The 57,412-nt window shown below is 59.0% G+C and overlaps 1 long non-coding RNA gene across 1 annotated transcript; it reads right to left on the reverse strand.

Moving 5' to 3' along the window:
* Positions 1–3,509: 3,509 nt before the first annotated feature.
* LOC118253861 (uncharacterized) lies at positions 3,510–54,691 on the reverse strand. Its single transcript, XR_004780555.2, has 2 exons — positions 54,499–54,691; positions 3,510–4,449 (listed from the first exon to the last, which is right to left on the reverse strand). It is a non-coding gene; the product is annotated as an uncharacterized LOC118253861 (long non-coding RNA).
* Positions 54,692–57,412: the final 2,721 nt, after the last annotated feature.

The following is a 57,412-nucleotide window of genomic DNA, read 5'->3' on the forward strand; positions in this document are numbered from 1 at the left end:
GCTTGGTTTGTTCCTTTAAAAACTGAAATTGTCCGCCCTTGTTCATGAAACAAATGGTCGTGTGGGAGAGACTGGAGGAGCCTGGAGGAAGAAGTCCCAAATAACACATGGGAGGAAAGACAGGAGAAATTCTGCCCCGGCCCCAGATGAGTTAATATAAAGGCTCCCCTTTACTAGGCTTCAGATCTGGCCATTAAAGCTTCATTTTCTGATAGGGAGGTAACACACGTGCCCTCCTTAACACATAAAAGAAAATAGTTTTATAGGTGAAAGGTGGGAAAATGCATCTCCAGCAAAGCCCAGCCGCCCTGCCCTGTCCTACTGTCACCCACTGGAAGCCCCCAGGCTCTCAGCCGGGAGCAGCACAGCACCCAGCACAGCCCCACCGGCCGCATCCTGCACACGCCTGCAGCCCCAACCCGGCCCCGGGCTGTGCAAACCCCACGGGTGCAGCCTCCAAACCCGCGTGCCGTCAGCACCGGCACCGGAGCAGGGCCTGGAAATTCCCCCGAGCCAGCCAGCGGCTCGAGCAGATGGGTTTTACGAGGCCCGGAGGAAAACTCACAGCTCGAAGAGCATCTCAAAGTGCCTGTAAACACGCACCAGATGCTGCAGGGACAGCTGAAGCGGGGCAGAGATAGGGATGGGAATGGAAAACTGCAAATGGGGGGAGCGGGGGCAGCCTCCCCTCCTCCTACCTGCAATGGCTCGTGGCTTCTAACCTTGTATTTATTCAAACCAAAGCAAACAGTATTGACCACACACTGCCCCCGAGCCTTCTGCATCCCCGTTGGACTCTGCTCCTGCTTTCTCCAAGGAGAAGGATGAAGAGCTTCCCAGCTGGGGCAGGAGAGTGTCATTTGGGAAAATAAGCACAGGGGGCAGCTGCCGGCTCCGGGCTGGACCTACAGATCCGGCCACCAGCAGAAAGCTGCCCCAGGGCACGCAGCAGATCTGTAGGAGCTCGCCCGAGCAGGGAGGTGCTCAGGTGGGGGCCGGGGAGGCTGGAGCACAGCAAACCCAGGCAGCGCAGCACCCTCCTGCCATCACTGCCGGCTTCCGGTGGCGAGCCCTGCAGGCTAGTGGCCGTACTTCCAAAAAGGTAAAAAAAAATAACACAAAGGAAATATCTTTCAGCTTCCTTTGGAGCACATTGCTGTTGCAGGGAGGCAGAGGAGTTAACATCCATCACCGCTGGGCAAAGGGCGGTGGAGAAGGATGTCTTTAACCACGCACGATTCTGCCCAGAGGCACTGGGGCATGATGCCACACGGGTTTGGGGGCTCCCCACTCCTTGCCCACCGGTGTGAGCCCCCGCTGGAGAACCCACGCGGGGGCAGGACCACTGCACCCCTATGGCACAGACCCCAGCGGCCTCACGCTGCACGAGGCCGGCCCGCAGCATCCCTCCCACCTGCACGTGCTGGTGCTGAGCACACCCAGGGACCCCAGCAGGCGCTCAGCCCCTCGCAGGATCAGGCCTGAGCGAAAAGGAGACAGAAACATTTCAAAAGAGCCCCCTTGAGCAGGGCTGGCTCAGCGCAGCGCACGCCCTTATCAGCACCCATAGGCGCCGGGCGCTGCAGCACACAAAAGGCAAAAGGCAGCCCCTGGGCCGAGCCAGCTCGCCAGAATATTTGCGTTTGGTAAAGCAAGCTAATAAATCCCCACGGGTTTATCCATGCTTCCAGTTTGTATTTATTCGCACGGATGACAGGCGGGTTTTCCTGCTGGTTACACAGGTAAATAGCACTACAGCTCCCACACCCTTCCCCTTTTTAACGGCCTGGCTCTCTGTTTGCTCGCCGTCTCTAAACAAGCTGGAATTACACGACTGACCGACACCGAAGGCAAACAGCCTTTGAAGTCAATATTAGTTATGAGCTCGGAAAGGTCCGTGCCCGGGCGCTGAGCCCCCCCCAGCACCCGCGCCCATCGGCAGCTCCGCACGGGCTGGGATCAACAGAGGAGCAGCCTTGGCGGGGAAGAGCCTTGACAAAGGATCCCAAAAGCGGATTTCCCCCAGCAGTGATGCAAATGATTTGCATCCCACTGCAGGGAAATGCAGTCACACGCGGTGGCTGTCCCCTGGGCACGGCTCTTTTTGGCCAGGGGTGTCGTGAGCATCGGCCACGGCATCCCCGGGGTGCACAGGGTCGGGGGTTTCTCTGCCTTCCCCGGGGGAATTCAGCCTCCTTCCCCCTCAGCTCTGCCATACGGACGTCGCGGTGATTCACACACAGCTTACAGCAGGGTTTGATCCCCGGCGAGGCCAGATGCAGGAAATCCTGCTCGTGGCAATGTGATGCCAGCCGGCATCGCTTCTGGCGCATTCCCTGCACGGGGGCAACCACGGGTGCTGTCTCCTCAGACAGCCCAGGCTCTTTTTAGCAGGCGAGGAACATTACAAACCCCCAGCAAGCTGTGACAACGGCTCTCGGAGCTAGCACAAGAATCCAGGTTTGCCCCATGGATGGGAACCCCCCCCAAGTTTGCCCTGGGCTGTTTCTGCTCACTGCTGCCTGGGGCACAGCCTTGTCTCCCTGGGAGGAGAAACTTCCAGGGGCAGAGCATCAGACCAAGGGCTGAGCGCCGCCTCGGCCACCCGCCACTCCTGGGTGCGCTCTCCTGCACCTCCGGGGACGTTTCATTGACGCAAATGGATTTGCCACCGCCATTTACCCATCATCACCAAACCAAACGCCAAGCGAAGTTCCCCCACGTCTCTGCCCTTTGCTGTTCTCTCATCCAAGGGCATCACGCAGTTCTTAAAGCTCTCCGAGGTGTTTCAGAGCTGGGTGCTGGTTTCAGAGGACCCAAGGCTCTGTGTTTCTGCCCAGGTTTCTGCCCCTTTGTCCAGCGGGCACCCGGGGTGCAGAGGAAGGCAGAGACCCCCCCAGCTACAGCAGCCAGCTCGAGGTCGGCACCACGAGGAAAATCTGGATAAATTATTAATTAAAATATTTATCTCCCCACCGCAGCCGAACACCGCAACGCATTTACACACGCGCCTGAGGCTACCGTGCTTTTGAGATGAAAGGGCATCTTTTTTATAATGAAGACATAACTCTAAAAAAAAAAAAAAGGAAATCAAAGGAGATTTCCATTACATAAATATCCTTTTTATGTTACATTTCCACACGGTACCTTCCAGTGCTTCACATCAGCTCTCCAGGGCAGGAGGGAACACACAGTCCATGGACAAGAAACAACATGACTGAAGGAGAATTAATTTGCATCTCACTTTTGGAGCAGGAGGCATGCGAGGGGTGGCCTGCCCGGTTGGGGGGTGACGGTTGAGGGTTGCAGAAAGGAAAGGGGGAAAGGACGGGGAAGAATTTTTCCGCAAAGCAAAGACATGAAACTCTTGGCCTGGCTTCGCCAGGGCAGAGCAGCTTGCCAAAGCACCGGTTTCCTGTGCAATCAAACCCGTCCACTCGGCAGCCCCGCGATAGGGCCATGATGTAAGTGTGGCTGAGCCAAGGCAAACGGAAAAGAACAGCGAGCACTCAGAGAGGCAAAGGATTTTATTAAGCCTTTTAATTGTTTCTGGGGGTGACATTTTTCCCCGTCCTGACATTCCCCTCGCTGCGGCCTGGCCCCGTGCCCCCCAGCCCCTCCTCGTCCCACGGGGGATGTGGCAGGGAGGAGGATGTTCAGCCCCGGGGGCAGCCGGCGACTCCTGTACTGCACCAGGCGGGAACCCCCATGGGTGACACACGGCCGTGCAATGCTGGTGACACAAGGGGACACTCTCCCAGACAGGTTCAAACCCACAGCATTGAGGCTGCCACCTCGGTCCTGGCACGCGGCTCCTCCGGAGGCTTTCGTCCCTCTGCAGGAGACCGCACTTGGCGCTGCGGGCTGGGTCCAACCATCCTCGTGAAAACCCCAAGACCATGAAAAGAGTCAGAAGGAAGAGCAGAGGGGTACAAAAAAATAAAATAAAATAAAATTCCACAGCTGCTTCCTTGGAACCGGGCAAGCGCTTGGTCCTTCACAGGGGAAAAATCGGAGCTACTGTTTGACCTGAGAGCACTTAGCCATCCAGCCCCACGTATCCGGCCTGGAAGCCGCCCGGCCAAGAGGAGAATTTGCAGAGCCCAGCAGGGAGCAGTAATTCAGTCATCTCTGCCCTGCGTGGGAGCCAGCGGAGCGAGGTCAGTGCGGGAGGACCCCTCGCCGAGCGGGGACGTGAGTCACAGCGAGCGCACGCTGGGTGGCTGCGCCGGGGCTGTTCCCATGGCCGGTGCTGGGTGCAGGAGCTCGCCACGGCCCCGGGTGCACCCTGCTCCCCTGCTGGGTGCCAGACGTGTCGTGCTGCCTCCGCTTTTCCTCCCTCTGTGCTCGCAGCTGAAGCATCCATCCTCGGCTGGGTGGCCGCGGTCCCTGCGGCAGCGCCGTGGCTCCCCTGTCAGGCGCCCGCACCCCGAGCCGTCACCACCGACCCTGCGAAGGAAAACCACAGCGTTAGCGGGAGGAATAACGGTTGGGCGTGATGAAGCACATCGTGATCCCTCTTTGTTGCCAAATTAAGTCTTTGCAGGGATGAATAGAAGGGGAGACACCCAGCAGCCCCTCAGAGAGCCGCTCCGCAAAGCCACCTTCGGCATCACACCCGAAATTCGGCAGCGATGCAGAGGCTGGAGCCCTCCCCGTGCCCGGACCCCCAGGGCCAGCACGCATCCTGCTGCAGCCCCAACAGCCACGTGTAGCACAAGGGTGAGCAGGAGACAGACAAGGGCTGACGGAAGAAAATCAAACGGTAATTTCCGTGGGGCAGACAAAGCCACAGCACCAGGGAGAGCACAGGGAGGGAAAGCTGCTCCTTGTGCTTGTGTGCCAGCGGCCGATAACGCGCTGCAGCGCTGCACGGGGCCGGCAGGAGCAGCTTCTTGGAGGAGGCCAGGGAGGCTGCAGCCCTTTAGATGGAGATGGATAACAGTCCGACAGCACGTGCTGTCACCAGCACGGAGATGGAGCTCGTTTGGCCTCCCTGTCCACAGGCTCCCCACCTACAAGTCTCTCGGATCAGCTACACCGCGCTGGAGGACCCAAACTCCACTGCTAAGCGTGTTACAACCAGCTCCTGTTTGGCTCACACATGCTCTTTGCCCACTTGGGCAGCTTAATCATCATTTGCTGTCCTCTGCTTCTCCCCGTTCCCTCCGCAAGACCATTAAACAGGTTTTCCATCAGGCAAACCCTGCCCAAGCCCCCAGCCCGCTCCAACATTAACTAGGGGCGCGCAGAAAGAAGGGTAGAGCTTTCTGCTCACTTATCATGCAGCACTTATCATCTCTTTGCTTTGGACCTCGCAAGGAACATGCAAGCAGGATTGGCACCTCCTGGCCGAGATACCGAGCCCCCAGAAACGCTGCACAGGGGCACGAGCAGCCCCCGCTGCCTTCCCCCGGGGAAGGGCTGACGGTCGGCTCTGGGGGAAAGAAGCAGCGCAGTGTCTCCGAGTTTGCAAAGTGTCCCTGGCTCTTGTAAATGTGTTAAAAAATAAAACCCTTTAAGAGCTTCCAGATGTTCTGTTTATGTTGTGGTGTTACCCAGCTTGGCTCTCCCGAGGCCAATACACGGCCTCAGTGAAATCGCAGCAGCCGAGGGGGGCGGTGGGGAGGGCAGGGGGAGGTCCGAGCCCTTTTCCTCCGCTTTCCCCCCACTTCACTGTTAACTCCCACGCTGCTGGCGAGCACACGGAGAGCGGCTGCGAATCCTCCCTGCCTGCCCAGGCACCTCCAGGGCTTTACCGTCAGCACACCCCGTGCTGCCGGTGGCACCGCAGGGGCACCCAGAGCCCACCAGCACATGTGGAGCGAGCGGGTCCCGAGGCTCCAGCCCTCGGTGCGGCGACGCCATCCCAGAGGAGGACCACCGAAGCCACCCTGCCGCCAGCGCAAAGATGTGACGGGGCAGAAAGATTTGTCAGCAAGCGCTGGGCGTAGACGCACACGCACACATGTAGACGTGTGTGCATAAAGCCCGGCTCGGGACTCTTTGCCCAGGGCGTTGCAGGTACAGCGCTGCGTTTGAAGTCCCGGTGAGCGAGCTGCGTGGCTGGTAGCAATCAGGGCTCCATAAAGCCGCGCTATCGCGGCTCTGCGCGCAGGCTCTGATGTGTTATCTGCCCGGCCCGAGCCAGGGCAGGGCAGGAGGGCGCTCATTCGTGCGGCTCGTTTGAAAAGGTGTTAGCGCCGGAGATCAAAGCCGCTTCCTGATGCGCTCCCCTCCCCAGAGAGGCCACCGGCCAGCGAGGCTGGGGACACTGCGGGATGGGGACACTGCGGGATGGGGACACTGCGGGATGGGGACATTGCGGGATGGGGACATTGCGGGATGGGGCACTGCCGGAGCCCCATGGGACCATGAAGAAGCCCCCGTGCAGCCGCATCTGCTGCAGCCACGGAGATGAAGATGCTGAGAACAGGATAGGGCGTCCTGCCCTGGTGGCTGCTGCAGGACGTCCTCCTGTCCTTGTCTCTGCCCACATCGGGGACGTTAGCCTGTCCTCACCATGTGGATCACTGAAATGCAGCCCGGGCAGGCTCGCTGCCATGCAGGTGCCCCAGTTTAACCACACACCAGATGACAGAGCACTTCGTTTTGTCCCAGGGACACCCTGCTGAGGCACCATCCTCCCCGTGCCTTGGTGACCACCCCAAACCCCGCTCGGAACAAGCCTTCCTCCTACCCCACCATCTGCACTTCCTCAGCACTAAACCTCCACGGAGGGCAACATCCTAGGTGCAGTTTTCTTTCTCCCCGGGCCGGCTGCCACCCCCAACCCTCAATATCCCCAGCGAGGCATCATCTGCTTCCCCCAGCCCTGGACCGCTCCGGCCCCGGGAGGACGAGCAGCGGCGCAGCCAGGCCACCCACGGCGAGCCCCGCGCTCCTCCCCGCAGCCCCCGCTCTGGTTTTATCCTCTCTACGAGCCCACTGAACCCCCCGAGGAGAGCAGGGGAGCTGTCAGGCACCGAACGAGGGCACGGGGCTGCCTCCACGCTCAGCAGCAGCCCGGGAAGGATAGCACATCTGTCCAGAGCAAACAGAGGAGGAGGCAGAATTACAGCAGTAATGATGAGCGGTGTGTTTCTGTACGGGGAGCTGCCGCCTGCCCCGGCCCCCCCGGCACGGGCTTTAAAGGAGCAAAGCACAGGAATAGAACTGGGGCTCTTGGCTCCAGAGGATGAGAGCATCGCGTCTCCAGACATCTTGAGCACAAACTGTGTAGGCAGCAAAGCCAAACAGGAAAGGAAACCAACAGACAGGGAAACGATTCTGGCAGCGCTCACGTTATGGCTCGCTCGGCTCCCATCAGCTGGAAATACCTCCCTGCTGCTCCCTCTCCCGGGTGTCCCTCCCTCAGACCCCTCGCCCTGCTCAGACATGCCCCAGTTCCACTTGTACTGTCGAAACACTTCCCATCTGCTGGGCTGGATTCAGAAAAATGCAGCCAGAGAGCAAGATCCTGTTTGCAGCAACTGGTCCCAGCACACCCGTGCCAGCACCTCGTCGCATCGGGTCCTGCACCCAGACCCAGGCAACGCTCAGCCCGGCCCCAAAGCCCCGGAAAGAGAAAGGAAAGATCTAAAGAGGCCGGGTCAGTGCAGGGGGAGGGAGGCCAGGACATGTTAAAGGACTTGCAAAGCGATGGGGCTGTGTCACCGACACCTCCAAAGCGTGGAGGTGGCGGAGGACGGGGGCGTGGAGCAACGCAGGCGGGTTTCTGCTGCTCCCGCCACATCCCGGCCAGCGCTTTGAGCCCGGCGTGGAAGCTGAGAGATGGAGGTTTATTCACATGCCCCGACGTGCTTAATGACCAAAGTGCTCTTCAGTGAACCCAGCGACGGATTGTAAAATAAAGTCAATGAGGCAAGTGGATTAAAGAAAAAAAAGCAAAAGATCCGAGAGATGAAACAGAGCCGTTGAGTCACAGCCCTCGCCTGCCAACCCGCTGGGTCCTCCCGAGCTTTGCCAGCCTCCAGCACCCGGGCAGCAGCCCAACCTCCTGCAAACAGCCTCCCCAGCACAAGCGACCCCCAGGCATGTAGGAGCAGGATGCGACCCTGCAGCTGCCCAGGGACTCATTCTCTGTCCCTCATTCTCTGCCCATTTACACGTCCCAGCTGGAGGTGGGACCCCTTGCAGCCCGTTCCTCCTCTCCCGCCTGTCTCCTCCAGGCCCCCTCGTGCCAGCAGCGATCCCCCCACCACCCCCGGCCGCTCCGTGTCCACGTGCCAGGATTTATTTTCGGATGGCAGCGCTGTGAACCAGCCCGTGCTCAGGCTGTGTGAACCAACACAGCGGGCTCAGCCCAGAGCCCACTCTGCAGCAGGGGCTGCAGCTTCACTGGGTGCACCCTCCCTGCACCCTTGCAGGATGCGACCTCCCTGCTGCAGCGGCTGCCTGGGGGAGCTGGCTCAGCACCGCTGCAGGATGACCCCAGCCCCAGGTGCAGACCCCATCGGGTCCCTCCAGCTTCTCCGCCACGCTGTGGCAGGGGACATGCAGAGGTGACAACCGGGGGGGGGGTGACCTGGTGTGGGACCTGGGGACCCCTGGGGAAAAGCTCTTGACCTGCTGCCTGCTCCATCAGCAGTGCTGTGAGATGTGTCACAACCCAGCACGGTGCGTGCCGGGGCATCCCGCATCCCGCACCGCTGCAGGGGGTGGCACAGGGCTCCAGGGAGGGCTGGGGCTGGCCCCCAGGACCCACGGCCACCCTGGTCAGCTGGGACCCCCCGATTCCCACGGGTCTGGCCCAGCCGTGGATGGCATCGCACAGCTCCATCTTGTGGAAACGGCACGCTTCGGCTGCCGGCACAGGGCCGTGGACCACCGCCGTGGGGTGGGGGAAGCCCACGCCAGTGCATGTGGGGGGGTGCAGGGGTGACCCACGAGCACCATCCCCTCCTCCAGCAAGGACCTCAACGGGGGCCCTGAACCCCAGCCCGGGGATCCCGCTGAGAGCCTCAGGGCAAGGAGAACAGGAGCCCACCAGCAACCAGCCCTTAGTAAAGCCTGTACGGCCCCGTCCCACGCTGCACCCGCTCCGTGAATACACACGCAATGAAAGCTCAGCACCCGGAGCAGCAGGAAAAGCACCCTTGAAACGGATCAGTCCCATCCGAAATCTGAGCGACGCAGGGAGAAGCGCACAGGTGGGAAGGGAATGCTGGGTCCATCGAGCTCCCCAGCTGCTTCCCTCGCTGGACACCCATCTCCCCACCCTGCCTCTCGGATGTTTCCCTGGAGCAGCCCCTCCCGCACCCCCTGGGGTTCTGCTACCGGCCCCACGGCCCCACTGCAACGCAAACATGTTCTCGTTCAGCCACCAGGCTCCCTGCTGCGAGAGCCACCCCAAAATCCCAGAGCTTCCCTCCGAAGAGATTATCTTCATTTAATAAGCTAACCATCGGATGCAGAGGCCTTGCCAAAATCCCGGCCGGCCTCCGAATAGCTGTCATTAAAACTCCTTCGGCTAGAGGAAGCGAAGCGGGCGCTCTGTTCCCATGCCGCCCTTTCTGGGAAGGCGTTAATAAATAACCGCATCCCAGACAGGTGCTGTCGGCTTTGCCGCGGAGCTGCTGCTCGCCTGCCGGTGAGTCACTGCCCTGACACCCTGCACGGCGCCGTGAATCACGGGAAGACAGTGCCTGTAACCAAACACACTCTCGCCTCTCTTCTGGGCGCTCCACCCTGCCCCCGGGGCGCAGCGGAGGGGGATGCTCGGCGCTGCTGCGTGGGGTCAGGCTGCAGGAGACCCCCCCGCCCCCCCTCCCTTGCTCCTGGCTACGTACCCCAAAGGAACTGAAGGGTATTCGTTGCTTAGAGCTTTTTCTAAGATCCAACACCCCCAAAAAACTCACGGCGTTGAGACGCGGCAGCCCCAGCTTGCGGAACGCACCCTGCACCCGTTTCCAGCACTGCGGCAACCTCCTGGTCTCAAATTGGAGAAACAAAAGGGAAGGGCTGTGACTGCAATGTGTCCCACAGAATACAGGTCCCGGACAGCCACTGCTCTTTGCCAGCTGGGTACGGAGGTGCTCAGCCCCCTGGGAAGCTCTCAGCACCGCCAGGAGCACCATAGCCACAGGCGCTCAGGGCACGGCACCTGCTGCAGCCCAGGACATCGCTCCCGGGAACAGGTGCGGGTTTCCTCCCCAAAAACCAGCCCCAATCGAGCCGCCGAGATCTCACACAGGCACCCACCCCAGAATAAGCAATAAGAATGCACCTTTTCCCTCCCCAGCAGAAAATTCCCCAGCAACTTTCTCCTTGCACACCCACTCCCCCTGGCTGGGGGGGGATGAGCGGGGCTCCATCCCTGGCAACTTTTCCCCTCCCTCCCAGTGCAACAAGTCCATTCTTTCTCTAAAGGAGTGTAAGTGTCACGTTGAGACTGACAGGCAGCTGAAAGAACGAAGCAAGTCCAATTCTCCTTCATTTTGGAAGCACAAAACGATGGCAGGGCTCGGAAAACACCAGCTCTCAGGAGATGCTGGAGGCAGGTTTCACGCAGGCTCTGGCACCCACTGACAGTTCTGGCTCCTTTATTAAAAGCATCCCCAAAGCGATAACCCTCTGACAGATGGATTGATGGGCCTAAGCAGCAACACGATGTTCCCCGAGCGTGAACTCTGTTTACCTCCCTGCGTTTTTGCTTCTGCTGCCGGCACTCCGGCGGTCCCCCACGGCGGGCAGGCAGGAGCCGAGCAGCTGCCAAGCAGCTGCCTTTGGTCCCTGCCGCCCGCGAGAGCCCCCGACGATCCCACCCATCCCTGGGCTTTCCTCGGAGCAAGATCTCCACCCGCCGCGTGCTCCAGCGGAGGAGCAGCAGGGGCTGCTGGCACTGCAAGAGAGGCCCCGGTGCATTAATGCCAGGATTAGACCCCATCCCGAGGCCCTGGGGCTCATTAGGGGCGTTTGGTCCACGTGATGGAGAGCAGAGGGCTGAGCTCTCCGGGCTGCACAGACAGCTCTGAGCACCTCGGGCCGCCCGAGCAGGAGCTCCGTGACCTTCACGTCCACCCCAGTGCTCTGCCAACATCCCCCGGGGCTGCTCTGCCTCCGAGCAGAGCCACGCAGGGACGGATTCCCAGGATAAGGGGGATTAAAGGGGTGTAGAGCCCTCTCCTCGCACACCTGCAGCCTCCTCCTCACCCTGGGAGCCCTGCACTGGCGCACGGGCGGGGAAAGCTCCGCGAAGCCCCCCCTCGCTCTGGCTGCAGGGAGGCGGTGGGTTCAGCCTACAACGTGCAGGATCCCAGCCTGAGCACCCGGGGGACTTCGAAGTCCTCACATCGGGGTCAGGACGTTTTCTGGAAAGCTTCGCAGCAGGGAGCGTCCCCAGACAAGGGTGCCAAAGCACCCACACTCGAGTCCTGCCCTCGCTGGAGGCAGGATCCGTCCCGCCAGCTCCTGCTCTCTGCCACCTGCCCCGCTGGGGAGAGCAGGGAGGAAAAAAACCACCGGGCTGCACATTTATTATGCAGCCTTGAGCTGATTTCTATCCCCGGAGATTACCAATTTAAGCAGTGTTTTTTCCTGTGCTGACCCTAAGCTGATTAATTCCCTGTGCCCCCCCCCTTCCTGCTCCCCCCTTCCCTTTGTGTGCGAAGACAGGCGCATCGAATGCCAGCAAAGCGTGCCAAGGCAGGGCCGGGTGGGGGGGACAGCAGGACCACGGCCCCGTGGACAGACACACAGCCACAGCCCCCCCGCCAAGCACCAGTGCTGAGCAGGGCAAGGATGCTCCCAACCCTGCAGCGGGCCAAATCCTGCCTCCCCTAGAGAAATATACGCCCTCTCATGCTGGTTGCGCAGTCGGGTTTGAACCACATTTTTATTTTCTTTCCCCACTGCAGGAGGGGAAAAACACCCACAGATCCCAGCCGGTCAGGATGAGGCCCATCGGCACCGCAGTGGAAAAAAAAACGAGCTTGAGCCAGAGACAAAGGACATTCGTGGAGCCTCAGCCAGGAGCGAGGGAACTTGCCCTGGCACGATCCAGCCCTCGCCTCCTCTCCCCGGCGCTGTCACTCGCGGCGGCGCACAGCCCAGCACGACACCCAGCACCGGGCACCAGGCTGAGCTCTGAGCTAGAAATCGGGGGTTTCGGGGGGCTGCGAACGCTGCAGCTCTTGGGGGCCTCCAGGGAAACCCGCAGGGTGGTGGCTGCGGGGCTGAGAGGTGACACGGAGCTCAGGGACAAGCGAGGAGAGCCGTCACCACCCGGCTGTGGCAGGCAGGGAAAAGCCACGCAGGCGCCTGGTCCATCAAGGAGAGGGGTCCCCAGCGGGGCTGCCCCAGCTCTCGGCATCCCTCTCCCAAAAAAAAAAACAGGCTGAGGTTAGCTTTGGCTCCTGGAGTGGCGAGAGCTTCACTCTTTGCCACCCGACGGCAGCTCCAGAGCCACGCATCCATCCCTGCAGCCACGCATCCGTCCCCACCACGGCTGGCCCCGTGCCCGCGGCCCCGTTCTGCCCTCCCGCTCCTCCTCGCCGTCCCTTCCCCTGCACCAGAAAATCTCCCAGAAAAAGAACCCCCGGTGATTGCCCCGGATCACAGAGCACAGCCGTAGCAGGAGGCAGCTGTGCCAAACCATCGCTTCCACGCACGCAGACACAAGCACGGCCAGCCTCGGCGTACAGCGGGAGAGCCCAGAGCACACCCAGCCCCATAAAAAGGTAATTATACAATACGTGGCGGTAAATTAGCGCAGCAAAACACTGCTTAATTCTCACAATGGACTTCAGCGCCGGATCAAGAGGTAAAATTACCTCTCGGCTGCAGGGAGACGGGCCCCCAGGTCAGGATTAGGGTTTGATACTGAGACGGGGGGTGGGGGGAGGCTTCGGGAAGTGTCCTCAGCCGAAATGTGGCCTTTGGGGAAGTTGGGCAGTTTGTCCCTCCTGGACGCTTAGCACGAGGCCGGAGAGCAACAACAAAAATTCTGTATGTGCATAAATCAGCGCAGAAGTCAGAGCCATGGACACACTGCTCTTTTGTTTTCAAGTGGTAACGCATAAAAATTGGATTTTTTTTTTTGAACTGCTAAATTTAAATGACTTCCCTGCAAGAGGAACGAAAAATGGCCATAAAACAACTGAGCCTTGCAGTCCATTCCACCCCGAGGACACTCAGCTGAAAGAACAAAATAGCCCCCGCTCCAAGCCCCCACCCAAAAACCCACCTCACCCGAGAAGCCCCCCAGGGAGCAAGTTACCCCCCCCGTCCCCGAACCGCGGGGACATCAGGTGCAGCAGTGTGACAGAGCCCCCATCTCCCTGCTCCAAGGGGCTTAAAATGAAAGGGAAGAAGTGTAAGAAGGTCTTTGTATCTTTTAATTCAAATTTGCTGAAAGTGCAGGGGAAAAAAAAAAAAAAAAAAAGCAAACTTTTCAAAAATATTCCTAATACACTTCCAAAAAAAAACAAAGCTTTTGTTAGTCCAAAAGCCCCCACTAACCCAAACCCATCACTGAGAATTCTGCAAGTGAAACTGAGCCATGCGTGGTGGGGTTTGGGACTGTCTGGCCTCAACACCTCCATCACACCACGTACCCCGTGGGTTATGGGATGCGGTGGGGGCCGGGGCTGGCCCCGCAGGGCCGCCTGCACACCGATGCTCCCCCAGCCCCACGGACAGGACGGCGGCCGTGCAAGGCTGGCAAGGAGCTGGGTCCTTCTTCCCTTCATTGCTCCAAAACTCAGTCCCGGGATTGGGAAGGTTTAAGGCACGCGTGGTGACCCCCAGGACTCGTGTCAAGGCCCCCGGGCGCGTTCCCAGCAGAAAGGGAAGGGAACAGCGCGCTCAGGCGGAGGCAGCCTCGGCGGTGACCTGGGGAAAGGGCAGGCGGCAGCGTGCTCAGCCCGGCCTTTCCTAGAACCAGGCAGGAATTTTTCTGAAACCCTTTCTCGCTGGAAAAGGCCAACTGCTTGAGACTTAAACTTTACGCAGGATTATAGAAATGTAGGTCAGGAAAAAAGCGGCCAAGTGAAAAGCTCCTTGTTCTGTGCCCAACCCAGCGCCCCGGCCCCACCACGCTGCTCGCTGGGCACCAGGCTCGGGGAGGGCCCGGCTCCAGTGCGACGTGCATCCAAAAAATGCCCCCAGCCTTGGGGTTTTCTGAGGCAGAGAGGCCGTTTCTGCTGTGCTTGTGGACGGAGGACATCAGCAGTGCTGCTGCGGTGGGGCTCGCGGTGCCAGGGCACGCTCAGCCCGCCCCAGCTTGCCATCCACGGGGGAGACGCCACTTTTGTACAATTTCTACGTCTTTCCCAGTGATTCCAGGCACTCTGCTGTTCAGTTTAAGGCACAGATCACAGCAGAGAGCCCCCTTATCTGATCACCAGGACAAAACCAGGCTGGCGTTTCCGACGTGGCCTGGTATAAGGCAGGGAGGGGAGAGCCAAAAGACACCAGAAGCCGAGGTCTGAGCACCAGGCAGTGCTACCAGCACCCCGACAGTGTCCCAGTGTTTCATCACAACTGACAGGGGCATAAAGGCAGCGAGTGCCATGTGCCCTGCTAAGGAGTCCAAAAGCAACGAAGAGCTTCAGATTTAGTCTGTAAATGTGAGGACATTGCCCTGGCAGGGGGTGATGCTGAGTGGACCCTTGGGATGCATCTCGGCAGGACCAAGCCCTGCACTGCACGCAGGGACGCGGGTCCGCATGGCCACACGTCCCGAGAGACATTTTCAGGCACAACAAAGACCGTGCATAAAAGACAACCAGGATTTAAAACCGGGGCTGGAAGCAGAGTTTCTACACTCGCATGGCCGGGAACCCATGGAGGCTAAGCAGCAACATCTCCCCTTCTTGCTGGCCAGCGTCACAGACACATAAAAGCAGGTTTTCACAGAAAATCACCCTTCAGAATGGATGAGCGCCCCTGCCAGAGGAGCCCGGGCTGCCCTCTCGAGCCGTGGAATAACTGATTCCTTTTCAACACCTCCCAGTATCGTGGCTGTAATTTACAGGGCTCGTTTAAGCACACGCGGCCGTGCCTGAGCTCAGCGCCCACCACGCAGGCACCAGCACCAGCCTCTGAGCTCACGGCCCCCCACAGCCACGGCCACGTTCTGCAGTTCGGTTTTGTTTGCTTTAATTGAGAAAGGACCAGGGGGAGAAAAAAAAAAAAAAAAAAGAAAAAAAAAAAAAAGAGAAACCCTTCTCCCAACCCCTCGGTTTCATTTTTCAGGTCCCTTGATTTATTGATTGGCTTATTCCCTTTTAATAGGCTCTCCCCACCAGAGCTGGGGCGTTTCCTGCAGGAGGGCTGCCCACGGGGGGCACCCCGAGCAGCCCCTCCTCGCAGCACCCCTCGAGGGAGTCCTGCCTTTACACAGCCCAGCTTAGGGCCTCTCCTGCCCCCAGCAGTGAGAACCCCGGTACCCTCATATTTTTGGGCAACCCAGAAGGAAGTTGGGTGCTGCTGCATCCCTCTCCAGACATCCCATGTCCACAGGGTCGCATCCTGGCCCTGCTCAGCACCGCCGTGCAGGCAGCTTTGGGGCTGTCAGGGCCCTGCCTCCAGCTCACGGCACTCAGCATAGGCAGGGCCACAGCAAAAAGCTTCCAAGAAAGACATTTTCATGCAATAACGGAAGGATCGCAGACATAAAATATGATTTTTTTAAAGCTACTCCCACATGATGTTGTTTTAAAATCCAACCTCATTCCTCAGAAACAAGATACCGCCAAAGCTCCAAGAAACCCACCCTGCAGCAAGTGGGTGGTCACCCCACAGCCACGAGCATCACAACGACATACCCCATGGCAATCAGCACGATTGGACCTGAACACCCTGGGGATGTGGAGAGTTTGCAAGAGATGCTTTTTGTTTATATACGTTTGAATTTCCTCAAATTGCCTTCATTTTCGAACAAGAATATGTATTTCTGTGTGTGATATATAAATTAATGGGGTTAAGGTTTCAGAGGTTGCTCTCACGAGAGCCGACATCCCCAGCAGCACGCTGCAGGGTGCAGGCGGGCCTCTTACACCCCCTGCTTACCCCGTCCTCCTGTTGTGCCTCATGGTGGAAAGCACCAAGCAGGGTTGGGAGGGGAACCCAAAGGCAGAAGGACTTCGTCTCGGCCCCATTCCCAGGGCAGGGAAGGGGAGCAGACACCCCCAGGCAGGCCGGAGCCAGAGGAAGGCGAGAGGAGCCCGTGCTGCGCACCACTGCCCAGCCTTCCTCCCTGCCCTCCTCTTCCTCCCCTGCTCCCACGCCTTGGCCACGATCCAGGGCACGGTGCCCACAGGGACAATTCCCAGCAGATGAGATCGACATCTCATTTAATTAAATTTTCCCTTTTAGGTCAAAACAAGAGGACTCAGGGCTGGAGGAGTGGGGCAGGCCAGCCGCAGGCCTCGGCCTGCTGGGTACGCTCCCGGGTGGGACAGAGATGCTGAGAAGAGGCTGACCCAGCTTTGGGAGGGCTCCCGGGGCAGCTGGGGACCTTTGGGTCCACAGCCAGAGAGGATGCATGGAAACCCATCCTTCACTGATGGTGATACGCGTGCAATTCAGCCGACCCACCCCATGCATTGGGTCGCTGGTGGCAGGGAAAGGCTCGATGAAACCGCTTGTGTGGGGTCAGACCCCGTGGTATGAAACAAGTTGTGTGCGGTCAGACCCCGTGGCTTCCCAGCTTTCTGGTCTCTGCTCTCCAGGTTGTCCCCAGAAATCTAGGTCTGGACCAGGCAGTCATTAGGGAGACAGAGTCCCACCCCATTACCAAGAGGAGCCAAAAACCACATTGCAACGCACAGGACCTCAAGCAACAAGAGTAAGGGGGGAACTGCAAATCCATCCCCTCTGCATCCCTTCACCAGGCCCTGTAACAAAAGGGACAGCCAGCCCAGTCTCCAGACATTCAAAACCCCTTGAAGCCCTCCTTGGGATGATGTTAAACCCATCTGGGTGCCAGAGCAGACCACCAGCTAGGCTCTCAAGGATCAGAGAGGGCACAGAGAGGGGCCATATCCCCACCGACCAGGCCCATGAGGTCCCACCGCCACCTCGAGGGCCACCTCTTGCGAGCTGTGCAGGAGCGGCTGCGTCCCCCCACTCCCGCCTGCCCCCTGGCACAGCTCCACTGGTTGAGCCTGGGTAAAACTGCTCGAAGCCACGTTTTTCATCGGCATGGCAAGCAGGCTTGGCCTCGCGACAAGCAGGGCTTTTTTAAATAACATATATATCAGTCTAGCTACGCTGCTGGCTGAGCCCCAGATGACTGCAACTGGGGCCAATCCCCAGGATAAACACAGCCTACCTGGGTTTGTAAGTGCCAGAAGCATGTAGGCACCATGCGCGATCTCTTATATAAACAGCACTGCAAAAACAGCCCTGAGCGCTGTAGGAACACTTGTAGTATGCACTGTACACAAGATGAAGTGTTTGGGAACATTACTGCAACGGATGCTGGGGGAGACGCTTTCCCTCCCGCCCGCCTGCCCCACGCTTCAGCCTTAAAGGCAACCCCGAGCTCGGCACGGTGTTTTCCTGCTGGCCTGGGCACGATGCTCGGTGCTGGGGTGGGTGCTGTCCTGCAGCCCGGGATGGTCCCGGCCAAAGGGGTCCCAGGCTGGGTGCTGGGAGCAGCCCCCATGAGGTCGGGATGGGGGCGGATGGTGCACATGGTGCTGGGCGGCCAGCACGGCAAGGGGCTGGGATGCAAGACGGCAGGCAGAGTTGGACTCAGCCCTCCGGACAGGCAGGGGCAGAGCTGCAGAAAAAGCTACGAGATGCTCGAGAGCGAGGGGAGAGGCAGGACTGAGCCCACACGAGGGGCAGCTGCTCGGTGCCCCACTCGCGGAGCAAACGCTCCTGGCTGCTCTGAGAGGTCCCACGGGGCCGCAGCCACGCGGAGTGGTGCAGAAAGAGCAAGGAGAGGTTCCTTGAAGAAACTTCACAGACAGGTGTAACGATTCAGGCTGCACCAGTCTTGTCCCTGAGCTACTTCAAAGACCCGTACATCCTCACCCTTCCTCCCTCTACCTGCGTCTGCCCTCTGAGCCCTGGTTTCCAAGCAGCTTCCAGGGGGTTAAAAAGGTGTGCGCGCCCGCGGGGCTCCGCTCCCCTCCCTCCACGCCCCCCGCCCCGCTCTTCCCGGCATGGACTTGGAGACCGGGGGCTCTCCAGATTTAATCTCCAAGACAAACATACCGGAGCTGGAGCCTGCTCCATTTGCACTTCGACCGCAGATATTAACCAGCAGCAGGCAGGCTCACGCCTCTGCCCACCTCGCCCCCCGGCCCCCTCCTCGTCTCTTCCACGCACACCACATTAGTAAATTGTCATCAGCTTTGCAATGAATCCGTGACGGGTGCTTTGCCGGAGTGAGCTGGGAATAAAGCAATACCCAACACGTGAAATAAAAGCCACTGTGGGGTCCCCTCCGCCCCGCCTGAGCCACCAGCGGGGCTGGAGAGATGCAAGGAAAGAGGAAGGGGGGGGAAAGAGCAGCAATGACCCAGCCAATGCTCCCTCCGGGGTGGCTCGAGAGGCTTATTAAGCGGGGACAAACTTTTGTGTGTTGAACCAAGGCCCCAAGGAGCTGGCTCGTCTCACCGAGGCCACCCTTCTGCTTCCTCCCCTCCCGGGAGCTGGGCGCAGCACCCAGCAGCATCCCCGGCGTCCCCACGCACGCCAGGAGGAGGAGGTACGGAAGCTGACAGAATTACTCGATCCAAGCCGGTGGCTGGTATGTCGTTCAAAGGTTCAAAATCATTCTGACAAAGGTGAAAATCTCATTTCAGACCAGGATGTGCTAGGCAACATCTCAGAGAGGCGGTTAACACCTGGACGGCCTTGTTCAGAGAGGAGGAAGGAAAGGGTCTCCAGGCTATTTGGCAGCCGGAGCCTTCAGTAAACACTTATCTCACATCTTACGTTTCAGTCGGAAGTTGAGAGATTTGGTTCATTTTTCACGGGGAACAGGAGAGCCGAGCCTGGCAGCAGAGGAGCTGCCGCCCCCCCGAGCCGTGCTGCAGGAAGGTCGGAGCAGGCGATACAAAGAGGGACCTTCTGCCCTGCCCTACGGCCTGCAGGCTAAATAAAACCTGCTTTCCTCGAAGCCAGTCTGGTCCACAGCCCGCTCTGAGCACCGGCTTGCTGGATATTTAGCTTCTTTCACCCCTGGGAAATGTATTTTCATGTGACACAGGGGGACACACGGGAAGGAAGCAACTGCACTCGGTGCTAACTCACCCCCCAGGGTTAAAACAGCTCACAGGGAGGTTGAATTAGCTCAAAAAGGGCTAAAAAGCTCGAGATCAGCCCGGCCCCACAGCAAAGGGCCCCACAGCAGCCGGGAACCCAACGGCCACTGCCCGAAACCCAGCTGTAAAATCGCTTTCTGAAGATGATGCCTGGATTAATTACCTGCACATACCCACCGACGTTTTCATGAAAAAGGTTATTATACAAAATTTTGGGGAGCAATAAAAATATAAATAGGCCTAAAGGCACCACAAAATGATGCCATTTTAAGTGCATTTATTTTTTCCTTTAAATCTGCGGGGTGGTATTTAAAGATGAAGGGAGGGGGGGGGAAATACGTGCTGCTCTGTCCCGGTGCCAAACACCCTACAAAGCTCCGGTGGTCTCCCGAAGCCAGCCAGGGGCTCCAGGTCCCTGCTTTAACGACCTCTCCACACCTTTTATGTGCCACCCCGCTGAAATACATCAAGCATTTCATCGTGGCTGCAGGCAGCAAGCGGTGGCTACCAGCGCCCGAGGAGCGCCCGGCCCTCGGGCTCCCCCCGTGCAGAAGGGTGTCTCAATATTTGCCTTCGCCATATCAAAAGGTGGCCGCAGCCCGATTCCTGCGGTAGCCGGCAGCTCGCTGGTGGTCCCTAAATAAGCCTCCAGCTGATCTCACACCAAACATCCTCAGGTCCTTGTGGGCAGCCTCCACGCTGCCCACAGAAACCTTCAAACGAGCCCCGTGAACAGGAGAGCCACAGTTCCCTCCAGCCACCGTCCTGCTCCAGCGGGGTCCACCCAGGGGGACGGTTCTCAAAGTAAACTCAGTGTTCTTGGGGTTTGCCCAAAATATGAACCAGCCAGGACAGACAGACGCTGGAAAGGCAACCGAGAGGGAAAGAAGGAGAAGCCGCAAGCCCTGCTGCGCCATCCAAGTCACGAGCCTGGTGAGCTCCCCGTGGCTCCATGAAGGGGAAGAGGATTTTTCCTGGATTGTACAACTCAGTCAGCAGCCTTTAGGGACCGAGGTGGCAGACAAAGGTGACAGTGTCCCTCGCTCCCCCTTTCCTTCCTCGCCAGGAAAGGTGGGACAAACCCCAGCACAAGCTGGGCTCCCTCGTGAGATGCTCTGATCCCTGCCTGGGAAATGCTTCCAGCACCCCGCAGCAGGCCTGGGGACAGCGGGGTGCCCTCCTGGGGACACGTGGCTTCATGGACCAAGCAGCTCCTGCGTGTTCCTCCTCTTTGGGAGAGCCACCCGCATCTATCCCACAGGGACAGAGCTAGGAAAGCGTGAGCAGCCGTGCATCCTGCAGCCACGGTGACAACAGGCGACCACCGCGGGCCTGAGATGTCCGTGCGTCGGGACGGCGAGCAGGGTTCTGCTGGCCAGAACGAGGGAGAGAGAGTGGAAACGTCTGCCTGGCCCAGGAACGGCGAAAGCCCTCAGGCTTTCGTTGTGGGCCAGTTAATTACTGCTGGAAAAGCCATCAGGAGACCCTGCGAGTCATTCGCCTCTGTTTATCCTGGCACGTGGGGAAGTGGCTGGGGCCTCCACGCCGCTCTGCAGCACCCGGAGCACAGCAACCCTGCTGCAGAGCCCGTCTGCTCCTCGGGCACAGCACGGCCACGTCCCCTCGTACTGATGCTCTTGTGGATGAAAAGTCTGCTGTCACCTCTGTCCCACGAGGGGGACCAATGAAAGCATCCCAGGACGGAGTGTCACCTCCTGTCCTTCAGCTTGGGACACACGGGAGAGCAGGCTGCGCTGTCGCTGGGTGGGGGTCCTTCAGAAAGAACCGAGTCACAGCCCAGCAGGGTTAGCACCGTGCTTTAGGGGGGGCAACAAACGTTCTCTCTTACCCACTGCTTTGTTTCCTTCTGCAACGTTCAGTCCAGCCTCCCGCCCTGGTGGGGACTTTGCACCTTCCTCCACTGTCACCAAATTCCCCAGGTTTTCCGTAGGGTGAGGGATGAAGCTCCAGCTCCTCTCCCTGCTTTACAAAGCAGCGGTGTCCACCTCCACGTTACGCAGATGGGGAAACCGAGGCAGGCACGGGAGGGGGCTGAGCTCTGCTGTAGAGCTGGAAGCACCACGGCATGCGCCAGCCCCACGCGATGGCTTTGTTTGGCCCCAGCTCCCAGGAGAGCTCCGCTTACCAAAGCAAACAGCTTCACCTAATCCCACCCAGCAGCAACAACAACGGTTTGTTAATTAAGCAGCTTCCCTGCTGCATCGGGAGCGCTCGCCCAGGAGCTGCACCGGCTCCACGCATGCCCGGGTGCCCTCGGACACCGCTCCTGCTCCCTGCCACAGCTGTGCTTTCTTCCAACCAGTTCTGCTCTGTCATTTTGTGCTTGGGAGCACTGCAGCCACGGCAATCCCCAGGTGACGGCAAGGCAGAAGTCCCACCTGCCTCCCCTGGGCTCCTCCGAAAGCGGGCCCCGTGTCCCCGTGCGGGACCGACGAGGAACAAAATAAACCTCGTGCAACCAGGGGGCATTTACCAGCTGCTCAAGCCGGAGGCTTTTTTTTTTTTTAAGGCCAAGAGAGCACAAGAACAAGCTGCTTTTTTCATCTGAAGCCTCAGGAGCTGATGAGCCGGGAAACGAGAGTTTCTGCGCTAGGCGGAGGGGACAGCGCTGCGGTCTTTAAACATCTGGTTTGCAGCACCCGGGAGCCTGCTTTGGCTGCCAGCCGCACGGCCGGAGCACAGGGGGGTCTTAAAGGCGCTGCAGCCTCCAGTGCCGGGCTGGGCTGGCAGCGCTGCTCGGCCCCTGCAGCCCCTGACCCCCCCACTCCATCCTGCCCCTCTCGGGGAGCCCTGGGGGTGACACAGATCAGGAGTGGGAGCTGTTTGCATCCCCCAGCTTCTCCTCTGTCCCCACAGGAGCCTCCAGCGCCCCGAGCTGCTGATGCTCAGCGAGATTTGCCGCCCTGCTGCCCAATATTCCTCGTTGAAATAAGCTGTCATCACTCAGGGCTTAGCGAGAACTGCAGCCCATGGGGCAGAAGGACACCTGAGAGCCAAATCCCCGAATTCAGGCCCCTCAGCAGCCAAAAGCAGCCTAGAACTGGTGCCTCTGAAAGTGCACGAAGCCACTGACCCAGGCAGCCAGACCCAGCCAGCCCAGGGACAGGAACATGCTGAGCTCCTCTGCTCCCCAGAGAAATCCTGGGACAGACATCAACAGACAGGTCCCCGAGGGCAAAAATGCCCATGCCAGAAGCTTTGTTTTCCCCACCACTCCTGGACACACGGAGGCTTCCCAGATCCATGCACACACACACGGTCAGGGGCCGGTGGTCAGCAGGGACCCCGGAGCATCCCGCGTCCCTCGGGTGTCCGGATCTTGGTCTTGCTCCTTCCTGGCCTGGGGACAGAGCGGAGATGGATCTGCAGATCCAGGCGCTTTCCCTCCTCACATCAGGGAACACGCATGAATTTTAAAATTTCCTTGCCAAGTATCAATTGTGCAGATGTTGAATTCTTGGCAAGGACCACGAACGTGCTCCCTGAGATAATAAGGAAAACTCTCCTGAGCACGGACTCTGGCTAAAAACATTTCTGAAGCCCTGTACCCACACACCGGGCTTCCAGAGGGGTCCCTGTAAGCAAAACCATGCATGGGAGCAACCCCCAGCGCGAGGCAGGCCAGATCCTTGCCATCTGTGGGATTTCCATCTTGTACTTTGTTTTCCGAAGGTGTACGTCTGCTAATTATTTTGGTCCTGGCCCCACACGAGCAGGGATGATCCCGAGCCAGAGCATCACCTCCGGGGCTCCAGCCGACTGGCTGAGATGAGTCACGGACAGCTTCCCAACAGCACCCGTGGGGAACGCACACGCACGTGAACGCACAACCCTCCCAGTGTGTGGTGGCCCCGGCCCCTCTCACCGCTGGGATTTAGGACCAGCAGGAAAAATAAGAGGAGAAGCGCCCTGCAGTAAAGCGACCTGCTTGGCCGGGTGACTTAGCTTGCATGGGAGCAGCTAATTTTCTTGAAAAAGCACAGAAAACAAGAGAAGCCCCATGCAAACAAGAGGGCAGAGGTAACACGGGTGAGCTGCACACCCTGGCCAGGGCTCAGCACCCCGTGTGCCAGGTCCTCCTGGAGCCAGCACGCCGGAGAGCCCCACAGCCATCCGTTGGAAGGGCAGAACCCGATCCTCTCATTATGTCAAAGCCTTGGCAAGCTCCCCGCTCCCGTCGCATCCTGTTCGCCGCTTCGTATCCGGCTTGGGAATTCCAGGAACATCTGCACGCGCCTTTCGCCCGGCCGCGCAGCTGCGTGTCCGTACCTGCAGCGCGGGCGCGCTCCCATCCCGCCCGCCGTGCCACCCACGCCCGGGGCCGGCAGCCCCACGCCAGCCCTTCCCCTACATCCCGCTGCCCCCCCGGTGCCGTTCGGTCCCCAGCCAGCCCCTTTGGTGCTAAGCCGTAACCATCACTCCCCCTAAAGCACGGCGCAGACATCCGGAGAGGAGCACGTACATCCACTTTCTTCCCACCCCCTGAAACAGAGCTCGTCCTCCCCAGGTCCATAACTGGCTGAAGTAGGAGCATCGCCCCCAGGTCACCAGCGAGGAAGATGAGGGTGGCTGTGGGTGTTGCACAGACGCAGCAGATGGGTGCCACCCCACGGCCCCCCGCCGCGCGGAGCCCGCAGGAGGCACCCTGCCAGGACGCACGGGGTGCTCGCAGCCCCTGCCCCACGCAGACTTTTCAAAGGGAAGCTGGAAAACGCAACAGACCCCGCGCTGAGCACCCCGTGGTGCTGGGCAGAGCACCAGGACTCTGCAAGTCACCTGCTGCCGCACCTGGGAAATACCCAAAGGGAACCTGCCCTCCCGTCCTGCTCCTTTCCAAGAGCTCCAGCAGCTTTCTAGGTGGGAAAAAGCTCCCCGTGGAGGCGCTGGTGGAAAAGGGGCCTGGACAGGGCGGAGGAGAATGGACAGCCCCCCCCCGACCCTTGCCCACGGCGGACGGACCTGGCAGGGCCGTGTTTTCCTAGCGCCTGCCCGAGTTTTATGGAGGACCGGAGCTTACCTGGCATGTGCAGGCTGAATAATAACCCCTTGTGGCGGTGTGCTGCTGGGTGGGACCGCGGGGGAGAAGGGTCCCAAACCCCCCACCCAGACACGTGCAGACACCGCCGGGACCACAGGGCAGTGGTTGCCCCATGGAGGGGTTCGGTGGCCCACGCTGGTCCCGTTCGGAGCTCAGGGCTGGCCTCACCAGTCTTCCCCCCCACCCCAGCCCAGTTAGACCAGTGTAGCCCCATGCGGTGCCCAGCTGGGTGGACAGGAAGGCAGGACCCCACGGCCGTAAGCTGCACTCCTTCGTTTAACCCACGGACATCCCAATGCCATCCCTCTCCGTGGAGGTTTTCCAGCTTTTGCATCCTCAGAGAAAGCTTCACCCCCAGCACTGCCCCAGTTGCCATCCCCCATTCCCAGTGTCCTGGCCCAAGCACGGCTCTAAAGCCCCCCAGCCCCTTGGTCCTTCCTTTGCAGCTGCATCTTGCCTCGCACCACCACTGGCCTGCTCCTCCCCAGCTCTTGCTCCACCACGCACACACATCGCTCCGTCCCTGCTTTTGGGCAGGAAAAACCTAAATTGCACAGTTCCCCTCTCCCCCCGGGTTTCTCCTCCAAGCCCCCATCCAGCCTGCTGACACTGAGCAGCACAGCCATCTCCGTCCCAAAAATCAGAGAAGCTCAGGGGAATCTGAAGTCCCTCGGGGGTACTTGAGGAAGGAAAACGTCTCCGTTTGAGATGTTGCAGACTACGAGAGCAGCCCCGTCTCTCCAGAAGGCCCCCGCCTGGATTTGCTGCCACCTCCGTGGTGCAAAGCAGCCGTAAAAGCTGCCCCTGCCCCCGGCTCCCCGCTGGCAGCAGCTCGGCGCAGCCCTGGCAAGAGAAGGGCACGCTTTGGCACCGAGAGCCCCGACCTGGGGATGGCGTGAATGGGGCTAAAAACTGCTGGTGTGAAAAGACATATTAAAAACAAAAGTAACTACCCAAATTCTGCAGGGGGAAAAGCTGCGAGCCAGGGCATTGGCGATGCGTTGGGAGCAACTGCCTGCAAAGCAAACGCCTGTGGGTACGGACGGGCTCGCTGTGCGTGTGCAGGGACAGATGCCCCTGTGCAGACACACTTCCATACCCCTGAGGTGCACGCCTGCCCCAAAAACCTGACACCTTATTTTCTATTCTCTTTACACAGCAGCTGAGAGCGGCTCCATGCGAGCAGCAGTTACCCCGTGTTTATTTTAGCGCTGCAGCAAAGTTCAGTTTTTAACGGACGGGCTGTTTTTGGTGGCTCCAACTTGAAATTCTGTTTAGCAGAAAAGAAGGGAAAAAAATAAATGAGGGAAGAGGGGGAAGAAGGAGGTTTGGGTGAAATTTAAGAAGTCCCGTAAACTTTGCTGAGCCCTGTCGAACATCCCCTACAGCCCCGTGCTCCCAGCAGAGCAGCCTGGGCTGCCAAGGAGGCAAACAGACCCCGGTATTATTGGGCACGGTCAAGCCCTGCAAAAACCTCCACTTGCAAATTGCAAGGGCTCAGCCGGTCACGACGGCCTCATCCTGCCCCAAAACTCCCCAGCAATGGGACAAACTGCCAGGACAGCACCTACAGCCTCCTTGGAAGGAGCTGGATGAAGCTGTGGGGACTGAGACGAGGACAGCAGGCAGCCCAGGACAGGGCACGCGTTAAATGCCTCTGAGCTCCTTCCCGAAGAAATCTGCCTGGAGCAGCTCAGCACAGCGGTGCAGCCCACGGCGAAGCCACCCGTGTCCCCACCGTGTCCCACCACTCGCGTGGACCACCGAGCATCGCGCAGGACGCAGCCCCTCCGATGAGGATGCCAGGGGTAGGGGAATGAAAGGCAAGAGAAACTCCGCTTAACTGAGAAACTGCATCCAGGCCTCGCTTGCCTAAGGTCATACAGAGGAACGCGAGGCTCCTTTACAGCGCGTTCATTCACCTGAAACAAAAGTGAACAGAGAGGGCTCCAGGCGGGAGAGGAAAGGAAAAATAAGGATTCAGATGACCTGGGCTGGGGTGAGATCTGGTGACTGCCCAAGGACCAGAGCGGGCGCAGGCTCCTGCCCCGTCGCCAGAGCAGCCCCACTCGGTCTGCTCAGCCCAAAGCCTCGACCCCGGCCACAAACCCTCCTTGGTCGGTAGCACCGGGCTGCTCGGGGAGGAGCAGCAGGAGCCATGTGGGCACCTCCTGGGCAGGCCATGACAGCCACATCGTCTCCCACGTGCTTCTCCTTAACTCCCCTCGTTCACGGCTGGGGACGCTCGGTGCCCAGGCTTGGTGCGCTTGGGGACACCGAACCCCGCAACGCCTGCGCCGCATCCCCAGGAGCAGATGGGCTCTTGGCTCGTCCTTTAGCACGCGGGCTCCCAAGGAAATCGGTGAGCTGCAAGGAGCCCAGATCCTTCTGTGGATCTTGGCTTTAGCGACGGTTCTCCTGGCAGGGATTCGCAGGCACGAGGCTCTGCGCCCCGGTGGGGAGGGCAGCGCCGCGCAGCATCCGCCGCCTGCCCCCAGGGCTTCCCGGCAGCAAGGAAAAGCGACCCCAGGCTGCTGCGCTGCGGGACGTGCCCTGAACATCCAAAAATGCCTTTTGCTCCTCGACCTCCTGCCCTTTCATCAAGCACAGCCTCCGAAGCCGCCTGCTGAGACACGGTCTGGGGCTCAGGGTGATGCTAGGAGGGAGGGAGGGGAAGCACGCCGCGGGACTGCGTTTTGCTGCCATTTACCTGCCCTCTGTGCTACCGAAAGCCACTTTGGGTCCGTGTTAGCACATCTGCAGAGATTTCCCTTCTGATAAACCTCCTCAACACCAGCAAGACTCCAGTGCCGAAGGCAGGGTGAGGGCTCTGCCATTCAACCCTTCTGCGCCCTTCCTCATATTTCAAATCCACCTTTTTTCTTCAGGATAAAAAAAAAAAAAAAAAAAAAAAAGAAAGTGATCTTCAAAGAGCGAGGACAAATCTGGCCGTGCACTCCAGCACCGGGAGGGGGGGAAGGAGGGAGCAGCACACGGTGACGGCTCCGGGGCTGCCGGGTTTGGGAACGCAGCACAAGCCCCTCGCAGCACAGCAAAGCCCACCAGCGTTTGGCACTTGCAGAACCTGCTGCCCTGTGGTGAAAACAGACTGGTTCGGGGTTTTTGTTTTTGTTTTTGTTTTTTTTGTTTGTTTTTTTTTTTACAAGTTTTATTCTCCTCGGAGGGCAGAAGGAAGCTCGTGTCACAACAGCCCACCCCAGCCAGCGCTATGCAAGCAGGTGTCACCGCTCGGGACGCGCCCAGCCCCTCTGCACTGATCCTGTTCACCCGTTTCAGTGGTGCTCATAGGGACCAGGACCACGATCACGTCAGCGTGATTATCTGCAGGGCTTCAAACTCCCACTAACGATGTAAAGGCATTCAGGGCTCTCACTGGAGAATACTGAGCTCTTTCCATGCTTTTGGGTGTAAGAGCAGCACAAGGGCATCAGTAGCTCTCAGTGCAAGGTCCCTTCCGTCCCGTCTGGATTTAGCTCCTCTCCTCAGCTCTGGGAAAAAAAAAATGCAGAACTATCCCTAAAAATGGCAGCTGCCCAGCTGCATTTCGGGGCAATGTAAGCCCCCAGAGTGGAAGTGAAGCCCAGTGGAGACCCCTTGCCCTACCCGTGGCCACACTGCACCGCCGCACATCTCACTCGAACGCCACCTGCACCGGGATAAAGCCGCTTTGTGTACCGCCGATCTCTCAGCACGTTTCACATACGGAACGCAATCACGTTGGACTTTTCTGAGCAGAGCTTTGAAATCCTCCACCCCTCCGCTCCCAGCACGACCGCAGATGTCAGCGTGACACTGACGGGAGGCTGGCACCCAGGCACGGCACGGGACAGGACGGGCACCCACCGGTGGGAGCGGAGCAATGAGCACAGAGCTCAGCCCGAGCTCAGCTCTCGGGGCAAGGCAGCGCTGCAGAAAAGCAGCAGGACAGGGGCCCGGGGTGGCACACAGCCCCTCTGCCATCCCTGCAGCAAATCACAGAGGTACCAGGGCAAGGAGGCTGCTCCCACCCGTGCTCACACCCCTTCCCCACCTCCCGAGGAACCGGGATGTCGGCCCGATGCGCGCGGTCCTCGCGGCGCTCACGCTAGGCACTGCCTGGGAGATTCGCGTGGATCCCACTCGCGGGAATATAAGGTTAAAGGACAGAAAGAGAAGGCAACCGAGAGTCTATCCAAGAGCAACACAATTTGGAACTTTGTTTGGAAAAATTAATAATTCTGCAACATTTCAAGAGAACGGAAGTGGATGGAGAGAGAGAGAAAAGGCAGTCTGGAAATGCAGAAACTCCCTTCAACTTTCTATCCACAATCAGAAGCGAGGCTGGGAAATAAACACAACGTGTTGTTGATGACTTTTCCATTGAATACGAACATTTAAACCCCCTCTTTGTATTCCAGCCTTTGCTCGCAGCCTCAGCAGGCCCCACTTCTTTTTCCCTTCCCTCCCTCCTTTTTAATAATAATAATAAAAAAAAAAAAAAAGTTATATGACTTTAATTAAATGCACTTATTAAAAGGGTGAAATATTTGGAGAGGCTGTTTTTACGCTGGAGGCACATTTTCCAGCATGCTGCAGAGTGTCTGCATCCGCCCGCCCCAGGCAATTTTTAATGCACAAATAAATCCCCACCTGAAGTGCTGACAGGTTATTATGCAGTGTGGCAGCCAACTAAAGTAAACACAGGGGCAGAGTTTTAACCTCTTGCAGTCGCAGAGCCTCTCCCCCGCCGAGGCGGGCTCAGGTGTAAATGACCAGCAGCAAACCCCTCTTCCTGCAGCTCCTCCCCGCGCTCCCGACGCCTCCGTCCCCGACCCCTTTGCCACCCGGGGGGGACGGGGTGCGCTGGCACTGGGGCATCGTCCCAGCCCGCCCGTGCTCGCCTCTCCAAGCATTTTTGGCTGGCACATCCAGCAGGGCTGGCTTGCACATCCAGCAGTGGCCATGGCGCTGCAGCCTCCCAGTGGTGCTGGGCACGTTGCAGGGGTCTGGGGACAGCTGGGGACCCTCCCACTAAGCTATTTGCCTCGTGCTCAGCACCACACCAGCCGTACCCAGCCACGCTGCAGAGGAGGGGACGGGCGATGCCCATCCAAGCACCCCTAGGGCGAGCCATGGAGGCAGCATTTTCAAATTAGCTGCATCCGATTTGCATTTATGTTTCAAAAGGCAAGCCCGGGGTTTGCATGTGCCCTTAACAGCGGTAAAGATCGAGCAGATAATCGACAAACTGCAAACAAATAACCCTCCAAACGGGAAGGGGAGGGACAGAAAGACCCAGGGAGGGCAGGTGCCAAACTTAAGTCAAATTGCTGCTTTTTTGTTAAGAAGACACCGGGGACACCTGGAAGCTCCCCCAGACACAGCCAGCAGCCCTGCCGGGCTCTTCCCCCATTTGGGAAATAAATCCAAGCGTCCCCATCCAGGCACCCAAACGTGCTCAAATCCCAAGCCTCCCACCACAATTAACAGCAACTAATAACCGCGCGCTCAAGCCCTGCGAAAGCCAAACCCTAGGGGTGTCTTCAAAGCTGAACTGCCAAAAAGAAAAAAGAAAAAAAAAAAAAGCAACTCTCAGAGGCAGCGGTCACTTCTTGAAGCTGACACGCTGAGCTCTTCTTTTGCAAGGCTGACAAGGTGCTGCACCAACTCACTCCTAAAGGTCACAACTACAGGACGCTGGCACAAAGAGCCGCATCCCAACCTCTTGCACGTCACTGCATGAGGGACTCTGCCAAATATGTTATTTACACAGAAGAGCGTGAGCTGGAGAGAGACCGAGGAGGCAGGTCAGCCACCTGCAAGGCTTCGTCCCGTCGTCACACAGCCCAACAGCAGCCACTCCTCTTCCTTGGGCAGGCCGAAGGACCTCAGCACCATCCTGCCCGTGGTTCCCGCACGGGTCACTTGGCCAGCCTGCGACGGAGACAGGCTCGAACAGAAACGTCTCCCTTGTCTTAAAAAATTAAGGCTTCGGCTTTGCTTCCACATCTGACAAGACGCCGCATGCTTTGCTAATCCTTGGAGGAGATTAACTTTTTATTTAGAATTCTTTCCTCTAAATGTGGCAATTATGAAGGTGGTTTTTTTTTTGTTTTTTTTTTTTTTTCTTTCTTTCTTTAAGCCCTTGGCAAAGAGAACACTTTCTCCAAGTTGGCTGCAACAGTTTAGTTAAATGTGGATCCTGGTCTTAATTTCCCTTTCCTAGCAAACCCGCAGCAGCTTCTCGTGCAAGGGATGCTTGCTTAGGGTTAGCCTGTGGGACAGGAGCACCAAACGCCTCCATCGGCGGGGCTGCACGCAGGGTGCAGAGCCACTGGGGGGGGGGGGTCAGGTGGGGGAAGCCCCCATCTGCAGGAAGGTGCCCACCCCGTCGCCGGTGCGCAGGGGATCGGGGAGACCCCTGTCCCATAACTGCCGCCTGCCATCCTGCACGCACAAATCCACAGCTGTGCTCTGCATTCGCGAGGGGAACGAAGATGCTGTGCCAGTCCCCAGTGGAGGTGAGGAGGCAGAAACGTTCACAGCCCCCGGGAGATCGCTCTGCTGGCAAAAAGTGGAGCATCCTTGGGAGACGAAAGGCGTCTTCTGCTCCGGGGAATCGCAAAATCCCACAGTCACATTGAAGAGAACAGCTCTGCTGAGCCTGGGGACAGCCCTCGCCTCTCCTCTGCCTCAGGAAGGATCAAGGAGGCGACCTCCTCACTGCAGGGGACGCAGAGGAGCTGGCAAACATGGTTTTTATCAGCTGTACGTACAGTCCCAGTTCTCATAGGTGGTTTTTGGGGCCTGGCGTCACAGATTCAGCACCGACAGCTGCTCAGAAGGTGCCTCAATGTAGCACCACTAACACGGGGACAAGCCCGGGAGACCCCTGGGTGCAGGGAGCGTTTGAACACATCGGGCTCTTCGGGACTCAGCCAGCACACCGATTTGAAACAACAACAACAAAAAAAAAATCAACGCAGCCTCCTTAGGCCATACACATTTATACAGGCACATAAACCTAAAACCCACGACGCCACCATACTTTGCATGCAAGCACCGAGCCCGCTCCCACGCAGACAGCGGGGTGCTCGGGGGGGGCTCTGCACCCAGAGCCACGCTGCGGGGCAGCTGCTTCCACTCAGCAGGCAGAGAGCGGCTCCAGCAGCGGCAGAGCAGTTTGCATGAAACTTGAGGAAGGATGCCCCGAACGGAGCAAAGGCAACCCTTACTGTATACACGCACCAAAAAAAAAAAATTAGAAAAAATTGTATCGAGCGCCTGTAGCTGTCAGAAAGCATTTCTGCAGCTTTGGCAAGACAGACACAACTAATTTAGCGCGGCCTCGCTGAGGTGTATTAAGCTGTCAGTCTGGATGATACGAATTTAATCACTCGGAGCAGATCAAAGCTCCGCAGCACTATTGGTGGCGGGCCGGACACGCGGGGATCAGCGGAGGATGAGCGCGCCCGGCAGCGTGCGGGAGCACCAAGAGCCTGCGCAGGGTGCAACCACCCCGCTGTGCACCCCCTGCCCACGGGGACCCTCCCTCCGTGGGGCACCGGAGCTCCACCACGTCACCGGTCCCTGAGTTCCCCCGGGGGGCACAACGGTTGGCCGGGCACCACCGTGCTCCAGGTTAACCCACGTAAGCTGCACGTAAGAGCACGTAAGAGCACGGACACCCCAGGAGCACAGGCTGCAAACAGGCAGCATTTTTCCCCCCTATGGGCTCGGCGGGTCCCCTGGCTGCGTCCCCACCTTATCTGCGCCGTTGTGCCCAGCCAGACCTGCAGGTTGCACGAGGGTCTCTGCCCCTGGGACCTCAGAAACCAGCCCAAGGGAGCGGTCCTGAGCCACAGCCAACCTCCGTCTCAGTCTCGCCTAGATCCCCCCCCCAGCTGTCACAGGTCAGCCGCTGTCCCCATTGCCAAATGGATGTCCCTGAGGCCCCCCTCCCTTGCTACTGCCTGCAGAGGAGGGGGAAAGGCAGCGGGGAACCGAGGGACAGGTCACAATTCAATCACAGCTGGAAGGAAAGTCTCCCATCGCTGCGAGGATTTAATCTACGTTTCCCGGGGACGGATTCGCCTTTGACTACCCCGTTAATTTTTACCGAGGTTCGCTGGGCAATTTTTACCAGGGTTTGTTCAGCCGGAGGGAGCGGGCGGGCTGGGCCATCCGGATGCTGCGCGCTGCCTACCGCGCCGGGAAATTGTAACAGCGAGAGGGCCGGGGAAACAAAGCATCTCCTGCAGAAAGCTGCCCCCGGCTGGGGCCCTGGCAAAGCCCAGAAGGACCCCACTCGTGGCCGGGGGCTGAGCCACCAACCGAGGAGTCCCGCCAGTGGGACTGCTCGTGGGCACGTACCGGCACTGCGCAGCACATGGTGCAGTGCCCAGGGCATTTCGATGAACCCAGCAAAAGGAAGGGAAGCTGGTGGGGTAGCTGCCTGCCCCCCAGCACACGGCAGGCTCTGCCCTGCCCAAGGAAAAGGCACCGGTGACAGAAGGTGAGAAGTCAGAGACGTCTCCGGTTGCAGCAACAAGCAGAAAACGGCGGCAGCGTGATAGCACGGGGAACATTTCCCGGCGCTGGCAGCAATGCTGCGCAATGCCACCAACTTTTTGGAACGTGCAGAAGCTCAGCCCAGGCTCCAGCGGCCACCCGGGGCTGCAGCGCGCTTCCCCCGGCCGCGCCGGCCCTGCCCCAGCGCCAGGCCAGCCCCTTACATGAACCTAATTAGCAGGGCTCCGCTTTCAGCGCAGCAAATGGCTCCGCTAATCCTGGATTTGGTCTCCTGGAAACTAATTTAATCGCGCAGTGCCAGCCCGGCCGCTCACGTGGCTGAGGGTGAGAGCAGCCCCCAAATCTCTCTGCCCCCAGTAAGGAGCCAGTATAGGTAAGGCAGCCTCGCACATGGCCTGCCCGTACGCGTGGGCGGCGTGCATTTGGGATCTCAGTCCTCTAAAATGGCGCCAGAAAGAACTGCTGCTAAACAAAAAAAATAAAAATCTGAAGAGATTTGGGGAGAAAGGCCAGCCCGGTGACTACCCCAGAGCAGCCCTGCAGCCTGCCCCAGCGCTGCCCAGACTCCGACAGCTCCTGCTTGGGATGGCTGAGAGGTGGCGGCCACCTCTGGTGGCTGGTTGTCACCTCTGGTGAGACCCGTCACCCCTTACAGAACGGGCAGCGCTTTGCTCCTCGCCCTCCTAGCAGCCAGGTTATCACCAGCACCAGAGCATGGTGACACAAAACTGTCTTTTAAAAGAAAAAAAAAAAAAAAAAAAAAAGGTGCCAAGAATTGACCATACAGACGATCGTGTTTACATTCCTCTGCATTTGCTGGTGGCTTGTAAAATTTCAGGGCTGTGTTTTCAAGCCTGAATCTGCACAGAAAAGGGCAACAGTCGCTCAATAAAAAAGTGAGACTACAATGAATTGATCCAACTCCGGCGTCTCCGATTTTAAGAACAAATAAATACCTCCGAACTTCTACTAAACATACAGTTCTAGAAATTGGTGTCACTGTGGCTTTCCCCACTGGGGCTCGGAAGGATGCGGGTGCCTGGACCATCGTGGAGCAGCGCACCCCGAGCAGTGACACGCTCCGCAGTGTCCCCAGACTTCTGCGTTAGCACCGAGACCCCATCCACAGCAGAGCACCCCCCAGCTGCACCACGCGTGCCTTTGCTGAGACACGGATCCATCCTGCCCGGGGCCGCTCAGCCACGAGCCAGGCTGGTTCCTACTCACATCACCCCCGAGCACGGGGCAGGGACACCTCCATCCCTCCTACAGCACCGCACGGGAGCGGGACCAGCACCACGCCGCGTCTCACACCCACCCGGGAAGCCTGGCGCTGCCCCGTGGGGTTAACCAAAGCCCTTGGTCCCCCTCGCTCCCCCCCACTGCCGATTTCGGAGGCAGGGAGCCAAGCCTGAGCTCTTTGGCAGCCCGGTCACGGAGCAGCGTGCAGGGTGCTGGCCCAACACCCACGGGTTTCATTTCCTCCTCTCATTTCTCTGTAGTGTCTATTGAGCCTCCCTGAAGGAGAGCCTTTGAGCCAGCTCGAGAGGTAACACAAGCCCCAGGAAGGACAGACAAAAGGGATCCCATACAGTCAGCAACTTCATTTCAAGTGCACGGGCTGGGGGGGACCGGGGGGGCCGCCGGAGCTCTGTGCAGGTACCAAATGGCTCAGGGGGTGAACAAAGGCAGCGTTGGCCGAGACCCTGCCCCTGGCTGGAAGCAGCAGGACGCTGGGGAGCCGGTGCCCCCCCCCCGGGATGCACCGTGCCAGCTCTCGCCCCCAGCCCCTTACCGAGGGTATAAATTCTTCCAGGAGCCGAGCTGCGAGAGCAAAGCCCCATGAGCAAAGCCCCGTACCCAGGTTCCTAAGCTCAGCACACATAATTATGGGCTAATTATCTTACGGGAGGAGGAAGGGGGATGTGGAAGGGATAAGGGAGCACAGGGTCGCCATGCGCTTCTAAATGGTTCCTTTGGAGACTGAGGAGAAAAGCTGCTGGCAGATGCACCACATCCTAAAGGCACGGCTCTGGCATTACAGGACAGACCTTGGCAAAACGACATATAAATAGGTTTTAACTGAAAAATTAGCAGCTCAGGAGAGAGAGGTGGTCTTAGCTAGAGGGAAGCAGCCCATCCAGCACTGCCTCCGATGTGCCCTCAGCCTGCAGCCCCCACCCTTAGCAAGAGCTGAGCACAGCAGCTCCAGCCTGGGGCAAACCCCTCCGGAGCAAATCCAGCACTGCCAGGGCTCAGGATCCGGCCCCAGCATTATCCAGGGCTGGCACCAGCCCAGAGCCAGCTCTGCACACGAGGGGGGTCCCAGTTCCTCGGACTGGACCCTCTCGGAGGTCAGCCCCAGCACCGCCCTTGTGCCTACGTGATGGGTTTCACAGGGCACCAGCTCGCTACTTCGCTTTTCTCGAGCCAAGCGCGAACGTTTTCCTTCCTCGTCTGTGGAAAGGTGAAGCAAGGACATCTGCAGCCAAGCGTCATCCAGACTTGGAGAGCTCTGGCAGCGGCGCTCAGTTCTGCAGCAATTTTAATTTATAACCGCGCTCACGGTAACCTTGGAGAAATGCAGAAATTGGACTCCTAATCCCCAAAATTAAAGAGCATCCAGAAATCATCATTCGGGAGTTTTCTTCCTTCTGAGCTTTCCACTAGAGGACTTTGCTTCTGGCTTAAGAAGGTTGGCTTTCACAGACAGCCTGAAATAAGTATTAAATCCAACACTTATACACGGCTCAGCATCCCAGAAGGATCCCGAAGGCAAGGGAAACCCCACCTCCTGAGCAGGCTGCGCGGGCTGTCCGCGGCTCCTGGGATATTTCAGACCCGCCTCGCCCATTAGCTAGAAGCAGCAGCAGCTCTGCGAGCCTCCTCCCGCTGCCCGAGCACGAAGCCATCCGGCACCGAGGTGTTTCAAACAGACCCAGGGGCACCTGAGCCCCGCCACGAGGCGAGGGGCAGGGGCGATGCGCGTGGGTGCGCGATGCTCCCCGCTCCCGAGGATGCTCCCGGCTCCTGGAGCCGTGCCCCGAGCTGCGCCTTATCGGCGGCGGCACAGCAAACGGGCAATAAATCGGCCCCCGCGGTGCCTCTGGTGCGCCACAGCTGTCGCCCGTCGCCGCAGGTCGGCTCGCTTTCATCCAGCGGCACCGCGTTTTGCTTAAACCCTGTGGCAAGGGCTTGGGAGCGGTAGCGAAACAGCAGGTTCATGAGGTTCCTGGGAACTTTTCCCTCCCCAGCATCCTCCCGTCGGGCACGGAAGGGCAAGCTGGGTTCTTCGCACGTGCTCCACCTTCGATGTCCTTCCCAACGGAGTGACGATGGCTGCGAGGCCCCATCACCAGCTCACCCAGGTTCGACCAGACCAACATTTCCAGCACAGGCTCTGCAGGGCACTGGGCAGTCGGGAGAGGGAGGGCTCAGCCCTGGCTGCGGGAGCATTTCACACGGATGGAGACCACCTACCCGTTCCTGCTCCCCCAAGACAGGCACAGGGCCAGGTTCACCACCCGTGGCCGCTCCAGGAGCTGCAGCAGAGCCCTGCACCCCATCACCTCGCCCCTGATGGGTGCTGGGCTCTGCTTCCTCCACCCAGAGCCACCCTCTGCCCCTGCTCCCAGGGGACACGAGTGCCTGGCCAGCTCTCCCCTCCCCGAGCAAGCAGCGACCCCCCCAAAAAAAAAAAATTAAGCCAAAAAAATTAAACAGCTTAGAACAAATCAAGACAAAAAAAAAAAGTAGGAAATCAGAACCTCCTCTCATGACCAGACCTTTTCCTTGACCAAAGTTTCTGAAGACGCAGCAGTATCAGCATTTAACTAATTAGGCAATAGCAGCAGCCTGTCTGGAGGGAGAGGTCACCGCAGACCCGTCCCCTTCCAAACCCCGGTGGCAGGTGCTTGCTGTGACCCGTGGGAAGAGCTCTGCCACCGCGGGCAGGAGCTGGCCGTCCCCACGGGCCACCTCTGCCACCAGTGTCACCCCCGGGCCGGTCACACGCCCTGTCTGGGCACGGGCTGCCCGCGTCCTTGGTGTGCGGAGAGCATGCGGCAGGTTATCTCCCCTCGGCAAACAACCGGGCCGTTAAGCGACGGGACTGAGACAATATTTAATTACCCCGATCGTGGGAAGGGGGCAGCGAGGGGGAGGCAGAAACCGCAGGGGAAATTCCACGGCCGGAGATTAAACGGAGCTGCAGGCCAGCGCTGACAGGTTAACGCACGGGTGATGTGCCAGCCCTGTTTGCTTAACCAGGAGAGCTCCCCGGCAGCCTGGAGGAAGGACGGGTGCCTGCCACATCCCCAATGCCAGCGCCAAAACCGGCACGGGATGTCGGGGTGCTTCTCCTGCGTGGGGCCGGACCCCATTTCCCAGGAGGGCAGAGCTGGTCTGTGCCTCCTCCTGCCCTGCCCGTGGAGTTGGAGCCGTCCCTACGGCACCAACCTTCAGCACCGGGTCCCCACAGCTCTGTGGGGCCAGCCCAGAAGACTTCCCTCAGACGTGCCCTTTGGTTGTGAACACCCCAAAACCTCTCCCAGCAACTCCTCCATCCCCAACAGGCAGAAGAGCGGAGCCCGAGGACAACCAGCGGCTCCCCGGGCTGCCCTGCCCCGCTGCCAGCCCTCGTGGGGTCCCCGGGGGAGTTTGGGCAGCCCTGGCTCGCCCAAGCAATTAAGAGAAGTGACAAGGTTGCATCCGGCAGACAGGAATGTGCTACGAAGGGCAGCGAGCACATCAGCCCAAGGTGTTAAAGAGCCCGGCAGGTTGTTTATAACCCGCCGCCAGCGACCCATTACCCCTTAATCCCCTGCTAGCGCTGCTCTTTACGAGCCAGGGCTCCCACAGCCGGGGTGGCCGCCCGGTCTGCAGAGAGCCAGGGGCTTGGGGCAGGAGACCCTAAAGCACGGGGAAACCTAAGGACCCCGGCGGCACTGCCCTCTCCTCCCCCCCAGACAGGCCAAGCAGCCCTGGTCAGCCCCCACGGAGAGCTGGAGGACCACGTCCCGGGGAGGAATCGACAGCACAGTCCTGCTCCGAGGGGGCCTCCTGGTGAAATCCGGGTGCTCTTTCCCAGGTCCCATCCTGGCCAGCCTCAGGACGGTGCAGAGACCCACACGGCCTCCTCCACCACCCCTGTTAGGATGCTCTCGGCAGGCCCCAACACGTTTAAGATCAAGGTTAGATGCATTATAGAAGCAGCTCTGCCTGCATTTTGGGCTGCAGGGGAGCAGCGGGCAGCTGAGCTCCTGCCTTTGCCCAGAGATGGTGCTGAGCCCTCAGGGCAGGGCTGCAGCAGGAGGGTGGGAAGCCCCCTGCGGCTGCCACCCCCCAGACACCGCGCCCTGTCCTCTTGCAAACACTCACACCTCCCAGAAGCAGCCAAAACCTCCTGGGACAGGTTTGGGGAGCTGCAGAAAGCAGGTTTTATTTTACGAGCATCCGGATGAGCGCGGGCCAAGAAGGGGAGGTCAGCGCAGAGCTCGCTCTACCTGTACTGACATCACCGCATCCCTCGCCCAAACGCAGGAAGGGGTGCCAAAAAACATGGAAACAAAACACAGCCCTTACAGGGACACCCTGACCCGCGTGTCTGGGAGATGCCCCAGCAGGAACACGCAGTGCTGCTGCTCAGCACCCTCCTGCCCGCGTGCTGTCCTGCTGCCCTTTGGTTTAACCCCATAGCCTGCAGTTACTCGCCAGATATTCGGTTCCTTTGCTGCCAGCACCAGCTGCTTCCCCTCGGCCAGTCCCAGCAAGAGACCACAAACAAAAAAAGCCAGACCTGCCTCGGCAGCGACGAGCTGAGCCATTCCCATCCGCAGATACCCGTAAGCAAAGCGCCTCCCAGGACCAAAGGGATGCCACCACCCCGTGCACTGCCCACACCGAGCTCCATGGTCAGCTACTCCCATTTTCCATGCTAACAGCAGATCCCAGGATTACTTTGTTAGGTGCACGCACTGCTCGGATGGCTTGACACAAACAGTCCAGCTGCAAAACCCAGCACGCAGCAGCCCTGAAAGCAACAGGTTGCATTTCCACATGAACAAGTGCAGGGGGATCCAAACCCAGCCCCCACAAAAAGCAGACCTCAGTAGGGATGGAGCAGGAGTGTGCTGGCTGCAGCTCAGCAAGCAGCGACTGCCCTGCACAGCAAGGAGGACGTTGTCCCAAAACACAGAGCCCCTTGGCCCTGCTCCCTCCGCTTCCACAAGCCTCACACTTTGCTCCGAGACGAGCTGTGTCACCACCGAGGGGAACCTGCTCTCCTCTCGATCACAAATTTGCCTGAATTTTGTTTCCAGGCATTTGCTTATCACCCCCAGCGCGCCTCTTCCAGCCGGGGCCGCTTCACCTCTCCCCAGCTCAGCCCCCAGGCAAACATCAGGAAAGGAGGAAAAAGGACGAAGCCTCGCCAGGTGGAAGTCAGGGAGGAAAAAGTGATGCTCTGAAAGTAAATGTCTTAATGGATTTGTAATCGTCGTGGTGCCTTTGCTGTTCTCCTGAAGAGGCTGAATGTTCTGCATTGTCGTAAGACCCGAGCCCGATGTTCTGTTGCAGCCAGAAGTTCTGCACAGGGGCTCTCGAGTAACTTATGCGACTTGCGAGTCGCAGTCTTCTCAACCAGGAGGCTTTAGGAAATCCCACCTCTAATCCCTGTGTTGCACTAACTGCTGCCCTTCCCTTCTGTAAAAAGGGGATAATGCCTTCCTGCCCCAGAGGACCGTTGCTAACCCAGGTTTGGAGCTGCTCAGACCCTGCGCAGCCGCGCGCGGAGCTTTGTGGCTGCTGCACGAGCGGCTGCTCCCCAGCCTGCTGCTTCTTCGGCATCCTCTGCCCGAGCAAACACAGGGTTCCCGGCTCTCGAGGGGGGAAAATCGCATCCAGAGACACCTGCACACACCGAGAGCAGGGTCAGCACCCTGCCCATCCCGACCGCGGCACCGGCACAGGAGGAGCAGCGCAGCCGGCTCGGGCGCCCGGCCAGGCCTGGGAGGGGCAGCTACCCGAGAAACCTGCAGCTGCTGCCTGCTGCAGAAGTTTTGCATTTTTATCTTCGGCTTCTCTATTTGCCACAGGAAATAAAGGCCCAAACCCCAACTCCCACTGTTTCCAACCCCAGGTGGGAAGCCAGGGAGCAAACCGCCCCGCCAGCACGCGGGCACGGAGCAGCGGCGCCGCTCCCCCAGCCGACAAAGCCCCGGGGTCCTGTCGGGCACCCCCCAGTAATGCCAAAGGCTCCCTGGGGCTTTGTGCTCTGCCCCCGGTTTCCTCCATGCCTTCGGATAAGTTGCTTCATCCTGCAGAGCCTCAGTTTCCTCTCTTGAAGAGCAAAACAGAGCCAGCCGCCGCCGTACCTGCCTGCCCAGAGGGGTTACCAGGCTGCCAGGGCTTTACAAAACGCTTTGAAACCGTGACACAGAAAGCGTGAGAAAAGCACAACACGAGGTTGTTTTTACGATTAAGAAACTCGGGCTGAGTCACAGAGTCAAGGCGGCGTATTCCCAGAGCCCGGAGCACACACGGGGCACCCACCAGAGAAGTTCCCAAAGCGGGCACAGGGTAACGGGGACCCCGGCACCTCGAGGTTCCCAGCAGCACACCCCAGAGCATCCCCTACAAGGGGGACCCTCACATGAGCAGCAGCAGCCCTCAGTGCCCATAACGGTCCCACAGATGACCACTCCCAACCGAATACACAAAATGAGTTATTTTATCACGGGGGCATCTCCTACAAAAGATATCCTAAAAGCTCAGCTTGCCCCTGCAGAAAGTTCAGCATCTGGGGAGTGCACAGAATTTTCCTTGCCCTTTAAATCACTTCTTCTGCCTCCCTCCTGCCCACACCCACTCATTCAGCGATATTTATTATTGCTACTGATTTCCTAATCTCCAGCACATGATGCAAGAGCAGAGCTCAGAACAATGTTACATATTAAAACCCAGCCACAAAGCAGCAATGTGGGAAAGCTCCGCTCTGCACAATAAATAACTCGGAAAAGCAGGATGGGGGCAGCAGGTCACCCTCCCCCAGACAGGGACATTTGCAGCAGGCACAGCCCAGATGGGGTAGGGAAGATGCCCCAGGTAAAACCCACGTTGCTTCTCCCTGCTCCCCTGGGACCATCTTGCATTAGGCACTGCCCATGGTTAGAGGGAGCAGCCAGGCTGGACGCCTCAGGGGGATCTCAGAGGCGAGCTGGAGCTTTCTGCCCTTCCACGGGAAGGATTTCACCTAAAATTAAGAGGACGCTGGGGCAGATAAAGGTCTTGCTGCACGCAGGCAAGACCAGCTCTGCAGCAGCAGCCTCAGGCGCCAGCCCAGCACTGGGCATCTGCACCCTCTAGGTTTTTATTTATTTAGGTTTTGGCATTTACTGAAGTTTGGTCCAAACCCCAACCTGCCCTCTTCTCCAGGGAGAGGTGAATACCCCCGCAGCTGGCCCGACCAAGGCTCCTTCCCAAGAGCAGAGAAAAGCCTGAAAGTAAAGAAAAGGACCTGCAGAAGATGCGTTCGATAAAAGCCTTTAGAGCCTTGGTGCCGTCCCTGCAAATCCAGCAAAGCTTCAAAAGGAACAGCGAGCCACGGAGTTTGGTGGCCAAAAGACAACAGCAACAAAACCCCTGGAAGAAGCCAAGCACGGCAGATGAAGGAAAACAAAGCAGAAAGAACAGAGGGAGGGAGAGGGCGAGCGGGACAGACAAGGAGGGCACAGGATGGAAAAAGAGAGCAGGTTCTGCCTGAAGCAAGATCTACAGCCTGCTGCTGAAGCTTCCCGCTTGTGTGCCAGGCACTCGCGAATACTAATCAGAACTGAAAAAATACCAAACAATTAGGAAGGAAAGTCTCTTGGCAGGGTTTCTCCTGGAGACGTCGGGCTGGTTTTGTTTATGAGCTAGAGGAAGTGGTAACCGCTCCTGTTTGTTCTTCTAAAGAAAAGAGAAAGCTTCAGTGTTTTAATTTCTCTGCTGAAAACCCTGGAGATTTCGCCTTAAATGGATCAGAATGGCCGATCTAGATTCACCCCCAGCCTTTTGTTACAAGCAAATATTTTAGTCATTTTCTCCCTCCCCTTCCGCGTGGGGAAAGAAAGGGACAGTGGACACAAAGCAGGCATTTTTGTTCCCAGAAAATATCAATGAAAAGAGCATTCCTGAGGACGAGGGCGCAGCGCAGTCCCGAGATGTCCTTGCAGAGCAGCTGGGCAGATGCACCCCGGGGAAGGGCAAATATATAAATGCCGACCACCCTTTGCATTATAAAGGCATGCGAGGGAAGGCACGGAGAGCAGAGATAAAGGTTGCAAAGAGGCACAGAGCAAGGCCAGGAGGGCGCCAGGACGGGGCGGCAGCGTGGGGCTCCCGGCACGGATTTACCCCAGGGCACAGCTTCCAGCTCAGCCGCTGCAGGGTCCCTACACAAACATTTCACTTGGGTCTCAAGCAAGTCACGTCGGGAGGGTTTGAGCTCTCATCTAGGCAAATTAAAGTGGGTTTACTGCAGTTTGTAACAGCGAGCAGAAGGCACGAGGCGTGCAGGGAAGGAGCGCAGCGTGGCGGGCAGAGGCATCAGCAGAGGCAGGTCCTGCCTTGAGGAAAAGCAGGTCCCAGGACGGAGCCGCAGCTTGGCCTCGTGCCTTCCTCACCCAGCAGCCCAGAGGCAGAGGGGTGCTGGAGTCCACGGCAGCGTGAAAACAAAGCTCGCGAGCCTGTCCCCAGGGCATCGGCTGTCAGGGGCCTTGAAAGCCTCTGTGCTCGGCAGGCAGCTCGCCCCGGAGGGGCAGCCAGGGGACTGCCGAGCATCACAGCACCACAGGCAAGCTGCGAAACTCGGGGCACAAAAAGCCCAGAGCTTTCGGGAAGTTGGGTGCAGCACCAAAGCGCCTTCACCGTGGAAACCCAGCTCTGGGGCTGGTAGCAGCGGGGGAATTTGCAATTGGCTCCGGCTGTGGAGGAGGCAGCCCGGACAGCGAAACCTTTCAGTGTGAGTGGTGCCCACCGAGCAGGCTGTAGCTGCTCTGGAAGTGCTTTTTGAGGCAGCCGAATGCGCGGGTTTGTCCAGCAATAACTCACCCGCTTCCAGACAGCACGATGTGGAAGCGCGGAGCCAGACAGCGCTCCTGGGGAGCTGGAGAAGGCAGGGGAGGGAAAATGAGGAGGGGAGAGGCAGAGCAGGAACCTTTCCGGGGGTTTTCTCTGGGGGAAGCAGCGTCTCAGGCCATCCCTGTGTCAGCCACACTGCTCCAGGGATGCTGGGCGGGTGGCACGGTCAAACCAGGTGGGGGTGGCAGATGCCTCTGCATCGCACCCCAAATTTGCTCGTTACCCAAGCACCAGCCTCTTGCTCTCCCAGTGCCCTCCTGCCCCTGTGCAGGACGCCCTGACCCGATTCCCAGGGCCGTGCCCCAGGGAAGGTCCCGAGTTACCAGGCGAGGTGCCCTCAGGACCAGCCCTGCCCTCGGCACCCACATTTCCAGGTCTCACTCAGGGATCTGAAGCTTTTCAGACAAGAAATCTATTAAGCTGGATGTGCCAAGGGTTTTTGACTAACGTCAGATTCACAGGGATCATGCTTACAGCCCCAAATCTGTTCTCTCCCCAGCCTCATCCCTCATTGCCCTGACGCCCCGCTCTCTGTGTCGTTGCCTCTGGGCATGAACCCCTACAAGCATCCCTGGGGGTTAGGAACTGCTGGTTGCCCCCAGAGCTTGAGGCAATGAGGCACAGGGGTCCCTACATGGCCCTGGAGAGGCCCATTTGGGCACCCACAGCCACCGGGGAAGCGCTCTTGAAGGATTGACTCCGGGTCTCAAAGCACCACCAAACGCTCCCAGCAGCGTGCCGGCTGTCGCCCACCACATCCTGCAGCACAGAGCAGGAGGATGCTCCCGGCCCGCAGTCCCCTTCCCCTTCTGCCCTACCTCGCAAAAAAAAAAAAAAAAAAAAAAAAAAAAACCTTTTTCCACCCCAAACCAGGCTCCCGGGGCAGCCTCGCCCCCAGCCACCGCGGGGCTCCAGCGGCGGAGCCACAGCGCCGCCCAGCGGCAGCGCCGCCCTCCTGCTGCGCTCCGAGCCGCCCCCGGGCACGGCAGGGGTGGGGGGCACCTCGCTGAGACACCCCCCCCCCCCCCCGGCTGGCCTCGTTCCTGGCTGCAGCAGCCCCGGCCCCCCCTCCCCCCCCCCCCCTCACGTCCTGGGGATGCTGCGCGCCCCGGGGACGCTGCTGGGGCGCAGAAGGGGACGAGGGCGCACGGCGCAGCTGGCCCCTGGAAGGGGTTGGGGGCATTGCTTTTCCTGCCCTAATAAACACCCCCCCCCCCCGTCTTCCAGTCCAACCTGCCTCTTGCTCTGAGCATCCGTGAGGAGTTGGGGCTCCTGCGGGAGCGATAAATTCATGCCCTGAGTGTGCACCAGGGGTGGGGGGGGTGCCCCTCCGGGCATCAAATGCCCCCTCTGCAAGCCAGCGCTCCTCAGGGGCAGCCAGGCCAAATCCCCCGAGTTCCTGCTGATATTTACTGCAGGGGGCAAGCAGCAGAAGAGAGAAGGACCAGGACTGGCCCAGAGATGTTCTGCAGCCACCCAGGGCTGATCCCGGCAGGGGCTGTCCGTGTGCAGCCCCTCCCTGAGTTCGGGCATTCAGCACCCGCAGCTCTTCGCCCAACGCGCAGCCCTGCCCCAGCAGGAGCCAAACCAACCTCCCCAGGCAGAAGGAAAGAGCACAGGAAGGAAGCCACGGGGAGAAGTTCTCCCACCTCTCAGTCAAGCACCAATAAGCATGAGACACAAGAAGCCTTGCTCACATTTTCTTCTCCTAACCTCAGTTTTCTTTGGGTGGGTTTTGTATGCTTTTTTTTTTTTGGAAGGGGGGGGGGGGGGGGGGCGCTTTTTGTGGTTTGGTTTATTTGGTTGGGGGATTTTGTTGTTTATTCGGGTTTATTTCTTTTTTGTTGTTCATTTTGAGCAGAGATCCACCTTAGAAAGTTGCTGGATAAAACTAGATCTATGCTACCCTTCCCTTGCCATGGTCACGCCTGTGACCACAGCACACTCTCCACAGTCACTCTCTTTTCTCCCACCATCTGAAGCGGACTGAACCTACTAAGAACCCCATATAACACACCTCAGATAACAAGCCCAGGCCCACACCCCACTGATTCCCTCCTCTCCCTTCTCCTCCGAGCCCCCCAGCCCCGCACCACCCGCAGCAGCCGAGGCTCTGGAGCCGCAGAACCCAAAGGGGAGGCGCAGCTGAGGGTGCTGCCGTCCGACAGCCCACGCTGGGAGCCGCACAGCCGGGGGGGGCTACAGGATCCGGCCCTTTCTGAGCCTGGGGCAGAGGTTTCCAAGCCCCGTGTGGGGGAGATGCTCAGGGGGCCCTTGCCCTGCTCTCCGCCACCGGCAGGCGGCAGCGCGCACCCGAGTGCAACACCGCGGGACGGATCCGGAGCCCGCTTGCCCTGGGATCTACTGGCCCCGGAGCAGGAGAAAGGTGAGGAAGGGGCCAGTGGCCCCCCCAAGGAACAGGCCACAGGCCAGTGTGCGTGGCGGGGTTTCACGATTTAGGTCGTGTTAAAGGGTTTGTGCTGCTCGGAGCTGGAGGTAGGGATCGCCGCAGCGGGATCCCCGTCTGTCCTGCAGGATGCAGGGAGCGCAAAGCCAGGAGCAGGACCGATGCCACCACGCGAACCATGTGGCCACCACCAGCAGCCTCCCAGGACGGAGGCACCTGCCCGGGGCAGCCACGCTCCCAGCAGAGCCAGCGGGGCTCGGTGCAGTCACTGCACACAGCAGAGAGCCGCCGAGCCGACGGCCAGGGCGCTCTTCTACATTCATCCCTCAAAGAGAGGAAGATGCCATAGCAAGGCCAAGCTAAGTACTGAGCTGCGTTGTGATGGTTTGGGGTGGAAATCTCTGCCTCGCCTTAGCCCAGGGAGCTCAGCACTCGAGAAGCTGCAGCACTACCAGCAAGAGGGCGTGCGTGCTCCTCCCTGCTCCCCGTGCTTCAGAGGCAGGGACAGGAAGCCAAGGGATGAAGGCAAGTGCTTGGTACGTTCAGATGCTCAACGAGGGAAAACCCACAGTCCCAAGGGCCTGCGAAGAAGCTGAGATGCGTAACAGCACCAGTCAGACACAAGGGAAATTGATTTAAATAGCTCAGCCCTGTTCAGCTAGCTGGGAGTTTGCAGCGTAAAACGAATCAGCCACTTGCCTCCTCCGCTTTGCATTTGCCTTCTCCATCCATCCTGAAAAGCACCCAGCTGGCAGAGCTGTCTCTGGGGAAGGCTCACCACATCCTCTGGGGTTCCCACTCAGCAAAAGGGAAGAACAGCACCTTTACATCTCTGCTCCCTTGAACCAACCACCCCAGCACAGATCACTGCTCAGCTGCTGCAGAACATCCACAGCTGCACAGCTCCTGAACGGACCCCGGCACAGACCCCACAACCCTGCCAGCCCCCATCAGGCTCTTTTTGGGCTGAACACCAGCAAGCAGGAACATTGGAGCCCTAGCCCAAAACAGAAGCGTACTTTAAAAGTCTGCTTTAGAGGTTTTTCACAGCAGCAATTTCCCTTCTGTTCATCACATTTCTCAGCCTCGTTATCCCAGGCCAACACTCCCTCCAGGAACACACACCAGAAAGCAGTCCAGGCAGGGTGAGCCACAGCATCTCCCCAAGAAAGTCATTTCCGCTGTGCCCCAGAAACCAGTGGACTGTGAGGCTTGAACCATCCCTCCAGGATAACACCGGAGTCAGAGGCGCTTTGGGGTGCAGAGCCCCAGGGAAACACCAAACTGCACCCGCAGCGCCCTCCAGGACAGGACAAACCTCCCTCTTCTCCAGCACGGGAGTCACCAGCTCATTCTCCACCCAAGTCAAAAATCACTGCACTTATTCTTCATCCTCCCAGGCTTACACAAAGCCACTGCTACTCTGCAGAGCCCGTGGGGCATGATGCTGAGAGGTGTGCCCAAAGCATCAGCGCTGATACAAGCTGCCCCCTCAAAAAACCAAAGCCCTGGCATCATTTGCTGGCAGCCCCCTGCCTTCCCCAGCACTTTCTGTTTCAGTGAGGCTTACAGCTCCCCTCCGAAGGGAGGGTGGCCACTTCCAGCTCATCCCCTGCACCCGCTCAGGACCGGGAGCCCCCCGCAGTACCCTCGAGACAAGCTGCGCATTGTTCCCAGGAAGCCTCACAAACGGCAGCTCCCCTGCACGGCTAGCACCAGCGGCTTCGACACGCTTTAAAGTGCGGAAAAGCAGCAGGGTGCCTCCATTCCGGGGAAGGAAAGAAAGAGAAACCTGCTTGTGGGCTGCCTCCCTTCAACTCCTTTGTCCATTATTCACCAGTAACTCCAGGGAGAAAGCTCTTATTTGGGATGAGATTTTAGGCTTAGATGGTGCTAAAAGTCGGTGGTTTCATTAAAATAAGAGGGAAAAGCCACATCAGCTTTCAGAGCTATCCCGTCTCCTCCCCTCTTTACCCTGAAGTAGCAGGTAACTGGATTTGGCGTTTTCCCCAAATGTGGGGAAAATACACCTTACAAGAAGCCAGCTTTAGTTCCACAGGAAGGCTTTTTTCCCCCCTTAAAAAAAAAAAAAAGAAAAGCAGGTATTCTTGACTCACCTAAGACCAGCAGGACTTGTCTTACACAGGTGCATGGACTCCGTCCTCCTCCAAAGAGCCACGATGCTGAATAGAGTAGCCCAAATAAGAGGGGGGGGCTCTGCAGCCCTGGGCTGTAGCTGCTGCTTTCCCACACCTGCGAGCTGGGCAGTTTCATGCAACAAAGGCAGTTCCACAAGATCCGTAAAAACCGCTGCACTAGCGGGACGATGCCAAGAGAAATAATCCACCAGATTCGAGGAGAAGCAGGTGTCTGTGGCCTTCTGGCAGCAACGCTCGGTCCCAGACAGAGGCAGAAGGGAGCATCCAAAACCCTCCGCAGTCCACAGGGGCTCCAGACTCGAGATCCCAGCAAAAAGAAAACATCCCAGGACAAATCCTCCGGCTCAGGACTGTTTGCTTGGTCAAGGAGAAGTCCCAAGCCTGCACACAGTCAGGCTGATTGCTCCTTCTCACTTCTAGGTATGAAGACACTCCAGCAGCTATTGCATGTGCCCCTTTCGGTAACAGGGGGGTACCAAAACATGCAGAGAAACAAGTGTCAGGACAAGGGAACGGCTCAGCCAGCACGCACCTTGTCCTCCAGGTGTGCTGCCAGCTGCAGGAGCAGGGGGGCGCCGAGCACATCCCACGCACAGCCGAGATATTCCCAAATTCAGCGTTCAGAAGCCAGGACTGTGTGCAGATGGAGGGTCACAGCACGGGACTTGTGGCGGAGAGCAGCTCCTCAGGGAGCAGGCAGCATCAGACGATTCTCTGCTCTCATTTTCCTGTCCCGGTTCTGCCAGTAGTGCTCATGCTGGTTTGACACGCAGGGCTAACAGCCGCAATCCATGCGCAGAAGGGGACAAGCGCTTCCTCGCGGGGCACCACATCTCCTCCACGCCACAGCAGGGCAAGGAGCCGATCCCCCTGCTGCTGCTAGAGTTTCCTGATGAAATTCGCACCTGCAGCCGGGAGCCAGCCTGCAGCAGCTGTGCCGAGCTCTCCTGAAGGTCAGCTGGAAACCGCCAAGAGCCCTCGGAGGAGGTGGCTGAGCACAGCCCCCCGCCATGCCTTACCTGTGGGCACAGCCTGGCTGCAGGCTCAGGGCAGAGCCGGCATCTTCCTCCTCGCTCCCCTCTCCAAAAGTGAGCAGAAATCACCAAGACACGGTCCCAGTGACCAGCGCCGACTGGAGAGCGGCGGGCACGCAGGATGGGTAGTGCTCGTTGGGACACATTTTGATTTACAGCTCGTGCACCAGGTCCACGCTCACACGGCACCGCATGTGTGCACGCGCACAACTTTATTAGGGACGCGTTAGCGCGCGCGCTGCCCCGCTTCGTTAGGGCGCTGCTGCTCTCCGGCACAAAGTCCGTATTTGTTTCCCTGCAGGGGTGGAAATAAAGGGGGTTTTGTGTTTTCTTCCTCTTCTCTTTGCAGGCTGGAGTGAGTTTATTTGACACTCCGGCACTCTTTGTGAGCTGAGTGCCCGAGGATAAATGCTACCCTTAAGAGTTACTTGGCGTTAGACAGAGGGACCCTCTTCAGAGGAGAATGGGGGCTTGTTGGGATGGGGTGGGGGGGGGCACGGGGAGGGGGCCTCCGAAGAGTGCCTATGGAGCCCTCATAGAAGGGTCTCTGTCCTGGGCCACAATAGAGCGAATTCTTAAAGATACCGGGAGCTGAAAGGAAGGAAGGAACTTTCCTCCCTTTTAAAAAGGATTTTCAGGAACAATTGAAGAAGCTGTAAAAAGGGGGGCATTATTCCCCATCCGGGCTGCCCCCCTCCCCCTCGGCTGGGGAGGTCGGACACTGGGACACCCAGGAGGCAGTGCCACTGCCACCACCCCGACCCCAGAGCAGGACCCGCTCCTCCCATGGGCAGGTGCCAGCTGCTGGAGCCACTTCTCCTCCCTGCGTCCTCCCCAGGTCCACCTGCCAGCACAGCTCCAGGCCACAAGGGATCCCCTGGGAAGATGTGACCCAAAGCGATGGGCCAGGAGCAGCAGGATGCCGCTGTCCTGCCAGTAAATGCACGCACCCTGTGTCCCCAGGGGGTGCAGGCTCACACAGAAAGGGGGGGGGCACATCCAGAGACCTGCCAGGCAGCTCCATGCGAGCAGCTCCTCCTGCCCAGCCCTGCAACAGGGAGCTGCCTGCTCTCTGCAGCCGTGCTCCATCCTACACAGCCCAGGAAGAGGAGCCAGAGCCCCAGCAGTTCTGCTGGGGAGCTGCAGCTTAGCACCAACTGACCCCAACCGCTTTCAGTGACCAATTTCAGCCCTTTCTACCCTATTTCTGCTGGTGACCAAGCCTCCCCCGAAGCACAGCTGGGCAGGATGCTCACATCCTATGCTGTACATTGCAGCACTTCTGGCATCTCACAGCAGCAACCACAACCCAGATGGGGATATTTTCCCACCCCAAAATCAGCCCTGCTTATCACACTGCGAGCTCAGAGGCAGACACCAGCTCCTCACCCCACTGCACTTTGTTATTTCCTCCTTCACCTCCACCTTGCTGAGGAGATGCTGGCACCACACGTGTCAAAGTACGCCACAAAGCTCCAGCTGGCCACAAGCAGGCTGCTGGAGCTCACACGCAGCCCCTGTCCAGCAGGCAGAGACCAGCCTCCACGGCTGCTTTCGGTGGAGGTGGCAGCACTCAGTCACAGGTCCCACCTGGGGCTCCCTGCGAGAGCCAAGCAGGGCTTCCGCGTCTTGGAAGCACCAAAAAGCTGCTGCCAGCTTTAATTCCTAGAGCTTACTTCCAAGCCCATTGCATGAGAGAGAGGCATGCGGCCACGCCACCAGGGAATGAGCCCCATGGCCTCTTGGTGTCACTGGCACCCCGGGTCCCAGCTGCTGGCAGCGGGTTCCTCTCCAGCGGTGCCGCCTACCCAGCCACAGTGCTGGGCTGAGCTGCGCAGAGGTGAGCAGGGGGGTGCCACCTGCCACAAAGCCAGAATCCTTCAACCCATAAATCCTAAAGGAGCGGTCCCTGCACCTCCTGGCTACCAGCGTGAGCCCACGCACCAGAAGTGTCTTTTCACACCACCTTAGGAAAAGGTTTCCAGAATTGAGACCCGCTCAGTTCCAATTGTGAGACCTGAAGGAGCCCCAGCAGGAGCTCAAGGGGACTTCAGTGCCACCATGGAGCCTCCATCCACCTGGGCAGGAAGGGATGCTGCCACCCCAAAGCAGCCTCCTCCTGACCATGCATGCAATGGCAAATTTGCAAAAAAAATGCAAATTTGCATGCATGAGGCATGCGAACCATTCACAGCAGCGCTGCAAAGCCAGACTAGAGCCCTCAGACAGTACTGTGCGCCACGCAACAACCTTTTGGCCCTGAGGACCAATTCGTGGTGCATTAGAGGTTGTCTTGGACCAAACTGAGAACAGAGCCTTTGCTGTTTGTTCCTTTTGCAATACCACAGACAGCTTTGCTGCAGCCGTACCAGACAGACACGGCTCTGATCCCCTTCCAGGGAGAAGAACTGAGAAAAAACTGCAGTAGGAGCAGGAAGAAGCTTGGCTAGATAACATTTGCTCCTGATCTGAAACCCATTCTGGGCTTCATTTTTGCAGGAAAGCTGCACAGCCACCCAAGATCAAACACATTTATTTAAAGGCTTCGGTTTTAGCCCTCCAAAACATCCGTGGCTTGGCAGGCAGGGCCAGCCAACCGAAGGAAAAGCATTACCTTCCTAGCATGGGTGCAGCCCAGCCCCGGGGCTGGGGTATTCACACCTCATCAGCTCTGTCTGGGAGAAGCCACTCGCAGATCAACCAGAAGCGAGAAAAACCTCCCCAGCCACATCCATCCCAGCCCCTTTTCCTCTTGCGTGCGGGTCCAGGAAAGCGCTGCCTGCGATTCAGCTGCTGCCACAGGGGGGAAAAACCCAAAAGGAAGAAGGGAAAACCCTGCAGCTCCGAAACCAGGCTACGGAGCAGGACACCAAGCCACGCTGAAGCCAGGCTCTGTCCCCAGGGACTAGCAAGGTACCGCGCTGTAAACCCTAATCTCGTGTTAAGAGTTTTCATCAAAACCGAGCAGTATTTATTAGGGAGTTACAGGACATCATAAAAGTGTTTTCACGCAGTGTTTACACCAACACGGGGGGCTTTATGCTCCCATTTGCCCCTTCATTACTATTTTTAATACATCTTTCTGATGAAATAAGCTATCCCGAACAAGGCTGCCCTTTGTAATGCAGTTATAACTTTCTGGCTGGCCTTGGTATCTGGCAAAACATTGTGCTTTTCTTGCCCTCTCTTTTGTTGCTTCTCTCTTCTGCTCAAAGTTCAAACAAACAAAAACCCCCCAGCAAGTCGCATTGTGCTTCTGGCATTATCCCCCCATTGTCTGGGGCTAAGGGAGCCGGAGGGAGGGGGAGCACTTGTGGCCAAAGACATTTGATCTCCTAAAATTTAAGGCACTCACCATTCCTGTTACGGAAGAACCCCTAGACAGAAAAGCCTGAGTCTAAAACCCTCCACAGGCCAGATAAGCCAACTGCTGCTAGAGAAGCCCCATCACCAAGGAGAAGCAATGCTGCTGCATTAAATATATTTGAAACCCAGCGCAGGAGGAATGCACACCAGGGTCCAGCCCGCAGAGGAGGCAGGTCTGAGCCCAGGCTTCCAGATTTCACAGCTGCACTTCACAGCAGACAGAGGCATTCGCTTTGGAAAGGCTCAGGTCCCAGCACCGGTCCACAGCACCCCCCAGGCTCTGCTCCGCGCAGAGCAGCGGCGCGCTGAGCCCCGAGTCGGGCACGTAGAGACGAGACAGGTACCCAAGTGTTTCAGAGACTATTCCTAGCAACTCCACAGCATGCAGCTGAATTTATAGCTGGTTCTCTAACAGTTTGTGATGCCCACTGCAACGCCTTTGACCGCCAGCCCTCCCTGTTTCAGGGCATCCCTCCTCTCCCAGCCCCAAAGGGGTGAATCCACTTTCCCCATACAACAGCTCCCACACGGGGCTCTGCCAGGGTCTTGCACTGGAGGCAGCCCAGGCTGGCTGGGTGAACCTGTGGGCTTAGACTTAGGTCCTGGCAAAGCCCAGGAGATTTGGGGTGGGACAATTTAGGTCACCTCCCCAACACCCCCATCACTGCAGGCGGGAAGAGCCATTCTGGACCCACCAGCACTGATTTACTGGCTCAGAAGTGGCCAGCAGTGACACCAACATCCCAGCCACTGCCACCAAACGTGCCAGAGCACAGCACCTGTGCCCCGCAGAGAAAACAGGCGGACACAGACCCCATCCCAGCAGCTGGGGGCTTCCCTGCACCCCCCAGCAAGTTGGTGCCATGCAGAGACCAAACACCAGCAGCGCAGCCCTCCTGCCCTGCAGCTCAGGAGACACCACGACAGGAATGCTCCTGGAGATAACAGCGAGTTCACTTCCTCCTGCCCGTGAAAGAAGTGGATTGTACTCCTCTCTACGGGTGTTAGGCTTGCAAAGTGCCTTTGCACTTTCAGTTACACACCCTCAGCCCGTCAGAAAACTGTCTCCCCATCATCGGGGGGCTGCAGAGCCCCTGCCAGAGGAGCTCAGCCTTGCTGCCGGCCAGCAGCACCCCAGGAAAGGCTGCCTCCAACACCCTGAATTAAATTTGGGGGGTGCCACATCTCAGGCTGGTTTCTGTTTTACAGACTGCACATGGAAAGCAACCGGTAAACAGCTGCCTTTACAGAAAGGGCAAGTCCAAGGAGTTTTAGCTCTTTTTGCAGCAAACCCTTTGAGGAAGGAGAGCCCAAGTGTTGCAACACCCCCCTTAGCCCACAGCTCTGCCTGATCAGCACAGGTGGGACCCCCACAGCTGTGGAGGGGTCAAGATAAACCAGAGAAACAGGTGAAGATTTTCCCACCCATCCCTTATTTTACGGGGAACTGAGAACACTGATATCCCAAAAATATCATCCCAAAACATCACCTGCCTGACAGCAGGCAACGAGCTCGGGGAGGAAGGTGTCCTCACACACGGTGTCTCAGCCTCTGAGCTGAAACCTCCCCTGGGAAGTGCCCGGCAGAGGCACAGCTCCTTCCTTCCCAAGGCCTGAGTCACCGCACACCAGCCCTCTCCCCCTGCATTCATCCCCCCAGCTGTGACCGTGATTATAAAAAGATGTCTCAATTAGCAGGAGAGCCCAGCAATCCCTCCGGTCTCCAAACCCTCCAGAGGGAGCGCATTCCGAGCCAGCAAAGAGCGCCGCTAACAATGTCTGGGCAATAAAAACGCCTCTTGTTTATATCAAAGCAACCTCAAACATCCTTTCCCCAAACAAGCATCCCTCGCCCTCCTTAGGGCTCGCACGCTGGAGGGGCAGCGCTGTCCTCCCTGTGCTGGGTCCCCAGGAGCAGACAGCACCAATCTCCGTGCGGTGCCGGCCGCGGGTCTAGCCTGGTGGGGTCTTTTTGTTGTAGCGAGCAAAATAAGGGACTCATTCATTTTTTTCCAGCGTTCGCACAGAAGTGCTCTTGTGCATCACAGGTACCTCGCATCGCCGCCCCCGGTCAAGTGTTCCCTGCTCAGGGCAGGCAGCACCGGAGGCTGGGGAGACCCCTGGGACCCCCGACAGGGCAGGGGAAGGGGCTGCAGGTTCCCAGGACCCCCCCACCTCGCCCCTCCGGGCACCTGCCCGCAGCGCACCCAGGGCACGGAGCCGCCGGGAGCCTTTCTAAGGAGGTTTTCCCAGGGGAGGAGCAGGGAAAAAAATCGTTAGAAAAAAAATAAAATCAGGAAGAACACCGCCCGCACGGTTTTTCTTCGAGAAAAGACACATTTCCCCCCCCCCCAGTCTTCCGCGATCGTCCCCGAGGAGCAGCGGAGGGGGGGGGGCGATGGGGTGATGCTGGGGGGCACCGGCACCGGGGGGACCGGCACTGGGGGGGGGGGGGGGGGCCCCAGCCCGGCTCAGCCCCCCCCGGTAACGACCCCGGGAGCAAGCGCAGGGCTGCCGCTGCCCAGCCGCCCCCCCCCCCCGGACCCCCCCCCCCCAGTACCGAGCAGGCACCTACCTCCTGCGGGCCGAGCCTCCCAGCCGCAACCCCCCCGCGGCTCCTGCCTGCGCCCAAACCGCTCCCGGAGCTCCGGCACCGCCATCCTCATCTTCATCCTCCTCCGTACCCACAGCCCCCGGGGGGGGGGGGGGGGGCCGCTTCCACCTCCCCCCGCGGGGGAGACTCCGCGGCTTGGACCCGGGGATGCTCCGACTGCGGCGGCCGGGCCATTGCCCCCCCCTTATAAAGCCCGGCAGCGGGCGGCGCGGCTTCACGGGACTTGTAGTTCCTCCCCCCGGGCCGGGAGCCGCCCCCCTCCCTCCCTCCCTCCGGCCCTCCTCCCGTCTGTCCGTCCGTCTGTCCGTCTGTCCGTACCGGGGGGGGGGGGGGGGGGGGCCGCTGGCGGTGCCCGTCCCTCAAGGGGGGGTCCCGGCCCCAAAGGCCGGGGGTCGCATCCCCCCCCCCCCCGGGGCTTCTCAGCCACCCCCCCCCCCGGCCACCAAAGCCCTCGTGGGCAGGATTCGTCCCTAAACCGCTGGGTAAATGAGTAACACCCCCCCCCCCCCCCCCCGGGGGCTTAGCACCGAGCCCAATTGCTTCAGTCGTCCCGTCTATTAGTTATTGTTCCGTTTAATTATTGTCCCAATTATTAATTTAACTTAATTATTAACCCGCCTGCGGAATGAAGGGGCAATTAACCGCGCTGTTGACATCCAGGCTAATTTAAGGCCCCCTCTCGCAAGCACACCCAGTCCAGGCAAAGTCACCCGTAGGTCCCCAAGGGCTGGGTCCTTCCCCGGGCATTTCACCGCAGCCCCATTTTGCAGCCCCATTTTTGTAGGGTGCAGGAAAACGCCCTAAAGGAGACCCCCAGGCAGGTGGCAGCGGGAGGGCGAACACCTCCGTGCCCGGTGCCGGACAAATTTTGGTCAGGGGTGAAGGGTACAGAAGGTGCTGGCCGGGGAGGGGGGGGGTGACCCCACACATCGCCCGTCCCAGGGGGCTCAATCCGGCTCAGCAATCTCCCCCCATCGGCTGCAGGGGAGCGGATCCCGGCGCCTTCCCACCTGCACCGAGCTGGGATTTTTCTTCCCGCCCCCAGGAGTGGAAACCTTGGGAGTTTTCTAGGACAAGGGAGCAAGGGGGCTGCGGGAGAAGGAAGGCGAGAGAAGGGAGAAAAAAGTCCTCCTGGCAGGTTTTCAGGGCCCGAAGCTGGAGTGGAAATGCTTCCCTTCCCTTAATTGCTTCGAGGCCAGATGAATTTCTTGAAGAAACCACAGCCGAAACGCTGCACAAGTCACATGGTTGTGCTTGTGTTGGCTGCGTGCTGAAGGAGGGAAAAGGTCATCGTTTATGGTATATTAAAAGGGAAAAAAATGTATATATATACTATTTTCGCGCTGCGGAGGAGGGGGTCGTGCTGCTTTTTCATTCCCCCCCCCCCCCCAGTTCTGTAAATTCAAACCTGTTTGGCGAGCACCCGGCTGCGACGAGCAGCGGCGCTGGGAAAAGCGCCTGTGCGTGGCTCCGCCGCAGCCCCCACGGCCCCCCGAGTCCCCCCCCTGTCCCCCCCCCCATCCCCTCCTGTCCCCCAGCCCCGCGCCGGCCCCGCTCGTGGGGTGCAGCCGGTGCCGAGGAGCAGCTCGGGGCCCCGGTCCCGTGGGGCCGGCCGTCCCGCGGGGCTGCCCGGGCGAGCACGGCGCTGCGCCTCTGCAAGTCCCTGCAGATTCGGGGCCGAGCGGGTGAAGCGTTGTCTGCCTGACGACGGGACGGCTCCAGAGAGCTCACTGCTTTTTGCAAAGCGCGGGATTTGGCCGCCCTTTCCCTCTCTTTCCTCGCAGGTCAGTGAACGACAGAGGTTATTCTCCTCCGGCTGGAGCATGGTGACGGTGCTGTGCCGCCCGCAGCGAGGAGCTGCCTGCTGCCCTCGGCTCCATCCTCCCGGGACTTTCGGGAATCCTCCCCCTGCCCACACGTGGCGGGCAGCCGGGCAGGGCTTCACACGAGAAACCCACACACGCAGCCTGCCCTGGGCGCCTCCACAGCACGCAAAGGGCCAGCAGCGGCTCCAACGGGCTGCGTCCAGCAGGCAGGGTCTGGCCGTGCTGTCGCTCACCTGTCCCAGCCAGAAATTCTCCCCAAAAAGCAGCTCAGGGCATAAAGCCAAGCTGGATAGTGGACGGACAGACAGACACGTGGACCCAGAGCCCGCCCCGCTGATCCGTAGCAAAGACACATCCTGCTGGGGAGGATGGGCTGGCAGCGCTCATAGGAAGGATGAGACCCAAAGCTCCTGGAGGCGATGGAAAGGCTCTTGCTGACCCCACAGAACTGGAACGGGGTCTTTACACAGCAAATCTAAGCTGGACAGGCTGAGAGCTTGGCAGCACAGGGCCATCTGTTCGGACAGCCTTGCATTTCTCAAGGCGAAACACCATTTTGGTGACTTAACTGGGCAGCTTTGCATCCCCTCCCACCGCCGTTGCCCTCAGAGCCACGTGCAGAGGACACAGCACTGTTAGGCATCGCTGGCAGCATCGCCTGAAGGACGGCCACGAGCCCCTACGGCAGCTTCTGCTGGTGGAAAGGAGGGTGAGAAGTGCCCCGGTGCCCTGCACAGACCCCACAACAGCTCTGCCCGAGGGGCTGGAACGGCGAGCTGAGCTATTCCTCCAGCCAGGAGCTGGGCTTTGATTTACGGGAGGATCCCAGCCCCGGTTTTGCAAGAGCATGACGTGAGCGCGAAGGGTTTTAAAAGCTGCTGAACTCTGCTGTGCCGCTGCCAGGTGAGCCAGCACGCGAGCACGAGCCGGGGCTGCCGGGGCCGGAGCCTGCAACACGGGCACGGCCTTGCGTGACTGCAGCAAACACAAAGACATTGTTTTCAGGGGGTGGCCACCTCCCCTTGGAGGCTCCTTGCGAGAGGACAGCA

This window comes from Cygnus atratus, chromosome 18 (genome assembly GCF_013377495.2).
Source record: "Cygnus atratus isolate AKBS03 ecotype Queensland, Australia chromosome 18, CAtr_DNAZoo_HiC_assembly, whole genome shotgun sequence".
Taxonomy (NCBI): domain Eukaryota; kingdom Metazoa; phylum Chordata; class Aves; order Anseriformes; family Anatidae; genus Cygnus; species Cygnus atratus.